The sequence below is a fragment of the Rhipicephalus microplus genome, chromosome 7 (assembly GCF_043290135.1).
Source record: "Rhipicephalus microplus isolate Deutch F79 chromosome 7, USDA_Rmic, whole genome shotgun sequence".
In the NCBI taxonomy this organism is placed as follows: domain Eukaryota; kingdom Metazoa; phylum Arthropoda; class Arachnida; order Ixodida; family Ixodidae; genus Rhipicephalus; species Rhipicephalus microplus.
Window position 1 is genome coordinate 90,956,095 of NC_134706.1, and position 72,089 is coordinate 91,028,183.

The 72,089-nt window shown below is 45.3% G+C and overlaps 1 protein-coding gene across 4 annotated transcripts; it reads left to right on the forward strand.

The window, feature by feature from the left end:
- Positions 1-49,653: 49,653 nt before the first annotated feature.
- On the forward strand, positions 49,654-55,296 carry LOC142767555 (uncharacterized). Of its 4 annotated transcripts, none has more exons than XM_075869469.1 (4): positions 49,654-51,059; positions 51,597-51,854; positions 52,447-52,569; positions 53,120-55,296. In XM_075869469.1, exons 2-4 carry the CDS (start codon positions 51,758-51,760, stop codon positions 53,260-53,262), a joined length of 363 nt encoding a protein of 120 aa, XP_075725584.1. In that variant the 5' UTR covers positions 49,654-51,059; positions 51,597-51,757; the 3' UTR covers positions 53,263-55,296. The 4 variants fall into 4 exon arrangements, with proteins under 4 accessions (XP_075725584.1, XP_075725585.1, XP_075725586.1 ...); XM_075869470.1 differs by having other exon boundaries at positions 53,126-55,296; XM_075869471.1 differs by having other exon boundaries at positions 52,525-52,569.
- The last annotated feature ends 16,793 nt before the right edge of the window (positions 55,297-72,089 follow it).

Consider the following 72,089-nt stretch of genomic DNA (forward strand, 5'->3'; position numbering starts at 1 on the left):
TATTACGTTCGTGGCACTGGTGGAGGTGCTGGGTAAATGCGCCTCGGCTGCAGATTTTCAGCCGACACACCGAGCTACTTGGAGACAGCTACAGCTCCCACGGCACGAAGCAGTCGCCGCCTGCGAGGACTATCTCCCGAGTACGGTCCCCTCTCTCAAGACGAGATGGCAACCTCAACTAACAACCAGGCGAGTCAAACAAACGACGCTTATTCTTTTCTCCCGCATGTTTTTCATGCGCCGCAAACACCACGCTCATTTCATGGAGACATTTATGAAGATGTTGACGACTGGCTTGACCACTTCAATCGAGTTGCCAACATCAACGAATGGGATGAAGCTCGCAAGCTGCGGAGAGTTTACTTTGCGTTAGAAGACTCTGCCAAAACGTGGTACGAGAATCACGAGGGTTCCTTTGCGACGTGGCATGAGTTCAGCCGACAGTTTCGTGATGCGTACCGCAGCACTGAAAGGAAAGAGAGAGCGGAGCAGGCTATCTCGTCTCGGAACCAACGACCCAACGAGAGAGTTTCGATGTTTGTCGAGGACATGCTTCGACTCTTCAAGCGTGCTGACCCTGCAATGTCTGAGGAAAAGAAGGTGCGGCATTTAATGCGTGGGGTGAAAGAGCAGCTCTTCGCCGGACTCGTGCGTAATCCACCGACGACTGTGGCAGAATTCATAAATGAGGCAACCACAATGGAGCGTACTCTCCAGTATAGGTCGTCACAGTATGAACGCCACGACCTGACCCCTGCTGCATGCTTTATCGGGGCTGACAGCGAGAGGCATGCCCTCGCTGAGTTCATAAGAAGCGTCGTGCGGGACGAGCTGCGCCAACTCCAAGCAGCGGGACCCCAACCACCCGTAAGTGATCTCGCAGACTTAATCCGAAATGAGATCCGACACGTGGTCACCCCACTCGCGCCAACAAGACCTGAGGCCCCTGTGCTGACTTATGCGGCGGCTCTGCGATCTCCTGCACCACATGGCCCTGATCCCACCATGGGGAGAATGGATCAGGCTAGCCATCGATTCCAGGGCACCTCTTCGACTCCACCACCCGTTTCAAGGTTTCAGAGTGCACCAACTTATCGTCCGTCTGGATCGCGGCAGAACGCCACAAAGGCCAGCGTGTGGCGTACGTCCGATAACCGTCCACTCTGCTACCACTGTGGCGAAGCGGGTCACGTCTACCGTAACTGCCAGTACCGCCGACTTGGTCTCCGTGGCTTTCACCCAGATGCTCGGTGCCCGCGTTACGGTGAGCATCCCCGCGACATCGAAGCGTACCTTACGGGCCAGCAAGCTCCTCGCCTTGGTCCACGCCCCCAATCACGATCTCCATCACCTCGCCGCCCCACGTCACCTAGCATTCCCTCGTCATCCTATGCTCCTTTCAGAGGCCGGTCACCGAGTCCCCACAGGGGAAACTAGAAACCGCGGCTCCTGGGGGTGAAGCCGCGTTCGAACGAACTGTCAAAGAGCCTCCTTCGACGCAAAGACCCGACGAAGACCATTCTGACTTTCCAGTCGTTTCCGAAAGTCACAAGACTGTTTCCGCCGACATTACCGTACACGTCGATAATCACGTCGTCACTGCCCTCGTCGACACCGGCGCCGATTATTCGGTTATGAGCAGCGCCCTAGCATCCCAACTGAGAAAGGTAACTACGCCTTGGCAAGGACCGCCGTTGCGCACGGCAGGGGGCCACCTCGTGATGCCAACTGGAGTGTGCACAGCCCGTGTTCGAGTCCGTGCTTCGATGTTCACAGGGTCTTTCCTCGTATAACCTGTGTGCTCCCGTCCACTCATTCTGGGGCTGGACTTTCTTCGCGAACACGGCGCAATTATTGACTTACGAGACTTGCAGGTGTCGTTCGAGGACCCGTTTCATCCTGAACCGGAAAACGCCCGCTCATCGAAGGCTGCCCTACGTGTATCCTCCGAATCTGTTACTCTGCCTCCCCGCAGCAGCCTTTTTATCAACGTTGAATGTGACCAAGACGTCCCCGATGCTGTAATTGCAGAAGGAAATTTGTCTCTACTTTTCGCACAACAAATCTGCGTTGCGAGAGGTATTGTTCAGCCCAGTAGAAAGCAGGCTTGCCTATTAGTCACGAATTTCAGCGACGAGTATCGCCATCTTACCAAACACACTGCGATCGCATACCTTGAGGATATTGCCGACGTCCCTGGTCCCTCAACATTATCTGCTCTTTCGTCGTGCGACGATTCCGCCATGACATTTGCAAGCAATCTCGACGTAAACCAGGGTCTACCGTCTGCACAACGGGAACGTCTTTTGAAGCTACTTGGCTCATTTCGGGACTGCTTCGCTACGACTTCGAAAGTTAACCAAACACCGCTTGCCAAGCATCGTATTATTACCGAGCCTACCGAGAGACCCATTCGACAGCATGCCTACAGAGTCTCGCAAAAAGAACAAGACGTTATACGCCAACAGGTCCAGCAGATGCTCAAGGACGATGTCATCCAGCCATCGACCAGTCCCTGGGCGTCCCCTGTTGTGCTAGTAAGAAAAAAAGATGGTACTCTCCGATTTTGCGTCGACTACCGAAAGTTGAACAAGATCACGAAGAAAGACGTGTATCCTTTACCGCGAATTGACGACTCGCTGGACCGCATTCGCAACGCTCGTTACTTTTCATCCATGGATCTACGCAGCGGCTATTGGCAAATATCTGTTGATGAGCGCGACCGCGAAAAGACCGCCTTCATTACTCCTGACGGACTCTACGAGTTCAAGGTCCTTCCATTCGGCTTGTGCTCGGCACCAGCTACTTTTCAAAGAATGATGGACACAGTTATTTCTGGGCTAAAATGGCAATCGTGTCTTGTCTACCTTGACGATGTGGTCGTCTTCTCGGACACGTTTGAGCAGCACGTCCAGCGCTTACAGGCAGTTCTTCAGGCGATTCGAACAGCTGGACTTTCTCTCAAACCTGAGAAATGCCACTTTGCATTCGAGGAACTGAAATTTCTTGGTCACGTCGTCAGCCACGCCGGTATACACCCAGACCCTGAGAAAACGAAAGCTGTTGCCGCATTTCCTGTCCCAACGAACAAGCGCGACCTCCGCCGATTTCTGGGACTCTGCGCATATTACAGACGCTTCGTCAAAAGTTTTTCTAAAATCGCTGAACCGCTAAATGAACTTACGAAAGACGGCGTGCCATTTGTTTGGGGCCATGATCAGCATCACGCCTTTGACACGCGACGAAACCATCTCCGAGCCCCACCTGTACTCGGCCACTTTGACGACAACGCTGCCACAGAGCTACACACAGATGCCAGCAACGTCGGACTTGGAGCTGTACTTGTTCAATGGCAAAATGGCATAGAGCGCGTGATTGCCTATGCAAGTCGAACACTATCATCTGCAGAGAAAAACTACTCTGCAACAGAAAAAGAATGCTTAGCCGTTGTTTGGGCTATAACAAAGTTTCGCCCTTATTTGTACGGTCGACCATTCAGGGTAGTTAGCGACCACCATTCTTTATGCTGGCTCGCCCACCTCAAAGACCCTTCCGGTCGTCTAGCACGCTGGAGCCTTCGGCTGCAAGAATTTGACGTTACAGTCATTCACAAGTCAGGACGCAAACACAGTGATGCGGACTGTCTCTCACGTGCACCAATTGGAAATACGAACGCGGACGTTGAAGAGGACGATACATTCCTTTCCTCTGTGTCAGCAACCGACTTGGCTCAAAAACAACGCGACGACATGGAGCCAAGCCCGCTGATTGACTACCTCGAAGGCCGAAAACGCAGCCTTCCTCGAAACTTCGCACGTTCGCTGGCCTCGTTCTGCATCAGGGATGGAGTCCTCTATAAGAAACATTTCGACCATACCCAGGCTACTTACCTACTGGTTGCGCCGACCTCGCTTCGGTACGATATTTTACATGCTTGTCACGACGAACCATCATCCGGACACCTTGGCTACACGCGCACATTGGAAAGAATTCGCCGCTCATACTACTGGCCCCGCCTCGCGAAGACAGTCAAGCAGTACGTCCGCACATGCCGCGACTGCCAACGCCGTAAGACTCCACCTGTCCGACCAGCAGGACTACTACAGCCCGTCGCCACGCCGAAGACACCGTTCCATCAAATTGGCATTGACTTGCTCGGCTCATTTCCCACCTCTTCGTCTGGAAACCGGTGGATTGTGGTTGCCACCGATTATTTAACGCGTTACAGCAAAACAAAGGCCCTGCCCAAAGCTACCGCAGCCAAAATCGCACAGTTTTTTATCACCAGCATCGTACTTCGTCACGGAGCGCCAGCTGTGATAATTACTGATCGTGGTACAGCTTTCACCGCAGAGATGCTTCAAGAAGTGCTGAGACTAAGTGGTACAGAACATCGGAAAACCACGGGTTATCACCCCCAAACAAATGGACTCACTGAACGGTTGAACAAGACCATTGCAGATATGCTGTCAATGTATGTGGCCGTTGATCACAAGAACTGGGATGATATACTCCCTTACGTAACTTTTGCTTACAATACAGCAGTTCAAGAGAGGACAGGTTTCACCCCATTTCGCTTAGTTCATGGTCGAGAGGTCACCACAATGCTCGACGCAATGCTCCGTCCCAACAACTTGAGCATGTTCCACACGGACGCTGCATTGTTCGCTCAACGCGCCGAGGAGGCCCGTCAACTCGCCCGATGCCGTATTCAGGCTCGCCAAACTGCCGACGCACACCGCTACAACCTTAAACACCGAGAGGTTACCTTCCAACCAGGCGATGAAGTTTGGGTGTGGACTCCCATCCGACAGCGTGGTCACTCTGAGAAGTTGCTTCGGCGCTACTTCGGCCCTTACAAAGTTCTGCGCCGACTCAGTGACGTTACGTATGAAGTTCTCCCTGAGGGCACCTCAAGACGTTCCCGTCGGTTTCCACAAAGTGATGTGGTGCACGTGTCAAGACTCAAGCCATATTTCTCGCGTCATCCATCGAACGTGCACTAACTTACCATGCAATGACTATTTTTTTTGCCACTTTGGTTTTTTTTATTGTGTTGTGTACTTACTCCTTTCTTTATTGAGTTCTTCTACGACGCCAGCCCATTTTTTTCCCTCACGACGGAGTTGTTGGGTTCCATGGTAGCATCTTTTCTTTCGCATTTCTTTCTCAACGCTCATTACCAGCATCGAGTCGATGCTTTTCGAGGAGAGGGAGTAATGTCACAGGTAATGGGTATGAGCCATCAACTGTAGGGGGAATCCCTTGGAAGAGAAGAAAGAAGAGGGCTTTTGCGTCCTGGTCTGAGGGCAAGCAAGACGTCGTTTCGTCGCTCTCTGTTATTACGTTCGTGGCAATATATATATATATATATATATATATATATATATATATATATATATATATATATATATATATATATATATATATATATATATATATATATATATATATATATATATATATATATATGTATATATATATATATACACATATATATATATATATATATATATATATATATATATATATATATATATATATATATATATATATATATATATATATATATATATATATATATATATATATGTGTGTGTGTGTGTGTGTGTGTGTGTGTGTGTGTGTGTGTGTGTGTGTGTGTGTGTGTGTGTGTATGTATGTACATATAAGGGAAAGAAGTTTATACCTAAGGGTTCGTTTTTCCGTGGTTTACCACAATATTAATAAGATCTAAGAGACAGTAACGCCAAGGAATGTACAGGGGAAGTTATTAGAACCAATGGAATGTAAATAAGAAGACAGAAAAGTGGATGAAATTAACCAGCCGTGAGCAGGAGTATATATATATATATATATATATATATATTTATATGACCCAACCTATAGCATTAATGTCATTGGGGCGCCGTAAGACAGCGCGCCTCAGCTACTCCTTAACCTCTGATGAAGTTAGCTATTCTAGAATGCGATTCCGTTTTCTGTCAATGAAATATATGTTCTGCAGGAATAACTGAAATTAGGCACTAAGTAGTATTATGAGTAGTTTTATGAGTAATCCCAGAACCACGATACGGTTATGAGACAAAGCATTGTTGAGGGCTGCAAAAACTGCGATCATTGTGTTCTTTCAAATGCACTACCGTCGCATAGTACACGGGCATCTATCGTATCGCATCCATTGAAGTGCGACCGTCACGGCCATCATCGAACCCGCGACCTTTGTGCCTGTAGCCGAGTGCCCCTAGCTAGTTATTCACCACAGATGACTAGGCGCGGTATAAAAAAATCAGAAAAAATCCAAAGTTGTATGCACACATAGTTTTCTCTTGATTAGTAGGTCGACATGACGGGGACTATGGTTGCTGAAGCAGAAGAAATGTGAACATGAACATTTCAGCCTGCTTAGCGCTTTCCCTTTTCGGCCACCTTCCTAAAGTGAACGAATCTGGAAAGCATTGGAAACGTGCACTGAGGTGACAGCGCGGTTCAAGCAAACCTTGTGTTTTCTACTTCACCGTTTTCGTGGCAAACAAAAAGATGAAGAAAAGACCCGTTTATCCCGAGAATTCAGAGAAGCCTTGCACCTTCTTTAGTTAATGACAGAAAAGCTGTGCATGATGAAACTACACGGATAAGCTTAGTTATTGAGCAGACATGGTTGTCTGGACACGCGAGATAATGGGGAAACCCTTTCATTCAGCGTAACACCGTGAATGCTTCTAATGAAGGCATTTTGGTAATTATGTTGCTCAGCCGAATGACCATTCACAGCACTCTGCGCTTGAACAAAAGGCTGTTTCTACTAGATCTTGTCACGAGAGAATAAAGCATCGCCTCTGTCTTCATTAGTCGACGCTGATGGCTTTGTCGGTATTGAAAGTTCTTGATAGCTAACGTCCACAATGCTTTCGTTTGTCGTGATATGTGCGGTGCTGTGACCTAAGTTATTCAGTTAACAAAGAAACTGGCCACGTGCCTCTTTGTTTTGCCATTTTTGGTTGCCTTTCAGTTTTATTGAATTACTCTCGTTCGTTCTCACCGATACCAGGAAAACTTCTCAGCATGTTTCTAACTTACACACAAAAGTTTCACGCTTAGAGCAGCTGCATATGGCAAACCATAGATGTGCAACAGGCTAGTATACAACTGAAAGTAATTGTTTACTATTCTATCATTAGGAATAATAATGTCATTCCAGAGTACAGTACTGAGCGCTTTAATGCATCCACATTTTTTCTAAACGCGCAATATTTTTCGCAATAAAAGAAGTAAAAAAGCTGAAACCACCTATGTCCAAGCCATACCGAATTTTCGAGTTATATTCACAAAGTATTCCTCTTTCGTAGCACTTGAAGGTAATTGTATAAACAGTGCTAGAAAATTCACCAATTTGAACGCTCGGTAGATTCATGGAATTCAGATTCTTCATTCACTTTATACGTTTCAAAAGTGAAGTGAATGGTGATCATAAAATTTCTCGGTAATAAATGAATATTCACTTAGTGAACGAAATATACAGTGGCCTGCACTTGAATCAGCACGCTAAATTGTCTGGCAGAAGTGCCTGGAAAAAAATCCCGGGAAGTTGAAAACTTAGAGCATTGATACTTCTTTTTGGCAAGAAGCAGCGAATGTTAGTAATAATGAAGGAAAACTTTGTGTGTTTTTCCTAATGAAAGCGGTATAGTACATCGCATAGTTAGGAGAACTACCATAGCGAAAAAAATTCATCGTGGTTGCTGCACAAATCTGAGGGCATTATTTTTTTCCTTACGCAAAAAAGAAATTGAATGAAAGAAAAAGCTCCATAATATTTACAGCAGATGGGGGCGTTGCCGTGATGTTCAAAGTTGCTTTATTACTTTCGAGTTTACTCTGCTGAGTACTTTGATTACTGCCTTCCTTACACGAATGCATTCTTTGGTAGGTAATATGAAAAACAATACATGAATTTCTGGCTTGACAAATTTACCTTTAAACGCGATGACTAAGAGGCTTCGGTGGGTGAGTGAGACTCTAGTCTCTTTTATAGTGGCGTCACCCTCAAACGAAGAATATGAGACTGCACCTCTTATAAGAGGTAGCGCCTATACGGCTTTTCCAGGAACAACTCGAACTCTCTAACTTGCCCACTAGTGGAAGAAAGATCAGGACTATTGAACTGCCACATGGAGTTCTTTTTTTTTATTTGGCAAGCCGTGTTTCTAGATTACTGTTTTGCGTTCACGTGCCCTCGCATCTGGTGACAACATCATGTCTAATTATTTCTAATACTTCAAAGGCCGCTTCGGATGAGTGCTGGCGTACGGGTTGGCATCTTTTCGCTAATGAGATTTCTGTATTATGGTCATGGTGAGTTGCGATTGACGTGGACATGAAAGTTCGGGAAAAGTTGCCCTAATATAATTTTTATCTGGATGGAGAACCTGGATCGAAGCACTTGAGCTGCACCTACCAGGTTTCGTTGGCCCTAGTAATCATTGAATATTGGCCTGTCCGGCACACTCGTTGTTTCGGCCCTTGTAGCCGACGTTATAGAATCGGGGTGTTTTTCCTTCCTTTTTTTTTGTTCGGGTAAAGGCATGGAGTGGGTAAAGGTAAACATTTCTGCCTTGATGCCGCTGCGAACAGATAACATCGTTGGCTTAGAAACTAATTATTGTAGCGGCGTTGAGTGAAATGCACAGACGAATAACAGGAGGACAGTCCCGGTGGTGGGTAAACTTTCATCTCAGTTGAAAGTTCGTGCCGCTCCTGTGCTATCCTCTTGTTAGTGGCTTCTGCATTTAGCTCAGCTCAACTACGTTACAATGTCCTACCAACTAGAGCAAATTGAAACTTTCCTAATCTACATAGCTTTAGTTTGCCTTTCTGGCAACTACAGCAAACACTTTCTTGAACCTTCCCTTTCACTGTACCCTTGTAGCTTGAATGCTGGTCACTGCTAAACTAACCTGTATTAAGCATGGAACGAAAATACATCTGGAGCTGCAAAATGAGTCACTGTTCCTTCATAAGATATGAGTGTCGCCGGCTAATTGTACAAACTTACAATTATGTGCTAAACTGCAGCTGCGGATCAGCTTAGGGTGGAGCTGAACGTAGCTCCCGCGTTGTAAGGTTTATATGTCTGCGTCAGCCCCTCTCTGCCTAGATAACACGGTGAGTCCTGTTATTGCAACAACATGTGTTGCCAATTCTGCTCGAATAGTTGACAAGTCTGTCGTAGGACGATGTGTTTTCGAAATTCTGAAGAATATTTTCGCTTTAGGTGTTATTTCTATGTGTAAATCAAGAAAGCTTTCGAAACAATCAGTAAGTTCAGTACTGGGAGATACTAATGAATGATAAGATATTCTTACCACGCACTTAATGCGCTTTAGTGAAGAGCACCCCTTCACACAATCGAGCTTGTGTTTAGTGTCGACAGTATTTTTGTGACCACAGATGGTCTCAGCCGTGATGTATTTGTACCGAAGGCAACTCTTAAATATATATATTTCAAAAGAAAGGAACGTTTACTGTAGGATGGCTTTCACCCAATACTAGCTGCTCAAAGTAACTTGTGGGAAATCGAAGGCTTTGTTGTCTGAAATGGTTACATATTGTGGAAGCGATGCTCGAATCACAGGGTCCAATAAATTGTACCAGACACATTTTATAATTTTGATACAATACCTGGTTAAACACGGTAAGAAACCACGATGCGATTATGAAATATGCCGTTCTGTAGCACTTCGGGAGTTTAGGACAATCTGATGTTCCTTAACATATACTAACATCGCCAAGTGCATGGGCGTACAACACTTCACCTTCATCAAATGTTTCCAGTATCGAACCTGTGGCCTTCAAGTAAGTAGCCGACAACAAGAAACACAATATCTTTGCGGCTGCCATCTGCGTCTGTAATAAATCTACAGTCAGCACCTATGCAGAAAGTCGATCCGAGTAGTCGATTCTTTTTGGATGAAAAGCTTTTCACAATAAATGGGGATATTAGGATAATTGAGATGGTATATGAACTGATAGTTTCCACTAAACGGCAACTAGGTAGAAGTTGTCCAAAATATTTTCTGAGCTAAGCTAACTGGATTTCTTATGCACACACCTAAAATGACTCCATAACGAAAGCTTTCTTGTTTTTTTTGCTGTCCATGTATTGATCTTGCTCCACACTCATACAAAAACTTGATTCACCTAACCTGCTTTTCCACTGCCTCTAACGTTGGAGACACCTCATCTGGTTCTCCATTGCCTCCGTGACCAGTCCAGCTTTAACCAAACTATTATGTTAAGTCGCGACATCACCATATGTAGATTATGCCATGTGGTGTCATTGCCATGTGGCGTCTTAATAACGCCACAAACTTCGGCTAATGGTGATGTCATGAGGAAGTCATAATAGATTTCTCACAACGTTGTGATATTTCGCATCACTTGTGTTGACGCGGGGACAGGGTACGCCGAAATGGGACACAGGTAAGTTTTTGCGTCTTACTAAGATTCCACTTTAAAGATAAAGTTTGAATGAAAGGCCTGACAACTTTCGATTTACTGATACAGAGTAATATACAGCGCTATAGTTTTAAATAGGTCTCATGCGACAACACGAAAGGGCTGCTTTTTGCATAGGCATTATTCAAGTACGACGTTTTAAAAGCGCCATCTAAGGAGTGAGGGGGGTTCACGCGCCAAAAGATGGTGCTCATAAACATTGCCTCTTAGAACACGTCCACCTGAATTTCTACCAACCCGCCCCGGTGGTCACGTGAATAAGGCACTTGGCTGCTGACCCGCTGGCCGTGGGATCAAATCCCGGCCGCGGCGGCGCTACATTGAATGAAAGCTAAAATGCTTGATGCCCTGTGTTCGGGTGTTGAGGCATGTTAAAGAACTCAGGTGGCCGAAATTTCCGGAACCCTCCACTGCTTCACCTCTCAAATGATATGGTGGTTTTGGGTCAGTAACCCCCCAGTATATTTATTTAATAAAAACTAAGCTCCTTAAGGTTGCGTGTTTTCATTGTCACGTCGTAGCAAGCGTCTAGTACTCGAGCGCCCCATAGGTGGCTCTGCTAATGGTGGTGGAAAAATATTTATTCAGAAAAGCACTGAGAGTTGCAATACAAATGCACTTTGGTTTTCTCCTTATTCCAGAATTCCACTGGAGGTCATCGCTGCTCGGGCGCAGGCCACCAAGGAGCGCTGAGCGTCCCGGGTGAAGCAGCCGAGCAGGAACTCCTCCCAAGCTTCTCTTGTGGGTAGGGGAAGGGGCATACTGATATCATGTGTAGTTGTATGGCAGCACCCCACATTAGGCACAATAGCCGTATATACACGGCATGAAAAGCTGGGTGGCTGCAATACTCAAGAAGGTGATCGTCTGCAAGCATCTCAGAAGTCGCTCGTCCACTTTAGAGAGAACCCATGCTGGTTCTGCGTAAAGACGGCGAGAGGTTGAACAGTAATCGAGGATTTCGCGGTACTGCATAAGAGCGGAGGTGCCAGGGGGAGGGCCGAAAAAAGTAGCGGCCCGGGCGAGAGAAACGCAGGCCATGGCATGAGCTGCTTCGTTACCGGGAATATACTACGCGGATGGAGTGAGGTTCAAAGCGCGATGAGGTCACCTGGAGAAGTGAGGCTGCCAAAGGAGCTATGGTACCGTGCAGATATCGGGCACGGGCGATGCGCGAGTCCCTGGTGATCACTTTTGCTGAGCGGTGAGAGGCGGCCAAAGCGATAGCTACCTCTTTGGCCCGAGCTGCATCAGATGAGCTGAAAAAGATGCCAAAAATATCGTGACACTCTGATATCACTGCGGTTGTAAAGTGTCCCGAAAAGGCGGGGTCTTGGACATCCACGTACGAGACACCAAGAGTGTTCGAGTATCTAGTGTGGAGAAATTGTATTCGGGCTAGGCGTCTGCCAATGTGCTGACTGGGATCTATGTTGCGCGGAAGAGGCTCGACACTTTTTTGCCGCCTCAGCTCCGGAATGGCTGCGGCTCTTGCTTTACTCCCCCGAACCGCGACAGCAAAGCTCGCTCGCCTGCACTCGAAACAAAACTGTCCGTACCCTGAGAAAGACGCTCGACGAGAAGCCCAAGCAGAACCCCGGGTTATAAATATTACGTCGCGTTTGCTCTATGAGTTCAAGAGTTCTGTCTCGGGCCTTCACTGGTCCTCTCGTGTCTCACGTAAAGGCACGCCTCTGCGCCTAGTTTGTTAACTCTTGTAAACATGTAAATAAATAATGCCTGTGGTTTGCGACGAAGCAGCGTCGCAAGTGCTCTTTGCATGATTCTTTCCCACACACACACACACACACACACACACACACACACACACACACACACACATATATATATATATATATATATATATATATATATATATATATATATATATATATATATATATATATATATATATATATATATAGTGGGAGTAATAATTCAATAAGCCAGTTAGTCTTCGTGAAGGTATGGGATATGACACAACGGGAGCGTTGTCAACAAGGATAAATATATATATTTCCCAACAGTTTCTGGAGGGGTCCTCCCTTCATCAGGGGATGAGTTATACTGACATGAACTGTCAGTTCCTTCTCACTCTCGCAAACATCTTTCAAGGCGAGAGGGACGCGGCAGCACCGAAGTTTGGAAGTTCATGTCAGTATAACTCATCCCCTGATGAAGGGAGGACCCCTCCCGTAACTGTTGGGAAATAAATATATTTATCCTTGTTGACAACGCTCGCGTTGTGCCATATCCCATACCTATATACATATATATTGCAAGGGAGTTTAATAGTGACGCCAGGTAGTAGGCAGACAGCCGGTACGGACAGAAATGCTTGAGCAGTCCAGCGTCTACAGCTCGTGCACCCACTCGCGCTTCGCACTCAGAGAGAGATGGTCCCACTAGGCAGTGCCTTGCGAATTTCCCACTACAATACCCCGGCGACGAAGATGAGCCATCCTGGCGACTCAAGGTGACGAGAGAACAGGAAGGTCGTAGCAGGGCTTGAGGCGACTGACGTGGACCATCTCACGACCAAGGCGGCGCTTGTCCGTGGACGGCTTGAGCGGTTCAATCACATAGGTGACAGAAGAAGGGTGCTGTATGACGTGGTAAGGGCCAGTATACTTCGGTGCAAACTTGGGAGTCAGGCCAGGAGAGTGGAAAGGCAGTCGGAGCCACACGAGAGAACCGACGGGGAAAGTGTCCTGAACAAGATCACGGTCGTGGCGATCTTTTTGGAGGGCCTGATTATCTGCTGTGAAGAACCGTGCAAGCTGATGACACTCTTCGGCATGTTCGGCCATTTCAGAAACTGGGCTGAAATCGGGGGCATCAGGATTTTATGGCAGAATTGTGTCCAGTGTGCTGCATGGGTCACGACCATATAAAAGAAAAAATGGAGCAAAGCCCGTTGTTGATTGAATCGCCGTATTGTAGGCGTACGTCATGAAAGGAAGGACAACGTTCCAATTGTAGTGGTCGGAATCAGTATACATAGCGAGCATGTCTCCGAGGGTTCTATTGAAACGTTCCGTTAGGCCGTTTGTCTGAGGGTGGTAGGCTGTTGATGTGCGGTGTACCGTACGGCATGAATGTAGGAGCTGCTGCAGAACTTCGGATAAAAATACGCGACCTCTGTCACTCAGGAGCTCGCGTGGTGCACCATGATGAAGAACAAACCGGTGCAAGATGAAGGTTGCAACGTCACGAGCGCCGGCCGAAGGTAGCGCTGCCGTTTCGGCGTACCTTGTCAGATGGTCGGCAGCCACAATCACCCATCGATTACCACCAACAGTGCACGGTAGTGGGCCGTATAGGTCAATCCCAACACGGTCAAATGGGCGTGCAGGACATGGCAAAGGCTGCAGTTGACCGGGTGAATGATGGAATGTCTTGCGCTGCTGACACTGGGAACATGAGCGAATGTGTTTGCGTACAAACGTGTACATACCCCGCCAGTAGTAACGTTGGCGGATCCGCTCATACGTCTTAAGCGCACCGGCGTGTGCGTGTTGCGGCTCAGCATGAAAATATTCGCAGATATCAGACCGCATGTGGCTGGGTATGACCAGCAGCCATTTACGACCCACCACTTGGTAGTTGCGACGGTATAACAGGCCATCCCGTATGGCGAAATACGTTACTTGGCGGCGAAGAGCACGCGGGTGACCGGAAGTTGATGCGTCAGAAAGCATATTCAAGAGCGAGACAATCCAGGGGGTCTTTCCGCTGTTCGGATGACATGTCTGTGACGCTGACGCCAGAGAGGGGAAGGTCAAGGGCTGATGTTTCCGTATTATCAGATTTCACGGGTGATCGTGAAAGCGCATCTGCGTAAGAGTGCTTTCGCCCCGATCGGTAGACGACGCGTATGTCGAATTCCTGGAGGCGTAGTGCCCAACGTCCGAGGCGGCCAGAAGGATCTTTTATTGAAGCCAACCAACAGAGTGCGTGATGGTCAGTTACCACATCAAACGTTTGGCCGTACAAATAGGGGCGAAACTTGTTTAACGCCCACGCAATCGCCAGGCACCATTTTTCCGTAACAGAATAGTTGGCTTCTGCCTTAGTGAGGGCGCGGCTGGCATAGGCGACCACGTACTCCGTAAAACCTGGTTTGCGTTGCGCGAGCACTGCACCAAGGCCGACGCCACTTGCATCCGTGTGTACTTTGGTCGGCGCAGTAGGGTCGTAATGACGCAGTACGGGTGGTGAGGTAAGGAGTTGGCGCAGTGTTGCGAAGGATTCGTCACAGGCTGCAGTCCAATTCGAAAGATCTGCAGGACCAGCAAGGAGTTTGGTGAGCGGAGCGATGATGGAAGCAAAGTTCCGGACAAACCGACGAAAATAGGAGCACATGCCCACAAAGCTCCGTAATTCTTTAACTGCAGTCGGCATCCTTCCCGACCCTGACAAGCTTCGGCATCAGCACGAAGCTTGTCAGGGTCGGGAAGGATGCCGGCTTTCGAGACGACATGACCAAGTATGGTGAGTTGTTTAGCCTCGAAGTGACATTTCTTCAGGTTAAGCTGAAGCCTGGCGTTTGTAAGGCTCTGTAGAACTTTACGCAGACGAGTGAGATGCGAAGTGAAATGGGGTGAAAAGACCGCAACGTCATGAAGATAGCACAAGCAAATGTTTCATTTGAGGCCACGTAAAATGCTGTCCATCATTCGCTCGAATGTGGCGGGCGCATTGCAGAGTCCGAATGGCATTACGGTAAATTCATAGAGACCATCCGGTGTGACGAACGCCGTTTTTGGACGATCAGACTCAGCCATTGGGACCTGCCAATAACCTGAGCAAAGGTCAAGCGGGGAGAAGAATTCTGCACCGTGGAGACAATCAAGAGCGTCGTCTATGCGGGGAAGAGGGTAGACATCTTTCCTCGTAATGTTGTTTAGGCGCCTGTAGTCTACGCGTAACGGGATCGAACCATCCTTTTTTTTTTGACGAGTACAACTGGTGAAGACCAAGGACAACAAGAAGGCTTGATGACTCCACGCTGTAGCATGTCAGCTACTTGTTCTGCGATTACGCGACGCTCCGCCGGGGACACGCGATAGGGGCGCTGGCGCAAAGGAGTACTCTTCCCTGTGTCAATCGAGTGCATAACGGTGTTCGTTCTTCCTAGCACGGCTTGGGGAAAGTCAAACGAACGCCTGAATTGGTGCAACAGGGTGACAAGCTGTTCTCGTTGAGCCGGGGCGAGATGGCTGTCAATAGAACTGTGAAATGCATCGGACGACACGCTGTTCGAGGCAAAGTGAGGAACCAACGCGTACAGCTCCATATTCGGCTTGGTGTCGAAGAAATCGGCAGGCACGATAGTACCTTCATCGATAAGCTGAATGTGGCCGAGCGTCTCGTTGCGGCGCAAACTGAGGGGGCATGAGTTGGGATTGGAAACAAATATTCCGGTAGTGTCTTGACAAAGCGCAAGAATGGCGAATGGCAGTGATGTGTGGTGGCGGCTACCGAAGATGTCAGATGGTGCAAATAGAACGGTAGCGTCAGAAAGTGAAGTGCAGCAGACAGGGACAAACTGGGCGCTGAAAGGAGGAATGTCTATGTCCATCGCGACGACAAGGTTAGCCACACTAGATACGGCCACATCAACAGAAGGCACATCACGAAACGGTAACAGCTTCACTTCGGCCCGAGCGCAGTCCACGACGGCGTGATGACGTGATAATAAATCCCATCTTAGGATGACATCGTGGGAACATGAAGCCAACACGTGAAATTCAATGATGTACAACACGTCTCGAATAACCACTTCTGCCGTACATGCCACGAGGGGCTCAATTTGTTGGGCGCTCGCAGTGCTAAGAGAAACTACGGGAGAAAGCATCGTCACTTTACGAAGAGAGCGGCAGAGTCTTTGACTAATCACAGTTATCGCGGCACCGGTATCGATGAGTGCAAGTGTTCGAACACCTTCGACAATTACATCGATAAGATTGGCGGGAGACAGGCGAGGACTTGAACGATTAGACGATGACGCAGCTCGTGCCTCCGGAGCTGCGGCAGTTAGTTTTCCGTCTCAATGGAGGTGGGTCGTCGACGCATAGGCGATACAAAACGACGACTTGTTGAAGGGGAAGGCGAGCGGGAAGTTGAACGTCGAGAAGCGGAGCTTCGGGTGCTTGACGCAGCTTGCGCATCGCGTTCGTGAACTTCAGGCGGCATGGGAGGCGCGTGTTATGGAGGCCGAAACGAGTAGTCAGCGTATCTTGGCGCATTAACAGCGAAGCGCCGACGACATAGACGTGCAACGTGACCTGGAATTCCGCAAAAGTAACATATGGGCCGGTTGTCAGCAGTGCGCCAAGGATTTCCGCCGTGCTGCTGTGTAGGTGGAAACGGCGCGGTGGAAGGTAAGGTCGCACAGGTTGTGGCGTATACAGTTGCATACGAGGTGGAGGCATTGCCGCGACAGCCGCATAAGTCAGTGGCGTGGCAACAGGTGTTGGTGGAGAGGCAGATGTAGATAATGGCAACGCCTCGGAGACCTGCTCCTGAATAGCCTGTCTGATTGTCGGCGTTAGGCGGTTCGTTGGTGCTTCGGTGGTCGGCAGATACGAAAGACACGAAAGCTGTCGGGCGACCTCTTCGTGTACATAGTCTTTTATCTGCTCTAGCAGGGTGCTGTCACCACCGACGGCCAGGGCAGCGAGAGAGTCGTCTGCTGTCGTCGACCTTCGAACTGACGCACGTTGTTTCCGAATCTCTTCCAAGCTCTGGCACAAGGTCACAAGTTTGGATACGGTACTTGGGCCCTTTGCCAGCAACATTTGATAGGCATCATCACCTATGCCTATCAAGATATGCCTGATCTGGGCATGTTCGGTCATCTCAGGGTTAAAGCGCTGGCATAAATCGATGACATCTTCAATATAGCTTGTGAAGCTTTCGTCCTGCCTTTGTGCTCGTCCGCGTAGGCGCTGTTCAGCACGCAGCTTGCGCACTGTGGGGCGATCGAACACAGTTGTAAGGGTAGTCTTAAAAGCGGCCCAAGTGGTAAATTCAGTACGGTCGTTTGTGAACCACAGGCTGGCGACGTCTTTGAGATAAAATGGGACATACTCCAATTTCGAGGGGTCGTCCCACTTGTTGGTGGCACTCACTTTTTCGAACAGCTGCAACCAATCTTCCACATCTTGGTCCTCGGTGCCGCTGAAGAAGGGGGGATCCCGTTGGTGCAGGGTTGTAGGTACGATGACCAGTTGAGATGGGGCCGTGCTTTGTAGGGTGGTACCTTGCTCGGTCGTCTGATCAGGCATTGCTGATGCAGTCGGCAGCTTCCGGCTTCGAAGTTCCAGGTTCGCGTACCCAGCACACTTCCACCCCTTTGCAAGGGAGTTTAATAGCGACGCCAGGTAGGTGGCAGGCAGCCGGTACGGACAGAAATGCTCGAGCAGTCCAGCGTCTACAGCTCGTGCACCCACTCGCGCTTCGCACTCAGAGAGAGATGGTCCCACTAGGCAGTGCCTTGCGAATTCCCCACTGCAATATATATATATATATATATATATATATATATATAAATATATATATATATATATATATATATATATATATATATATATATATATATATATATATATATATATATATATATATATATATATATATATATATATATATATATATATATATATATATATATATAACAAAATTACACTGAAGAATAACGTCGTGTGCATAACGGCAAGGCACGACAAATTCATCGACGTACATAACACCTTGAATGACGACTCACGCAGTGCACAAATCTCAAGGCTCAACGTGGTGGGCCGTAGTCATTTGCAAAGATAGGTCCGCCAGTTCAGTGGTTCCTTTCTTCGAATTCCCACAGAGTTTCTCGCTTATTACACATAAGGCAGACTCAGTGTCAACAAGTCCGTACACATTAACGCCATATATACGAAGTTCGATTCCGTTTGGGTGACAGCAGCAGCAGTCAGGTCTTGAAACATCTGCCGACAAAGCCGTTTTTGCCTTTCGAGCTGTGCCCGTCAGTTTTCCCCTCGTGGTGGGCTTTTGTGGCGTAACATTGGAGAAAACAATCGGAGACGAGGAGAAGGCGAATGGCTTCAGCCAGATCGTCGGCGACCGGGACGTACGCCAGGAGCTTAAGGAATGAGATAATGAGGTTGAGTAGGAATGTAGTGTGAGGTCCCTGCAATTTCTTCAGAAGGGAAGCTGCGACGGTGGCAGTGACGAGCTATGTAGCCTAGAATGCTACATGAAAAGCTTATTGGCCGGTTATCAGGAGTGCGCCATTCGCTGATGGTACGAGCACTGTTCGCTGAATAAGGGGCCGTATATGGGCGTGGAGGTGGCGGTGACGTATAAATCGCTCGAAAAGCGATGGAGCTCACCTTTGTTCGTAGAAGCTCGGAAGGCAGAAACGGCTTTCGTTTTTTCGGGAGCCGGTGAAAATCCATCGCAGCCCACAAAATGCCCGAGAAATTTGTGTTCTTCGTCACCGAAGTGGCATTTTTCGGGCTTCAGTGATAGACCAGCTGTTCGAAGCGCATTATGTACTGTACAAAAACGCTGAGTGTACTGCTTGAAGGTGTCCGAAAAAAGACGACGTCATCTTAATAAACAGGGCATGATGGCCACCTTATGCCGAAAAACATGTCACACGAGTAGAGGATAGTTTGAAAGGAAGCACCTCAAAATATAAAAGCCAATCAAGAGTGATAAACGCGTTTTCTCCGGTCACCATAATCGACCTCGATTTGCCAAGAACCGCTGCGCAAGCCCATATATGAAACTATCTGGCTTGCGAAGATGGTCGAGCGAGTCTTCCATGCGAAGAAGCAGGTCTACATCTTTATGACGTTTTTAAATTTGCGGTAATTTATGCAGAAACGCAGTGTGTCGTCTTTCTTTTTCACTACCGCAGCTGGTGACACCCTGGGTTTGTGGACGAGCCGATGATGTCGCCTGCAAGCATTTGTTGAAATTGTTTGGGAATTGTGTCTTTTTCTTGTCATATGGGTCATATGGGTGGGTTAGGTTAAGATTCCGTGCTTGGTAACTGATGTCTGCTTGATTGTGACGTAGTCAGCGAATACTATTATGCTGGGGAGCCGACAACTTGAACTTCTCAACAAACTGAATGGTGGACTACTTGTCATCATGAGGGCCGCAGAGTAGTTCCGGAAATAATGGGCTGGTTTCAAAGTCACTGATTTCCTCCAAGTAGGAATTCCTCTAAGTATGATGTGCTGGTATCCCTGACTAAAATTAGTCAGTAAACCTTAGCGGGCTCTTTTCTCAGTTCCACGAGGGCATGAGTGATGCATACTAGACGAAAAATGAGGCCAAATCCAATGCCCTCTACAATGCTGACGCGTTCGCCCGCCACAGTAACCAGAACACTGGATCGGGGTGGCACTGGCCAAGATTCGTCAGATACACAAAGCGTGACAGTGCGGGATTTGCTTTCGTGTGAGCTCGTCTCACGTGAAAATGTCACAAGCAGCTCTCTAATGTTGATGACGGCCCCATATTCTCTCAGAGAGTCCATCCCTAATATGACATGCCTCGAGCATTCCTGTAGAACGACAAAAGTGCCGTTGAAGGTAGGGCCACAAGCACCTGCACTCTGGCAGTGCATCTACCAACCACTCTCAGTGGATGAGTACCCACTGTACGCAGCTGCAGACCATTTGATGGTGTCGTCAACTTTCGAATAGCAGCCACAAGTTCCCCGCTCATAACGAAGTAGCTGGCACTGGTATTCACGAGAATGATTACTCGTCGATTGTTAATAACTACAGTAATGTCAGCGAAAAGTCTGGCGTCGTTACAAGATAATGGCGTAGCGAATTGTTCGTCATCGTCGTTGTTACCGGGTCGCATTGGAGCATGTTTGTTAGGTTGTCAAAAGCGGCCCTACACTGAAAAGTCGCCTTCCTCAGTTTTCCTGCCATTGGTTAGGAATACGCGTCCTCTGTTGAACGTCAGAGAACGTGGAGAGTAAGGACTTGACGAGGTTAAGCGCCAAGAAGGCGGTGAATGTGACTTGCTTGGTTGACGTGCGTTGGGGTGAAACTCTTGAAGGCCCTTTCTGCTATAATGAAATTGTTGGTTGAAGTAGTCCGCTTCACCACGGTGGTAGCACAGGGGCTTGTTATCAGAGGTGCGCCACACGTTTGACGTCCGGGTGACTTCGCGTTGAACTTTGAAGTGATAGGTATTAGCTCTTGCAGCAGGGAAGTGTCCTGGCAGTCAAGGAGAGAGGAGGGCGAGCGACGTCCCATAAGTGAATGAGGAGTCTGCAGAGCTTCGGCATACGTCAGAGCTGGAGCTTCTTCACGCATTGTCGCTAATGGCTGAGTCACGTTCTTGATCTCATGTCCTCAAGAACAGTCGCAGTCGGCTGTGGAGTAGGGTGGTGAACTTCGTCAAGCTTCTTGCGGACGTGTTCCCCACAAGCTCCAGTAGTGCTGCTACGTCGTATCCACCGGTGAACACTGACACAGCTGCCAAAGCACTTTGGCACTTGTACTGAAGGAAGCGTTGCTGAAGTGCCCGTTGCATTGTCGTCGCTTCGCCGTTCATGAATCAGCAACGATAGGTGGGAGCCTGCACTGGAGTCAGGAAAGATGTTTCTCCTTCACCCCACACATTAGATGACAGACGTTATTCCTCTTAGCCTTTTCTGGGTCAGTGCATCTGAACAATCGCGACATGTCTTCAACAGACATAGCCATGCTTTCGTTGCGCATCTGAATTCGGCTCTGCAGGGCCCACTTCACTTTCTGTTTTTCTTTTTCCAGGATTCCTGAATGCCTCACGCAGCTGCTCGAATCCTTAACATGTGTTCAGAAGGCTCGCATGATTCCCATCCCTTGTACGATCGTCGTCATTTAGGGTGAAGTATACAGCACAGTTTCTTTTCGTCTAACTGGTTGGCTGCTTCAACTCGGTCGAAGTGGTCTAGCCAATCATCCACGCCCTTGCACATGTCACCATGAAAAGTCTTCGGGACACATGCTGCATAGACCAGACTTGTGATGGCTGTCACGTAGTCTCTGTCTATCTCTTGCGCCTGACTTGCCGTTGGGGTGAACATTCTTGCTCAGCTCGAAAGGCCGAACTCGGCTGCAGTCGGACCAAACAACGTGTTCCTAAGCGAGAACCGCCATGGTGGTCTAGTGACTAAGGTACTCGGCGACTGACCCGCACGTCGTGAGGTTGAATCCTGGCTGAGCGGCTACATTTCCGATGGAGTTGGGAATGTTGTAGGCCCGTGTGCTCAGATTTGGGTGCATGGTAAATAACCCGAGGTGGTCAAAATTTTCGGAGCCCTCCCCTACGGCGTCTCTCATAATCATATTTTGATTTTGGGACGTTAATCCTTACGTATCAATCAATGTGTGCCTAAGCGACCGCTTACAAAGATAGCTAACGAGCTATCTTTGTGACTGTTAGAACATTTTGTTTTCCTTATTTCTTGTGCTTTTATATGTAGCTGCTCTATTAAGGTATTTCATTGTAACTTGAAACTCTAAAATATGACTACTTCCACCCCCAAAGCTTTGTAACTTCTTACTTCATACTTACGGGATTTGTTGCAGGAAATTCGCTGTTTCACGTTTATGTATTCTCCAGAATATTAATTATAACACACGACCAGGATGAATACACCTAAAAGTAAGTGAGGTGAAGCAGCTTCCCAGAGAAAACGTTTATGCCAGGTTCTCGCCCTACGACAGAGTTAGAACGAGGAAGTGGGATTTCATTTCACGACCCGTACAACAGGTGAATTATGCTCGAAGTGAATATTTTTCTATCTAACGTGACGCACGCGTTCCGCACGAACTACGCATGAAACTTTTAAAAGGAGTGCGCGTTCGAGAAGTCATTCACGAGAGCCTACGGCCACCTGGTGACACAGACTTTGAGCGCCTAAAAACATTCACGCTCTCCAACGCAAAAACTTGGTCTTTTCTGCACTGCATGTTCGTCTAATTGCACAGTGATATGCCTGCCGCTGAACTGCGATAGCATCGCATGCAGAAAACAACACATACTTCCGAAACCACCACGGTGCAACCTTCCGGCGTCAAACATCAAAATGTTTGCGAGTATACGGCAGCTGCTAACGGCAACGTGCGTGCGTTTTCATATTCTGTCGTGCAGTATTGCGCGAAATAGTGGCCGCAATAAGAATGTTGGCCTAATTGTTATGGGAAGAAAGTACCCAAAGAAGTAACAAAATAGGTATGTGCTAAAGCAGCCAATTCAAAAGACTAAAACACAAAATTTCCTGCCTATGTGATGTCAAACAAAAACTTGAATCATCGTGAATTTTTCTCACTTTCTTTCCCTTCTAATGCGTCGGAATTTTTGCGTGTCTGACATGTATCAGCTTGTACAAAACGGAAGCGATTAGACCGAACTGTCTTTATAAAGCACAAACTGGTAAACTCCTTTCCTGGAGATCAAAAGAAGCAGCTTTATTTGCCGGAAACGGACAATGTACACCCTGCGGAGGCTGCTTTTTGTTTTAAGGGAAGTGCCACTTGCAATACCGACGAAGCCTGGCGTACAAAAACAGAATTTCGCGCCATCTGCCACCAATGGGGACAGGGCCCCAATGCAGGGGCAAACATTTTTCACATCATCGTCTGGAAGATTCAGAGTATTCGCTCTGGAAAGTTGCAGCTGTGCAAGGAAGTTGATCAGATCGATATACTATGGCTAATTCAAAGCATCGGAACCCGTTTTTGCAGGCATCGACCATACCACTAGTATTTTCACGTCAGCTGTCAAAAGTTGCTGGCCATACGATTTCTTTTCATATAATAGTTTAGGCGACGGTTGGGCAACAGCTTTGATGCAATTAAGAGAAGGCCTGGTCTTCGACTTCAGTGATGCGTCTGTTCAGGTTGTACCAGTGAGAGCTAGCCAACTGTTTTCTCGTTATTTTGTAGCCGTTGTTTTCTTTAAAAGCAACGTCATTAGCACACAAATGGTGTGTGTGCGTTGGAAAAGAAAGATGACGACTACATCATAACTGTCTCATAAGTATCTTAAACGAGATGGCCCAATCTGCAACTTATCACTCCAACATAACGCCTATGCGAAACGCTTGCTCTTCCTAACGCCAGATTACGTCATCAGGTGATGACAGTCAAAGCCGGCAAACCTGGAATTTCCAAGACTGTCACGTTCGCTGCGCGCGGAATGTTTCTATGCACTTCGACCCACCTGCCGTGTTTTTTCAAACGTCGAAGCCCGGTAGAAGCATCTTTTATGCACTTGGCTTTTCTGTCTTTATTAACAACTTACGCCACTTCATGCTAACGGTGTCAACGCCGGAAACCGGTAATTGTGCTTGATGTTATAATGTCATCTTTAAGCTTCAATAAGATCAGCTGTCATATTCTAAATAATCATTACTGTTGACCTAATCATGATTTTTTGTTACCCGCGCATTTGTGACGTAATTCCCAGAAACTTTAGATAAGACCACTTCTTGCTTATTTATATATTTGTTCATCTATATGCAGTAACCTATTATATATATATATATATATATATATATATATATATATATATATATATATATATATATATATATATATATATATATATATATATATATATATATTGTATATATATATATATATATATATATATATATATATATATATATATATATATATATATATATATATATATATATATATATATATATATATATTTATTTATTTATTTATATATATTTATATATATATATATATATTATAGAGGGGAGCTCAACACTGCTCTCCTATATATATTGCACCAAGAAGGGGTAATTTAAGTATATATTTTTTAGTTTACAACTTGTCCTTCGGACAAGTAAATCTCCAATACACATATAAGTAAGTGTAGATGAATAGATGCATCGTTTTCAAACGTTGCGCCTATTTTGTAAAACACACGAGAATGAAGATACAAGATTATTTTTGAATGTTTCGCCTATGTTGGTAGAGGAGTAGACAATAAAATACAAAAAAATAGCTGAAACAAATTATAAGCATAACAAAGTAATGTTGCTTCTCGGAAGAATTGCCCTGATAAACGTTTATACATATAAAATGGTAGTTGAAGACCAATACGTACACATTGATTATTATGTAAGCGTTAACGACAGAAACACAACACACTGATGAAAAAACACATGAAGACAAACACGCAGTACGCAGATGACGCATTCACACAATAGCGAAATGTCACGAAATGGTTATTCACAACAAGTTTCATGGTTGAATGTTGTTATGTAAAATGTCCTTAATTAGAGCAGGAACACTTATGCAAGCAAATACTATTGATGACCATATCACTCTTCGTGGCTCAGGGTAAAACGAGTGTCATTGTGTGACTGCGCTGGTTGCAATAAAGATGCCGGAACAAAGTTTGATGCACAAGTCAAAAAATAAGAGGTACTGAATTAATCCAAGCTGATCGACACACTGCGTTCTTGGAATAATTTTATTAGGCATGATGTATTTCGCACTTTTTAAAAACGAATAAAATTCTAGCATTGCTTCGATTTCGTTTATACTGGCTGTGTGATGAAAATTTACACAAAGTGAGCATAGCTATTTTGGACGTTTCCAAACCTGACGAGAGGCGTGGTGTGTACCCAATACACATTGACGGTGCATAATGCGAAACGCATATTGGCATATTGGTAGCTGTAAGGAAAGGACTTGAAGACGCCGAGGAGCATCAAACCAGAACTGAAGAAGACGAGCGGAGAGCAGGTGGCACGAAGGCGACAACAAGAAATGAAGAAGAGAAGAAGGCACGTGCGATTACGAGTCAACTGTGCGCCAATCAGCTCATGACCAGTGGTGGCCCATAGAAGTGGCGTGCCACGATTGGGCCACGTGCGACCATTACGTGGCAGTAGGCTTTGTGGCTGGGGACGAGCCGGAGCAGCGGCAGACGGGAGACAGTGGGCCGAAGCGTCGGACGCAGGCGATCGAGGTCCCGGCCAGGGAACGCGGCCGTCCACGCTGCTGCCGTCCAACCACCAGCTTGGGCGGCATTGCCGGCACGAGTGCTGCATCTCGGGGCGCGGCCTGGCCTGCTGTTCTCTTCCTTGCCGAGGGCATCGCGGATCTCGGCGAGGCGTCTCCGCGGTCAGCCGTTGAACACAGCGATGAACGTGGCCTGGCTAATGGTCACGGTTGCGTCGAGCATCGCGTCTCGGCGCACGCTCTTCGCTGGACGGGCTGGCTATTCCCCGCATGGAGCATCGCGTCTCCTATGCGGGTTGACTGCTCCGTAGTCGCACCTACGCCATCAAGCGCCAGTGTCACCAGAGCGTCGCACTTCGGCAAGGGACGAGCGAGATGTTCTGCCGGGCGAGACGCGGGCGTGTGTACGGAGGACCATGGAGCCGGGCGAGGTTCAGGGTGGCCGAGGATTCAGATGCCAGGGGAGTTGCTGGCTGAATCAAGGATCGCCGAGTGGTGCCGAGCCGTACCGAGCGACGCACCAGCCTCGGAAGTGGGCCGCGAGCTCACGAGGGGCGCACCCGAGGGTACCTGGCTGTGCCCTGGCCAAGGCGACGAACGCCGGTGAGTGAGCTGCCGCACCGCAGCTGTAGCGAGCAGCATTTCAGCACGGCACAGACGGTGCTGTGCTGGCCAGAACCCGCACGTGGAACCGCTACGCCCGGAAGGTGATCAAAAGCTTGGAAACGAGGTCCGAGGTCGCGCTGGTCAAGGCATCTCCGCCACTGCAGCTCGAGAGTTGAGGCCACGAAGGCAGACGAAACGGTGTGCCGCTCGAGAGGACGAGTTCCTGGCAGCGTTCCTGAGCCGGACGTGAGACCCGTACGTGTCGGCCAGGTCGAGCTCCGGTGTGTCTGTTCAAGGTTCAAGGCCGAGACCTACCGAACCGCTCCTGCCTGGGTGCAGTGGCCGGGAGCAGGTTCGTGGGCGAGGCCTACCGGGTGTGGTCCTCGTGAGCCGTGGCCTGATCCTGGACCTCCGGAGTTGCGACCCTGACTGCTGGGTTGGCCGCGACGTCCGACTCAACGGCGCTGCACATGGTAGCGTATCCGTGCGCCGTCAGCCGTTCCACCCATGCCATGAAATAAAAAGTTCATGTTAATGCTTCCTCGTCCGCTATCAACAAACATAGTGACGAACGTCCGCTTAACCCATCACAATAAATGGCGAGCCTGCCAGGATCAAGCTCTCGCGTTACCTCTGAGAGCCTCACGTTGTTTGTGTGTGGCGGACGAGAATGGACGACAAGAGAAAGCTAGTTGAGCTAGGGAAGGAGATGGAACTGAGTGGAGAGGCTTTGCTGGCATGGGTGAGCACTGAGAAAAAAAGAAATGAGGAACCAGATAGCGAAAGATCGAGAGGAGGCACGTCTAGCAGCACAGGCAGAGCATGAGCGTGAAATAGCTCGCATGGAGGCTGAAAGGCTCCTCCTCGAAGAGCGGCGTCTGTTCATTGTTGTGTGAGAAAAGTTGTTTTCCCTCTAAACAACTTTCTTGAGCAGGGGGATATTGTAAGGAAAGGACTTGAAGACGCCGAGGAGCATCAAACCAGAACTGAAGAAGACGAGCGGAGAGCAGGTGGCACGAAGGCGACAACAAGAAATGAAGAAGAGAAGAAGGCACGTGCGATTACGAGTCAACTGTGCGCCAATCAGCTCATGACCAGTGGTGGCCCATAGAAGTGGCGTGCCACGATTGGGCCACGTGCGACCATTACGTGGCAGTAGGCTTTGTGGCTGGGGACGAGCCGGAGCAGCGGCAGACGGGAGACAGTGGGCCGAAGCGTCGGACGCAGGCGATCGAGGTCCCGGCCAGGGAACGCGGCCGTCCACGCTGCTGCCGTCCAACCACCAGCTTGGGCGGCATTGCCGGCACGAGTGCTGCATCTCGGGGCGCGGCCTGGCCTGCTGTTCTCTTCCTTGCCGAGGGCATCGCGGATCTCGGCGAGGCGTCTCCGCGGTCAGCCGTTGAACACAGCGATGAACGTGGCCTGGCTAATGGTCACGGTTGCGTCGAGCATCGCGTCTCGGCGCACGCTCTTCGCTGGACGGGCTGGCTATTCCCCGCATGGAGCATCGCGTCTCCTATGCGGGTTGACTGCTCCGTAGTCGCACCTACGCCATCAAGCGCCAGTGTCACCAGAGCGTCGCACTTCGGCAAGGGACGAGCGAGATGTTCTGCCGGGCGAGACGCGGGCGTGTGTACGGAGGACCATGGAGCCGGGCGAGGTTCAGGGTGGCCGAGGATTCAGATGCCAGGGGAGTTGCTGGCTGAATCAAGGATCGCCGAGTGGTGCCGAGCCGTACCCAGCGACGCACCAGCCTCGGAAGTGGGCCGCGAGCTCACGAGGGGCGCACCCGAGGGTACCTGGCTGTGCCCTGGCCAAGGCGACGAACGCCGGTGAGTGAGCTGCCGCACCGCAGCTGTAGCGAGCAGCATTTCAGCACGGCACAGACGGTGCTGTGCTGGCCAGAACCCGCACGTGGAACCGCTACGCCCGGAAGGTGATCAAAAGCTTGGAAACGAGGTCCGAGGTCGCGCTGGTCAAGGCATCTCCGCCACTGCAGCTCGAGAGTTGAGGCCACGAAGGCAGACGAAACGGTGTGCCGCTCGAGAGGACGAGTTCCTGGCAGCGTTCCTGAGCCGGACGTGAGACCCGTACGTGTCGGCCAGGTCGAGCTCCGGTGTGTCTGTTCAAGGTTCAAGGCCGAGACCTGCCGAACGGCTCCTGCCTGAGTGCAGAGGCCGGGAGCAGGTTCGTGGACGAGGCCTACCGGGTGTGGTCGTCGTGAGCCGTGGCCTGATCCAGGACCTCCGGAGTTGCGACCCTGACTGCTGGGTTGGCCGCGACGTCCGACTCAACGGCGCTGCACACGGTAGCGTATCCGTGCGTCGTCAGCCGTTCCACCCATGCCATCAAATAAAAAGTTCATGTTAATGCTTTCTCGTCCGCTATCAACAAACATAGTGACGAACGTCCGTTTAACCACTACAGTAGCAAAGCTTTCTAAGCCACCGGGCGCACGTCCGTGATGTATGTAGTAGTAGCAACAGTCGTAATCTTAGTAGTAGATAGCCACCTCCACGGCCGGACTTGAGGAGCAGCACGCGCGCACCCTTTTCAATTGAGGAGGAAACCCACACACATTAATCGTAAATAAAAAGATAGTTGTTCATGATGAAATGACTTTCAAAGATGAGTATCGGTGGCTTTATCTCCAATAAAATTTGCCATGAATTTGATGCTTACTAAAAAAAAACTTGTAACAGAAGGACGCACTTTGAGCATTATCTGACCAGGAAAGGTTGCCACGGTAAATTCGCTGGGCGTGACCCCTTTGGTTTTAGCAATGGTACGCAGGTCCACAGGACAGGTCCACAGGACGGCTTTATGCTCTCCCATAGTAGAGTACTTAGTATTCTAAATCGTCAACCACTTTTTGTAAATACCTTCATCCCAGGGACTGCTTTCAGCTCTCCCACAGTAGAGCACCTAGTACTCAAATCGTTAACCACTTCTTCAAAACACACAGGTTTAGCGATAATTGGGCCGCAGTGCCATCTACTAGCGGCGGAAACTAGACACGAAGCGCAGGACATAAGAAAGTGCGCGTGCGCCGCTCCTCTGGTCCGACCGTGAAACGTCTCGTTCAGTCCTTGGAATGTCCCCTGGATGGCGATACTTCTATATGATCAATATATGAACAATGGAAGAACGAATAAAACAGACGCACGGACGGACGGACAAACAGACAGACAAATGCACGAACGGATGCACGGATGAACGTAGAGGTGGGTGGGCGGACGGAAGGATCGACAGACGAATAGACGCTGGCTGTCCGAGTTACGCTGCAGCAGTGCGTTGGGTCACGTTCTCGAGCACCTTGACAGTGAGACAACCCGTCCCTCCTGAAATAGTCGAAAACTTTCGAGTAGCGATGGTCGGGGCTGCACATGAATACGTTGTCTTCTTGACGCCAACGGGGAAGACAGGCATGGCGGCACGGGCCATGGTGCGAATGTTCAAGAGCAACACTGATTGAGTGACCAACGACATCCGCGGTGTGTCCCTGCGTTACAACATGTATGGCGTTTTGACGATCTTCTCCAGCATACTTAACATCAGGAAAACCAAAACAACCACCTTAATAATCTTAGCCCCCTGTTGCATAATCTGCACGTGCGAGTTTCTGGTATGGGTTCTGAGATACGCTTCAAGAAGTTTTTTGGAAGTTGAATGATTGCAACCCTAGTTTGCAGTTTGATTTCATGGCGTGTATGGTGAGGGTACCATTTTGGGAGCACTCTGGCACAAAAACGTGCATGGTCCAGGCGGATCCGGCTGTGGTCTGGCACATAACTGTGTGTTCAGGCTGTACAGAGAGTGAACACCGCTCAGATCTTCACAGGACTTGCATGTGTCTATGTGTACAATCGGTGTGTTTTATGGACACGGCAAGAACCCATGCCCATCTCTCTGGGGAAGTAGTAATTGCTGGATGCATGAGGTGTGTTACGGGGAATGATGCTGGTGAAGGCTGTACAGTGTGGGGGGGGAGATAAGAATATACTTTTATTCATGAATTTACTGACAGCATTCGCTGGGTGGGCCCTCAGTTCAGGTATCTATTGCTCTGTGCAACCCAGCGAGCCCATTGCAGCAGATGCTGCTGTTCCTACAGATGTAAGCTGAGCAGTGCAGACTCTCAAGAGGCAGCGGTGAGGTTGGGGTTGAGAAGAACACCCTGTGGTCCAGATCATTCTCACTTGGAGGGCTACAGTGTCGGAACAGGTCTACAGAACGGGCTGTAGGAGTAACAGGGAGTGGGATGTCAGCAGTTCAGCGTGTAGAGGCAACGAAATGAATTAGTCTGCAGTTGCCGCCAAGCGGATGTTTTCGCTCAGTTAAAACGGTGGATTCTCTTGTGCCGCATGTCATCACGTGTGGTTGGAGCCGGTCGGTTATTTGAATCACAGCCAGATGCTTGACCAGTTGGTGAGGTTTAGGCACAAACTAAATATTGTGGTTCGTAGCGGAGAACACAGCACCAAGGGGCGAAAATCTTGATTTATCTGTGCTTGCAAGAAAGCCAATACCACGCAAGATTGGCAATGAACTGCATGTGTGAGCACATATTTGAGACGGGAACACTTAGAACAGAGCCGTATGAACCATATAGGCATGGGGAATAAGAGAAAAGGTGCATGTAGGCGTCTCGCTTACCACCTTTTACTTGGACGTGGGGGCAATTGGGACCATTCAAACGACCTCCGTTCAATAAACGCCCGGTAACTGTGATATTGTATATGTCCCGGTCATTGGTATCTATTTACAATCCAGGGATGTACATTTTATCCTAGTGGCGTTATACGACCCGCCACGCAGGCCGATTGACTCGACGCTGTTAGTAGCCGAGAATATTATCCAAGGTTACGCTCTGCAAACGTATTTGTCGTCGAGGAGGACACCGTAAGACATCGAGCGTGAAACTTACCTGTAGTAGACCGGAGATGGGCGAAAGTCATGAATCTAGCCCCCATAAACGCGTCGGCCATTGCAAGTGAGCATGAGTCGAGGCTGACCGAGAATACTAAAGATACCAGCTGGATTGACATGACTTCGACGCCTCCTGTCCTGGTAGCCGGATGCAACCAGGAGGTCGTAGAGAGGATATCACGTTCTCCGAGCTGAAAAACATCGCTGTGAATGGGGAGGGGGTAGCCTGCTAGAACTTGTGAACCAGCTAATGAGTTACGCCCAGGCAGAACTTCTCCAGACTTTGGGTCAGGAACTCTGGTTTGAGAGTGTCGCGCCATCGGAGCATTCGTTATATAAAACGCTAGAGAATGTATTAGGCGGCTTAATGAGGTCTTAACAAACTCTTTAAGAGGCAGCTTGGCCGAGTAAATTTGAAGGCTACTGAATGGTCTTGTTGCACTCTGGCACTAGCTTAAAAGACGAAGCGGTCAACGGTATGCGGTGGTAGTTCATATGTACTAGATATTATAAATTGTAGATTTTTCCACGACGAGAATACACCTACGCACTAGCAGGTTTTCTTAGATCAGTCAGGGAGGCAAGGAATACTTACGAGAGACAATATGACACAGCGCTGCTCACGAAACCCTGTATTGTTGGGATCAAATCAGTAGGCTTGATGAAGTTTCCTTCCACCAAGAAACTTGCACCCGTTAGAACGAACGGATTGATAATTTTCTCAACACCTTTGGTTCGATTTGATCTCGTTTTGTCTGCGAACATTTGTGCGAATAATATCTCATGAACTGGGCTTCGAAGTGAAACCCAGCAGTTGTGCAGCAGCTGCGCTCCTTATCAAATGATCTTCATAACAATTTTCCTCAATATGCGGTCAGCGGGTCTTGTGTACGGATGTACGCACCAAATTAAACACAAAATGTTTTCTGAGTGTCAAGATATTTAATGACTTCAATAGTACCCAGCCTGTACGTTGAAGAAAAGTTCATTGCGTGTAATAATTCAACGTTTTCCAACAGCTCTTTTTGCCTTTCATCAAGACCTGAAATTTAGCTCGTGTCAGAAAACAGCGTCACGTGTTGCAATGCGCATGTGGACGAACCCCTTTTCTAGAACAAAAGATTATTGGTGAATTCGAGAATAGAGAGAGTTCAGTATGACTTGAGAGACGGGGGCTGCATTTTGGTAACATGGAATTCTTTCAGGCAAATATTTCTCAGGCTATACCAGAGACAGACTAGACAGTACAAATATTTCTCACTAAATTCGCCACTTTTCTCTAGGCATTACATCCGTGTTGAAAAACCAATAGCCTTACAGGTAGGCGAACCAATGAGGAATGCGAAGCGATTATGTATCACTGATTGTAGAGGAGCCTTCGCACAATCCATTTGGATAGCAAATTTTGACTGTTATTTTTTTTTCATTTTTGGCAGTACTGTAGTGTCACATATTTTTTTCTAGTCAACTGCGCTGAAGAACGATTTCATCGATCTGAGTACAGCACCACACCAAGCTTCATTGCACTCTCACTTTGAAACCGCCTTTTCGCTCCAATTTTTTCAATATCTTTGAGACAGTGCGCTTTTTCACCGACATAAGATAGCCATAAAGCAATCTCAGCGTAACGAAACTACTGTAGATGAGTGATGAAACCAGTACGAACTATTTCTGTCTGCCGAAAAGCTAAGACCCTTTCAGTGGATACATAACCCAATATTGGTGCCCTTGTTCAGACTTCCGCTGTACCTATTGAACAAAAAAAAAGGAGCCTGATCTGATCTGCTCTTTTCCATTGGCGTTGCTGGCAAAAGAATCAGGAAGAATTCTGGGTCTACGTTGCCCCGAACTTTTTTCTATCAACTTCGATGTCAAGACGAGTTAAATTGCATTCCAGAAAGTGGAGTCACCACTGATTTCACACAGAGTGGCACTCCCTATATTTGAGAAAAATCTATGAGTATCAGTTTTCGTTAAGAAAGAAAAAGGACGTAAATTTTTACTTTATGGTAAATTGTGTGTTGCTTAAAGTTGGAAATGCGTCTTTCTATTCCTCTGCTCTATTTTGCCCACTGATTTTTCTTTATTGTAATGTTTAAAGTTTCCTCTAAAACGTTGTATCTTTATTCATCGATATACGTAGTAGTGGAACAAAACAGTTACCTGCTGCAAGAATGATTGTTATTTACCCGAAGCAACGTTACTGTAACCCAATGATCACGTCACTTATCCTGTCTTAGTGTGTCATGTGAGTGCAGAACGAAGTTAACGAGCCTCGATACATTTGGAAATTAACTTATTATCTCATTAAAGTACAAATTTTCTTGAGTTATACTGCATCAAAGAATCTTTTTTAGCCTACAGTGCAATTGTGCTAACGCAGAAAGCAACAAATAGATTTAATGCGAGGCTACTTAGGGAACCTCAATGATAAAGTAGATGGACAAGACGCTGTGTAATAGCAGACACATGTTTCATTGATTGGTAGATTATGGCGTAGTGTACGACACACCCGGGGCCACAGGAAGCCGTCTGAAAGTATAGCATCTCGTCGAAGTGTGCTTGTTTTGCAAGTAAAAAGTGACAAACTAAGCGCAATTCTGATTCTAGACTGCATTTTACAGTCTTATTAAACTTATTGATTCCTTCTAGTCCCCACGTAAAAAGGCATACCAGACACGTTCATGGTATCATTATGTTTGTTTAATTTATAATCTATTTGATAGTAATACGCATCAAGTTTTCGCTCCGCAGCCCAACGCCGCTCCACATCTTCTGGTTTCGCGTAATCAACTGCTGAGAATGAAATCCATCAAAACCAGTTCGCACCAGTGTTATGTAGCAAAGGCAGTGAAAATCTAGTTATAATGAATCAAAATCGGGAGTAACAGCAATTGTGGTTGAACTCGACGATACTACTTACAATGGTGTAGAGCTGCGACAGTGAAAAGAAATTGAAATACTAACACTGACAACGAAAACAAACCAAGCTGTGCAAAGAACAAGGAAACAGTGCTTTTAAAAGCCACTCAAGTATCGTTAGACAAGAGATTAATGAGAACGAACAGACCAGAAAGCCAATAATTGTATAGAGGTTGTGATTGGTAGTAGTTATGATGGTAATACGGAAAACAAAAAAAGTGGATAGAAAGCCCACTTGCCACTAGCAGGGAGTGAACCTGCACCCTTGGAATAACGCGTACTATGCTTACCGATGAGCTACATTGACGGACATCCCGTCACCTTTATGAAGTACAAATATGAAAGTTTGAACATAGGAGTGTTGGGACGGGGTCCCTATTGGTATTACAGGGAATGTTATTGATAGTGATTATGAAGTATATGCAAACAAAAAATGCTTTAATAAAGATAACACCAATAGGCCAAAACAAAGTGATCCACCCTCACCGTCTATCATGGATACAAGCGGCGCTGACTAACACTCCAACGTTTCAAGGCTCACATATATATATGCTCCTCTAGGTGGACAGGGAATGACCACACTTTAGCTATGGTAGAGCACTGGAAGTGTTATTGCAAAGTCCCTGGTTCTGTATGTGCTAGCAGCAAGTGATGTTTTGTCTCAGTTTTCTTTCTTCATAGTTTCATCATAGTTACTAACAATACAATTCGCTTACTTTCCTTGACTTTCTTGTCCATCAGTTCTCATATATTTCTTTTAAAGGAAAAAGTGAGCCCTTAAGTTGCACTTCTTTTCTTCATTCAGGTATTGTTGATGCGTGACATATCTACCATTTAAATCTGAGCTCAAAAAATTTAACGCGTCCAGAAAACATGGACAACAGAGTGAGATGCACGAAAGCAGGACACTGTGAGGAAGAAGGAATGTCTTTCACAATTTTTAATCAAATATTAACCTAAAACACATTTTAACGTGCTCCGACATGGGTACCACTTCATTTCACACCATTGATATATGACTACAATATCCGACAACTGCATCCGTGTCGTGACACCTAGAAACGTCATATCTTTTAGCCAAGAAGATAGCAGCCGAGGGAAACAAATAGTTTTAAGGGCGAATCTCTTTATTTTCTAACCTTGTTATAGTCACGCGTAAACTGAGAGAAGAAGAGACGAGAAAGAAAAGAAGGCAGAAGAAATGGATGACCAATTCTCATCTAATTTTTTAGATGGCGTTATTCTGACGCTACTCTCAGAAATGCCGCTACTCTCCAATTGGCTGCAGCGCGCTCTTTGCCGGAGTGCGCAAATGACTGCCTCTCTCAGTTTCCTGGATAGTCACCGTATGTGGCGGATCGTTGGCGGGGCATGAACGGAGCAGAGCGGCGTGTGCGTTGAAGACACTTGCGCTGGGCTTTTTTGGCTTGCGTCTCGTCGATGTTACCCACGCACCGTCTGCATTCTCAAACGCGATCGGACGCATGGACGCACGCACGAACTGATGGACACACAGACGGATGGACAGACGAACACTTCGCCCCACTCATCATCATCACTCCGTGGATATGCTGTAGATTTTTTATAGCAGTGAGGCTCTTGAATCTATCAGTAATTCGTGTTCCATCATGCAAAACACAGCAGGTGAGCGTACACCACAAGTATTGGGCTACTCCCACCCCCAAGTACAGATGCTCGGAGTGTTATACGAGAACTCTTCTCGGCGAAGTAGAGCATAATAGAAACAGGAGAAGAAAATGAAGTGAGAAAAGGCCGCAGAGAAAGATATAGAAAGCGATAGAAACAGCTCAAAAGGAACAGAGAGAGATATAAAAAGAGTACAAGCATAAAAAATAGCTACAGAGAAAGACCTCGAAAGAGAGCAGAAAAGATAGAAATAGACTCAAAAATGAGAAAAAGAGAGAATGAGAAAGACAGTGAGAGACAATGCTATTGAAAGAAAGCAAGCGAAGTATGAATAGAAAGAGCAAGGAAGAGAAAAAAAGTAGCTAAAGAGAAAGCACAAAGAAAGAGGTATAAATAAATATACGAAAAAAGTAGGAAAAGGCAGATACGAAAGAAATAACGGGGAATTCAGGCCACCCGGATCTGCTCTTTCTTCAGGCTTGCCATCACAAGAGCAGAGCTGTCATAACTTAATTTTTTTACTGCACACATACATCAGGGTAATTCAGTACTGCGTTCTAACACTCCAATAAATGCAGTTTGATTTGAAACGAGCATGTCTACGCTACAGTCTAATAAGTCATGTTCTTCTAGAGAACAAATTTTAGCCTTTTCTTAACTAAATAAGCTCGAATCAAAACCTACGGACTCAACTTCTCCGAATACTGTTGAGTAAGAACGATAGACAAGCGTCTCCACCTGTTGCCCGCATAACTGCACAACACGCGTATACTGAATGTTTTGTGAACTAACAATTATTGTCCGCACGTGGAATATGTATTACGTGTATCAACGGTGTTTCTCCCGGTGAGGATTGACGATAGCCAACACTATTTTTAGCAAAACGGCATCGCAGTCCTACACACATGAGATAATCCTTTGGTGGAACGGGGATCATTTAGTCAAAATCGTGTGGAACAAAAAAAAGTCTAAAGAGATCGATTTGTTACAAGTCACCAGCAACAAGCGGATGAATAGTGCAAAGAATTATAGAACGAAAAAAGTTAATGATTTGATTTGTGGGGTTTAACGTCCCAAAACCACCATTTGATTATGAGAGACGCCGTAGTGGAGGGCTCCGGAAATTTTGACCACCTGGGGTTCTTTAACGTGCACCCAAATCTGAGTACACGGGCCTACAACATTTCCGCCTCCATCAGAAAAAAGTTATATAGAGAGTGAACACCCCATACAAAACATTTATGATCTGCGCAGCACCATACGGAGCTGTGCCTGGTTTCACCGATGTTCAACGCATGATTTGTTACCAACTTTAGGTGCATTACCAAAATTGCCGTGCGCTTGAGCAGTATGCGAAAATCTTCAGAGCAGCTGACTTGAAGCACGTACAGACACAGTAACAGCTCGAGTTTCTCTTGTTGAGAGTCGCTAACGAGCACAGCGTCACAAAATATTTTACAAAATGGTTAACAGAAGCAGAGCCGTTGCAGCAGTCGCATGCATCGAGGAAATCGAGGCGCCGCTCGTCTACAACTGTCGACACGCACTCCGAAGACGACCATGAGCCCGCACAATGCTGCACAGTACTAGACTTCCCACAGCTGTTTTGCATACCGTGGAATGCGGAACATTGCCAACTATGTTCCGGGAGTTGCCGAGAGATGGATTACTGGCCGCATATATTAGTTTTGCAGCTCGGCTGCCGGTAGCTGGTCAGTGCCTTACACGAGTTCGTTGGAGTTATTACATTAGAAGGCCACGTCACACACAGAGTAATGAATGAATGGTTACACACAAGTAATGAAAACAACTGAGGCGAACAAAAGCGCAGGAAACATTGTTTGTACTTTTTTAGGTGTCGTTCAATGAGTGTGCTTGTAATTGAAAGACATTAAAGTGCATGACAATCACCCTTTCCGCTGTACAGATCTCACCGACAGAAAACGTGAATTTTCAACCAGTTAATTTAATATAATTTTACGCGATAATTATTTACCTAAAGCTGAAAGCAACGGGGAAATCACCACTGATTTCTCCGCATCGCTGAAAAGAATACAAACAAAAATGTTGTTGCTTCTATATGTCACCTTGGAAGTAAATAAGTAGTCTAGAAAAACATCGAGAACCGCCCGTCTATGCCCCAATGAATAACAACACGACAGAGTCGGCAAAAGAAAACCTATCTGGTATGTCATGTTATAACGTATGAATGCATCTGATTCCTTTGAAGGAAAACAACGCCGAAGAACTAGCCCAGCTAGGTGAACTCGAAATTCATAATGCCACGTAATCGTGACGTGAATGAAGGCACCAGACTCGATGTGCAGATTAAGCTGTTTCTTCAGCCGAACTTGCGGACAGGAAACTGAAGCACAGATTACAGTAACACATGGTCACTGATAGCGGCGCACAGAGCGCCGGCCGGCGATCAACTGACAAGCAATGATGCGCGTCGGCATTCATACACGTGCTGTCGAATACTCTCGCGCTATGGCTAGTGGCGTAGGTTACGAATAATCTGCATTGTCCTTGAAGTGAGCTTAATCTTAACGAATTGGTCTACTACAATCTCGAAGCTTCTCGAAGAGTGCATGCGTAGTTTGCGCTCAGAATTACGCACATTTTAACGGAGTGATAACAAAACATTCGAAAAGAACGTTCAATATACATAAACAACAGTGGTACCACGAAGCGCAATGCTTTCACGAGTATTATTTAACCTCGCTTTCACTGACCAACTGGCTAAACTACAAACTCCTACCAGATACTACGTTCACTTCAGAATGCCAGAGGGTAAGATGATTGATTGATTGATACGTGGGGTTTAACGTCCCAAAACCCCCACGTGATCATAAGAGACGCTGGGGTAAAGTACTCTGGAACTTTTGACCACCTGGGGCTCTTTAACGCGCACCCATATATGAGCGCAAAAGCCTACAGCATCTTCGCCTCCATCGGAAAAGCAGCCGCTGCAGCCAGGATTCGATCTTGCGACCTGCGACCCAGCAGCCGAGTACCGTAGCCACTATACAACCACGCCGGGGCCATAGGTTGAGATGGTGACACACACAAAAAAGACACTAAATAAAGTAGATATCATAAGACAACATGTTCATGAGGTACGGCGACTGTCGTCAAGGTTTTGCCTTGACGACAGTCGTGGGAGGCTCCAAGAATTCTGATCCACTCGTGTTCTTTACAATGCACTGACATCGCAAAGTATTGGGGCTTCTATTATTTTGCCTTCTTGAAAAGGCCACTACCACAGCCGGGATCAAACCCGACAAGGAAGCTACCAAGTTTTCTCCGGAAAAACCACAGCAAATATGTGGCCTTCTTCTGAAGCCATCTATTCATTTGCGTAGAAAGCGTTATTTTCTGTACACTGCACAGCCTTGCCATTTCTCAAATCAATGAGGTTATACGGCTGATGAGCCACGTATCTTAGATATGCAGGCCAGGTCCTCAATCATCCCCTTCAAAGTCATTTTTAGAAAAGTTGGAGTGCTTGGTGTCCGTCCGTAGAATAGATGATACCACCTCAGCATAATGCTAATATTGATAAAAACACCATAAACAAACAAAGAAATACAAACAAAGGCATAACAGAGTGACATTCAGGGGACACGAATGAAGCTTCTGGGATTGCCTCAGAGTAATGCACTTTGCTTGCTTTCACACTGGTGAGCCGGATTTCGTCTGTCGCGACGCTCGCAAGACAGACAGTCTCCGACTCCTGATTGACGACACTCTCCGACGTCATAGGCACGACTTCAGCGCAGCCACTTATGCCGATGTCACGGGATATAAGCCTATTGAGTTGGGGCGCTCTTTAACCTGCACTTCATTATATGATGCGAAAGCAGTCTTTCTATTTGATGAGCTTCTGAGGCCTCACTTTAGGTGGACGGCCGTAGTTACCATGGTATACGAAAGAGAGTGATTATACTTCACTGCTCTGAATAACGTGACTATGTGCTGAGAAAAATTCTCTTTACATTAGGTTTGTGGTTGAAAATGAGGTTACAAGTATGAAGAAGGTTGAGTGACCTGGTATGTTCTTTATCCATAGCCAAGTGGGGAACTTCTTCCGAACCTTTCAGGAGCATTGATAATTTGCAGGCTTTGTGCGTAAAAAATGTTCCCCCAATGAAGCGCTCGAAGGCGTAACAAAATGGTTATCAATAATGAATTCCACAATCAGAGTGTTCATAATAAAAAAAAGTGAGCCTTATTTTTTGACTGTGCGAATTAGAGTGTGAGTTTTGAATTTTCAGCTTAACTACGGCACTACAAAACAATTACTGCATACTGGAACTTCTTCGCCGTTGCCCAGTGTAAACACAATGCACGGTGAACAAACGAACAAGTTCCCGCCCGTCTGATTAAACTCTAGGCCCCGATGTGGATAATGCGAACGGCTATCTTACTGTTCGTAGAGTAGACGCTGGCTTTGCAATGGAATCGTAAGCAGCACAACAGTGGTTGAATAACACTCAAAAATGTAGCTATAGCTGAAATAGAGGAACAAAAACGTAGTTTTTACGAATACAAAAAAAGGTACATATTGTGCCAGCAAAGCCACAACAATATAAAAAGAAATGAGCCTTCGTGATAAAAGTGCCAACATGGCTGATTCTTCAGCCCAGAAATTGGTATAGCACCAAAGTGAAACGTGTGTTGACAGAGTCAGTTGAACAGTTATTCGCAAATGAATGCTAAAGCAACAAATAGTAATGTGGCGAAAAAACGCCAAGCAGTCGGAAATTCTCTGGGTGCGCCTCAAGCATAAAGCATGCTTGATGTGGGCATATGTATATATATATATATATATATATATATATATATATATATATATATATATATATATATATATATATATATATATATATATATATATATATATATATATATATATATATATATATATATATATATATATATTTATATATATATATATATATATATATATATATATATATATATATATATATATATATATATATATATATATATATATATATATATATATATATATGGCGAGTCCGGACCAAGTACTTGTACTTTCACAGCTCAGCCCTTTAAATGTGCTGCTCAAACAGAAAGACGCATGAAACTAAACTACAAGTATATACAAGACGAGCTCGAACGGTAACCACTTTTACTTTTTCGAGTGTGAACGGCGCGCTCCTTTTGTAAACGCGGCCAGGGCAGTGAACGAAGTGGCTTTGGTGCTTTAATTAACAGCCACTTCAAAGCCCCGCTGCGGTGGTCTAGTTGCTAAGGCACTCGGCTGCTGACCCGCAGTTCGCGAGATAAAATCCCGGCAGCGGCAGCTGCATTTTCAATGGAGGTGAAAATGCTGTAGGCCCATGTGTGCGAAGATTTGGGTGCACGTTAAAGAACACCAAGTGGTCGAAATTTTTGTAGCCTTTAACCACGGCGCTTCTCATAATCGAATGATGGCTTTGAGACGTTACACCCCACATATCAATCCAAAAAAAAAGCAGCTTTCCCAATACCCGATTGCCTTTTACTATAAAGTTATGCCATTCGGCTTGTGTGACGCATTCGCCAACTTCGAACGCTTTATGAAAACCCAGCCACCTATGCATCGATGTCACTGCCCAACTAGGCGCTGCGAAACCAAGACTGAAAATGGTCCACATAGGTAGAGCAGTATTAAAATATTTAGCGGAAAATAACAAATATTGAGTGATTGATTGATTTGTGGGGTTCAACGTCCCAAAACCACCTTATGATTATGAGAGACACCGTAGTGGAGGGCTCCGGAAATTTTGACCACCTGGGGTTCTTTAACGTGCACCCAAATCTGAGCACACGGACCTACATCATTTCCGCCTCCATCGGAAATGCAGCCGCCGCCGCCGGGATGTGATCCCGCGATCTGCGAAAAATTAACAAATCTTCATGCGTGCATCATGCTTCCAGGAGGTGAAGGAAACGCTCATAGGAAAGAACACTCTGGCCACAAGTTTGGTGGCACCGCCCTTTTAAGTACACCCTCTGTACCCTGTGCAGCAAGAGGCGCAGTGGCTGATTAATACATGATTTCTCCTCTTCACGTTTGCACAAAAGCATCCACGCCGGATTATACTAATCTCGGAGGAAGAAAAGCTTTTTTTTAAGGTTCTTCCATAACTGCTCAACGCTCAAAGTGTCCACTAATGTATCAAAAGCTGGGAAATATCTATTAACGACAGATTTACAGAGGGGTAATCTCTCTACTACTTACGAATACTTTTCTTGGTGGTTTCATCCTCACAGATGAATTTTTAACACTTACATAAAGTACAACAATGTTGTGGTCACTCAAGCGAGTTAAATCATTCACATCCCATAGAATACCACAACCATCACACAGTAACAAGTCCAAGAGATGGCCAGAACCATCATCGCGTGATGGGTGAAGGGCGTATTGTTCAAATGCAGGAGTGTCCATTAAGAAGTAGTAATCGTACTTCTGGAAATTTCTCATGAGTAGTCAGTTTCCGGTAGGTTAAGGTAAACTACGACCAAGACACGGTAGTTTTTCAAACAGTTCAGAAACTCGGAATGCCTGGTAAACTGCTCGCACAACGCGCTTGGTGGCCGCTTGTATGAGCCGATTACCATGATTTTTTTTGTTGGACAGGTGCGCGCTACAAAAAACTGCCGTGACATTAGGAAGTGTGCACTGCAAGAGAATGCAAGGTTTGTTATCATCACCAGAATAATGACACCTCCGTCATGAGAGTTTCTATGGCGTCGAAAAGAGATCGCTTGCCGGGAAGACTTTGAAATCGTAAACAAAATTGTCTAACCACGACTCAGTGCTTAACGAAGTTGTAGGCGGAAGAGTACGTATTAGGCATTGAAATTTGGCAAGCTTTTTTCTGTATGCTTCGACAGAATATATCAATAACACTCTTAAAGCCAGCCCAGTAGTACGCCTATAAGACGGTAACAGCTGAACTGCTTCCCCTATTGACTTATCGAGCTGGTAGCGAATTTTCCGTAGATGATGCGCATCATATTTTAAAACAGCCTTATCACTAAGCTGTTTGTTCTTCATTGCGTAGTCCCATAGCTTCATTCTTCTTTCCAGGACCGAGTGCGAAACTTCCCACTGATATTGTAGCTGGTGCCTTTGAGTTTGTAAGTATTAGAAAGCACCGAGTGACGGTATTTATAAGAAGTGAAATTCGCCATGACCACACGCTGTTTCGTCGCCTTTTATGCCCCTATGCGATGCGCACGCTCAATGTTGAGGCCTATGACAACAAGCCTACGCCAAGAAAATTATATGATATGTTCTTCAGATTTGGCAGCTGTCTCGTTTGGGGATGAATCGTGCAAGCCACGGATGACCACTTTTTAGAGGTGAAGCAGCTTATGGTGGAGTTCAATTCGGTTGTGGGCTGCGTGACCACCCTTTACTGCGCATTCCCAACAGATGGCCTAAGCATTGCCGGAACGCGGTCGTGCGCTAGCTCGTTCAGGCCTACGGCTGCGTAAGAGGCTGTGTCCTCTTCCCCGATCACTATCTCAGCAATCACGTGATGGCGTCGGAGAACGATATTCCGAAGACGCGCGATGAACCCACGTGCTCCCGCATCGCGCGGCGATGAACCTGCGTGGCGAGCTGCAACAAAATTTCGACACGGGTAACAGCAATAGAAGCTACAGTGAATTCATGCTATGCGGCGCTTGCAAGGAAGTGTTAAACGGACCGAGAGCCGCCAAGACCATAAAATGAGATGGCGGCAGGGATGGAAAGATTGTCCTTTATAGTGACTCAAGTCCAACCCCGCTTTTCTCGGGAGAAGGGGAATTTTATTTTTATTTCTCCATAGAAAATCGCGATAGATGATTTGTGGCGTCTCTGGTAACAAAACTATAAACTATCATGAATTCTCTGTAACGTGACCATGCGGTAATCTACGCGGTCAACAACTTATCGATTAGTACTGCAATATTGCTTCATTCTTTATAGCAAAAGATGATATTTTATAAAAGTATACGTACAAGCTTGCGTTAGCAGCATGCATTAAAGTGGCGCTGCCTTTGCGAGACATATGCACAGTCCCGTTTTTGTTTACTTAGCTTGCCGATGAGGTGCAAATGCAGGGAAGCTTTATGGAGCCACCTAGTTTCATTGTAACAACTTGTCATTTTCAAAATTGGTTGTGAAGCGCAGAATAAACGTGGTTAAGCATATTTCCAGGGTATCTTGCGAATTAAGAACAACGACAGCACGCATAAGCCACCCAAAAGGCTACGGGCATCGCTATCAATACTCAGCGTTGCCGGATGAAAAGGCAATAGCGTGTTCAGAACCTTTCAGATCGATAAATACTGCTTATGAAATGACTGCGACATCTTGGGATTAACTACTGCAGCTACGGTCACTACGAAAGGTAAGCTTTTTGTTTTGCGAAAAAAAAACTGGATCGAAAAAAGTCAGTTGTCAGTCCCTTTAACATGGGGAAGATACCCGCGGTGAACGAAAGTTTGAGCCGGCCCATGCGTTCCTTCGTAAGTTACTCATCGTTCGGTTTAGTGAGAAATGTGTACTTTTTCCCTCTTTGACTGTTCTCAATATCATCAACGTTTTAGATAAGAGCCATCAATACCATACGATCATCCATTGGCAAAGTCGATTTCCAAGTTTAAGTCTGTGACATCTGAGGTGGCTTGCTTTTGGTGTCCTTTAATGAAATTTACCTTCGGCAACTTTTTATTTCACCCATCAAGGAGTTCATAACATGGTGTATCGGTTGTCCCTGGGCTGCTCTAAACAACCCTTCCACACAATCAAGGTAACATATAGGGCGCTTAACTGCGGGAAAAGGTGAGCTGCTATTTCGTTTACGTATTTGCCGAATGTGACTGAGAAGAAAGCATAGATAGCAGCACTATGGCCTTAACCGGCACAGTGAAAAGTGTTTCCTTAAAGAACATTTCAAGAACACTAACCTGCCTAAGCAGCAGAAAACCAGCGAGGACCTCCAGCATGCTGCCAGTTGCACGCCGCAGTGTCCAAATGTCATTGGGGACAGTTTGTACGAACAGGTGACAGTCAAAGTGACCGGATGCAAAATGAGTCAACTTGAGTATCCAAAACATCCAAACAGCCTCAAGTAAGCATATCTCAAGTGTAGCCGGACAGAATCCAGGCAGGGTATCATTCAAAGACGGCACCGGGCACACTTCGTCGGGCATGGATGACAGAGGCACCATGCACTGAAAGAACCGCTGTCAAGTTCCTCGGTTGTGAAGAGCCACTGCGATTGGATGCTGCAAGCGCCGCTGCAGAATCACCAAGCACCCAGATCACCTGTGTAAGCAGTAGAAAACACGGGATCGCCTCCTCCATGTTGGCGCTTCTACGCCCGACGGGGCATTACGACGACGGGCACTTCGTCGTGGTTGCAAAGTGTCATAATGAACAGAAAGAACGTTCGACTGGAGAGCGAGCGTCTTTGAGTAATTACAGATAAGTCATGGCGACTATAGGCGGGCTAAGGACAGTTCGTTAGTCCTAAGCCATACCGACTATAAGCTGGCTTAGAACTGTCACTGGTAATTTTATTTTCTGTGTTTAGTAAATTACTGCCAGCTTGCTTGTTTTAGGCAATTTTTTTGTTTTTTCATTGTTTTAAGTGTCTTGAGATAAAATACGTTTGCCGTGCTACCACAGTCATCCGTCTTCCCCAATCTGAATCCTTCGCGAGCGCTTCGAGATAATTAAAATACAGACACCTGCGTGCTTTGGAAATCTCGAAGAACATAAACCAAGAGTTGGATTTTATTATATTATTAGTAGCTAAAAACACTTCACCGTTGAGTAGTTTTTAGTAGTTCAATGTGAGTTTGTACTATACATGTACTGCTGTATGGACCGTGACGCTGGTGCAGCGGCGCGCTACTCAAATCCACGGCGATTGACGTGCTCAACGTTCGGTCAGAGCCTGTGATGAACGGTTTCATAATGGCTGGACGCTGTGGGTGCACTGTAGCAGCGAGCCAATATGTGGAGCCAGAAATTGGATTCGCGTGCATACGATCCCTCTCAATAGGACTCTGTTAGCGTGCTGTATAATAAACATGTCAAAATATACCCCGTACGTAACTCATCCACTTGTCATTTCGTTAGGCATCGTCGTGGTCAGAGCTGGAAATATTACCTTAGACATATGAAAAAAGAAACTGATCAATTACTTTTTTCCCGCATAGATAAAGAATGGGGTGCATTATCCACGTATATTTTCAATGCGAAATTCGAGTTGTTTTAGTGTGTCGTGCGTGATAAGACTTTTTTAATCTGAACACTCGAACGCCATTATGTAGTCTTTCTGTTAGTGTTGCGCATGCTACTAATATCTACACTTATTCGGTAAGCTACTTTCTACGAAATTTCTTTGTACAACCGCGTCAACCTGCTGCAGTTTCGCATTGTTAAATTTTTTCCGAACTGTGTCATTGTCTTCCCGACAACATTATACTCATAAATTAATAAAAGACAAAATGTTCCACTAGCTGCGCACCACTTTCTGCCAACTAAAATTCCATCAAGACATGCCCACAAGTCTCAGCGTCAATTACACATGGTGTCACGTTCAAGGAACACTCGCAAAGTTTTGCGGCTCAGTTCCCGACAACACTGCTCTGTGACAGTGCTATCTCCGCAAAATCTGGTTGATCAGCTGCCCATCACAGTATTATCATCACGTCACACATTTTATTGGTGGGAGTTCTACGGGAATGTAAGGAGCACTCAGTCTCTAGTTTTGATGGTATCCCCAACGATATGTTACGTAACTCAAATGTTTCTAAGAGCGAGGATTCGCGAACCATTCCTTACATATGAGTGAGTTGAAAGCTGCAGGAGTTCTCAGCGAGAGTCACATCTTCCCAACCGATACTGAATGCGGGCCACCAACCGAACGAACGCGGACGCTCTGCTATGATGTTCAATATACCAGTGTCCAATGAGTACTGCAAGAGCGGCAAGCCTACGGTGGGGTTCCGTAAACTTTCGCGAAAAACTAGTGTTCTTCTCAAGTATAAGCGTGATGTGGCGGATTTGATCTCAGATGTATTGTTGCTCCCGAATGATGGGGGGGGGGCGCAAAACATATCAAGTTGTTTCGTTTCCCGTGTGCCATGGTTGCATTCAAAGATATCGACCACACAGCTACCCTCGAAGCGCTTGCCGAAGTGGGCGTGGACGGGTAGCAGGGCTGTTTGTATCGTACTTCACGACCGCATTGTATGTCTAACACTAAGCAATGTTCTTTCCGAGCCGCGGGGCTGTGATTACCTGGACCTGTTCACCAATTCTCTTGCAGAGCTTGCTTCATGTCCAACTATATGACATATATTTTTCTGTGCGCTTCTAACTTGCGATTTGATTTGCAAGTTTATACATGTACTTTGTATAAAGTTTATACATGTACTTTGTACATGTACTTGCTACTTTGTCTGCACAGCCTTCTGTCATATTATGTCAGATTTTTGACCTGGACACAGTGGGGCCATCTTTGCTCATTTCCTTCTTCGTGCCATAGTTCCGTACATCTTTCTTCAAGTAAACAACCACATATTATGTATTACGTGCCCCTCAGAAGTTTGTATATTAAAATATGACCTTTTTTTATTCAGTGTCGCAGACTACATGGCAAACGCGGTTCAGAATAGCGTAGCCTAAATATAGTTGCTATGGACTTATCATGAAGGAAATGAGAGGCGCTCATACATCAAGACAAGAGAAAAAACGCAGAACAGAAAAACGCTGCTAATAAACGTAAACGTCTACTCGTAGCAGAATGAAGTAGACAGAAAAATCAGATATGCATGCCCTAAATATTTCTCGCATAGACGAACACACGTGCCTGGTTTAGAGGTGACTCTACTATGTGAAAGTCTAACTGAGAATAAGCAGTCTTATCAGCAGGTAAAATGTTTTCACGTGCACTGATTGTGTGCGCACTTCAAAAGTACACTGACCTCGAAAATACAATTATCGAATCGGTTTTTACTCTTACGCAACTGCGCAGAAAGTTTTGCTGGTCAAAACGTTCCTATTCGTTGAGACCCGTGTTCTATTAGAAAAAAGAACACGTTTTCATTTGCAATATTTGGTTTAAAATCAACCTGCTTAACTATGATGCCACTCTACTGCCACCTACCTTAATCCAGCGTTGTAGTCCGACTATTGCAGTCACTTACCAATACTTGAAATCTGCATATAAGCTTGGAGAGGGCACTTTGCCAAATGGTTGAAAATACCAGCTGAATATAACTACCTTCAAAATGCTTTCACACTGGCTCACTCTGTGGCACGTATGGTGTTAATTTGCACTGCATTATGCATACTTCATAAAGAGCGCCGATGATAATGCCGCCTAAAGTAAATTTTTTCGCAGATCTCATTTAAATATTTTTTTGGATACAAAGTATCTAAGCCCCCCAGTGCACCGCCGGGACAGCACAACTGTTCAACCTATAGCAGCCTAGCCTCCGTAGTATAGGAAGGTCCCGCAAGCCTAAGGGTTATATATATATATTCGTTCTCGCGGCGATGGTATTTCACTGTCCGTTCACAACATTTTACATCGTATTATTCATAAGTTGACCTAATGATGGCACTTTACTCCTAATAAATCGACACGTTAAAATGCCCACCCTGACGAAATTCATTCTAAATTAAAATTATAGGAGACTCAAAGGTTACTTGAATGTGTGCTGTTTCCTCTACCGAGAAGCAGTTATCAGAGAAGGATAGAGAAGGATACGGCATCGCGCTTTTTTTAAAGTGAAGCTCTAAACATCAGGGCCCGGATTCACAAAACTCACTTACGAAAACATTTTTGCGCAAGGGAAATTTTGTTGCGTAAGTCGATTCACGAAACAAAAAAACGTCTTAAGAGGCCATAGTTGTCACATCGGCCGCTGCAAATAAAGCGCGCTGTGACGGCCCGGGAACATGTCAGCGATGGTGATGCAGTTGCTATATTCGCTTACGTCACCGAAAAGTGCTCGTAAGTGGATTCACGAAGCAAAATTGTGCGTAAAAACAGCATGGCTGAGAGAAAATCCCAAGAGTGGTCCGGACCACTCTTAGGAAGAATGTGGCTACTTAGAACCTGCTGCCGCAGTGGTATACTTTGGTGCCCTGGCTGGTTTTAAGTTAATTCACGCCCATTAAGGGCTGCCTGATGACTGCTGGTGCGTTTTTATTTCTTTCGGTGCTTTGAGCTTCGCGTGTTGTTTCCCTTGTACGCAGTGGATGGTGTTGACAACCACCATCGTCCAATAGTTTCGAACTCGCAGTAATTGAAGAATTCTATTGGGCGTCAATGGCATAAAACTACGCATGTAAAGATTTGTGGTTGGATGAAAACCAATGTGATACGTGAATGGTCGGTGCATTCGAACGCGACATGACATAGGATCAACCTTATTTGTTATGTTGTTGTGTGGCGCCCCATCTCATCCAATTAAACGTGCGACTCGAGATCCTTGCCTCATTGGTGGAAATTACCACCAAAGAGGTTAATGGGAGCACATTCTTTGCACGCTATTGGAAATAAAAATGAGAGGAAGTTTTCAGTGAGTGGTTCCTAAAGTTTGTGCTCTAGTGTACTTTCATTGGCTCTCTCTGTCCAATGGTTGCGATCTCTCAAATACAGCTGTCGATACACTTTGGGACGATCTGGAACAAAGCGTACTTTGTAAACCAAAGCGTATTAGGGGTGCGCGTGATTACGCATGGAACTACAAACAAATCATGCATCTTCACCTTCACTGTTCAGACACCGATATGGACCGTGATATTATGGCAAGCAATCGGAATGAAATGACCCTAGTAACTTTGTATGACACCGAAAATATGCAAACCCTCACGATTCTGGAGCAAACCTTGGCTGAATTCATCCCTGCGTCAATTACCAGCCATTTAACTTGGCGCACGAACATCATTCAAAGGTAGAGCGAGCCACTGACATGTAATTTGTGCGACGTAGCGACCACTTGACCTGAGAATAATAGCGTTGCGAAGGCGAATCCCCTGTCGCATGCTCTGATCGAAGCAGACGACAAACGCGAGCAGACGACGGCTTGGCCGACAGGCACAGCTTGTGATTGGTTGTGAAGCAATACCCTCTACATCAGCTCACTCCGTGACGTTGCCAAAACACTTCTTTCATCTGGCACGCCTGTCCTGTTCGTCATATCACCCCCCTCGCACAGAAGAGAAAATTTTGTCACGCCGTGAAAATAGTGCAAGTACTTTCTAAGAACTCTCTTATCATCTTATGTGCTGCGCAGTTGTCGAAAACAACATGGCGTCGTAAACAGTGTATTTGTCGGTGCGACTTTCAGCAAACGCTTCTCGCACGAGTTACTTCAGCGTTTGACCGGATGTGTTGTGATTACAGCAGCTCTTTTGGTGCGTGTAAGCAGTGCGGAAAGCTGTGGCAGTGCAATGGTGTACGGTGAAGCGCAGCGAAGCCTGTGCGTCGGTGTGGTTATCAAGCGGGGATCGGTGTCGATGTATCGACGGCAACTAGCACTCGAGAAGCCTGCAATGTGTGTTTGTGTGCCGGTAACAGTTCGTTCGCTTGACTTTCCAGTCTCTCAGTTTGGTGCCGTGCGACATTTTGGATTGACAGCGTTTTGACACGTTACTTGAGTGACCCCAAGTACGTACGGAAACGTATGAACTACGCGCTCGGTTCTTGCTTCGCCACTAGTTAGCCCGTACGCTTCTATTTACTTGAGAGCAATGTACTGTTCGGGAGTGAAACGATGTTCGTTGTGAACAGTGGTGCTGTGTTGACGTTCCAAGACTTGTGAACAAGCTGTGCTCGTGTGACCGAAAATTGAAAGACAGCGTTGATAACTGTTTTGCCCTGCGAAGTCGTGGTGGGGCAGCTTGGCGGTTTTGTTTGTTAAGTCGTCACTTCTTCTTTTTGTGATAACCATAGTCCTAGCGCTGTGATGTGATCAACCAAAACTGCGAGGTGCTACATTCTGTTGTGAATCGTGTTACTTTGGAAGCGCGCCTAGACTGTTCTTCGGTAACAATTTGAGAGTTCTATGTGGCAGCGAGAGCCCATGAACGTCAAGCTTCCCTCCGGCCCCCAGAAAAAGCAAAGATTCCACCGGTGCCTTGCTTTGGATGAAGTTGTAGGCCAATATCGCCTAACTACAGGTTTTTGAGTTCGTCTGGCCACCGTTTTGCACGGCACTAGAGCCTTGACAACAGCCGGTCATGGCCAGTTCTTACACTTTATCAATGGACGTGCACGCCTGGCCAGCCCTTCATTGCTGTCATCGGCAGCTTCCAGTCTGCAGATGCCCTTTGCCTGTTGGCCGTACTTGGTTCCTTATGACACCGACGGCTACTAAATGCTGCCATCGGTGAGTTCACCTTGCAGAACTAAATTTCACCGGTACTATAATTCACGCAGTTCTATAACGTGTGCAAGTTTTTAAGCCCATCAGATGTAATGTTTCTCTATGGTAAGTTGAAGCATGAAAAATTTACTACTACTGTTATATACATGCATATATTATGGAGCAAATACATAAAAAGTTTTTGTGATTTGATACAAGTGAGCTCTTGTTTGATTATGAGGTTGGGCCCGTCAATTGACCACGTTTGATAGTTGGAAAGTTAATGTGAATTTATTTTTCAGGAGCCAGGTTGCACTTAAAAAATTTATATTATTTTGGAAGATTAGTTCTATAGACGATTACCACTGTGGTAGTACTATACTTCAGTAGGACATATATATTGTGGTACGTAAATTTTACATGAGGCTTCAGTTTATTTCAAAGTGAATATAGCAGATTTTGGTCACTTTAACGAAGTGATAGCTTCCTCAAATAAGTATTAGAAGTGAGTGCTTTTAATGATTGTTTTTAATTAAATATCTCGTTTTTGGCTCTTCACAGATCGCAGAGATTGGTTTGTTAAGGTCCTGTGATGCATTGGTTGCACATTCTGGCACATCAATCCTCATCATTACTTGGAGCACCTGTACAAAAATAGGAAGGACACGTTCTCCCTAACTGTGCAAGCCTATGTCACTGCTGGGACTGTTATCATTCAGCGGATGTGGCGTGGAAGCATGCATGGCAGCCTCATCTGGAAGGACTGCAATCTGCTTGGGAGCTTCGAGGGCACAAAACTGCCTAACGGCTGGCTGCAAGGTTAGTTTTTTTCAATACATACGATTACGTGAAGACCACTTACTGTGCACAAATTGAAAACCCAAGCATGGTTGCTTTCAGTGGATACCTGTAATATTCTTACACATAATTCTTATTCGACATTTATAGAACTAAATTGCAAGATAATTGAGAATGTTGAAAGCTGAAAGCCTGCAGCTTATGAATGAAACTCCAATAATCTGAGACTCAAAAGCTTGTGCTTTGAAACGAGCACAAATACTTTGATTCCTTATTGAGCTCTCGAGCTTGTGACTCCCTCTGTGGATCAAGTGCTCTGGAAGGAAATAGCAAGTGGGTGAAAATTGCCTGGCTGTTCACAACTTGCAAGGAGAAAGACCTATTGAAGAAGCCTCAGATGACATAGGGCCAGTAACTGCATCTTTTACCTAATGTAGCTTTTTCTCTCTCAGTGCTGTTGCTTGTGTTTCAGCCGAACATGTTCACCACGATTGCATAGGGATATATATTTTTCTACAAATTGTACCTGACCTAAGTATGCATTCTTGATCTCTAAAGGTGACGTTCAGTGTGTTTCAAAGCCATGGCTTCTCATTTCTTTGTCTGTGGCTAGCCTATTTCAGCAGCAGAGCGATGCAGCTAGCACACATGCAATCCAAGTCATGGAGCGCTCCTTTGGTGTTCTGTGCAGGACGCAGCATATCCATCCGGCAAGACACTCGTATCAACAATAATGGTGAGTGTTGGTGGCACCTTTAGGAGCCCGTTGTGTTTGTTGCGTATGATTAGTTCCCCTAATGAAGTGCAATTTTGAAAGGTTTTCTTCATTTAGAATAATAGATGTCAGCAACAAGCACACTCATAATCCACAACTGCTTTGTGCCTTCTAGACTGCCCATTTGCTCCCATATGCGGTATTGTGAGCTGGTTATGTTAGACAGCCTTAATATTATGAACATTGGCTGTTGTGTTGTAATGCAGTTTAACTTGTGTTTCTTAGTGAACTTATTTGTGGTCTACTTCTCGCACCTAGTGTAAAGTCGAAATAGAAGAAACTCTATTGGCTTTTTATGCCTGTCAGAAGTTTCATGTCTTCATCTATGACATTGTAGTTTTGCTCTTGTGTCATAATAAATATATTTTCAGTCTTCACTGTTTGTGTGTGTGTGTGTTGAGGCTTGTCATTGGCTTCTGAAAATACAATATCTGTAAATATGAGCACATATTTGACAACTATACACTCTTGCAAGTAGCATGGTTGTAACAATGATCTGTATTTTTCTAAGTTCCAGCAGACACAAGAGGTTCGGTGCTCCACGGTCATGAACAGTGTATAAGAACAGAGCGCAGAAGACCAACATGTATAAAGGGACTGCCAGTGACTGTTCTCCTGCTCAAAGTTTACAACAGCAGAAAGAGCACATTGTGATGTCAGGAGCAGCTGCTGCTTAACTTCTTAGCAGTGCATTATTCAGCAGTTCATTTGCTTGCATTCGAAATTATTTAAATTTTGCATGGAAGATACCAAACTATGACACTAATTTAAAGGCTGCTGTAGTGTTAGTGGGCAAATATTTTTGAGCTGAAATTTTTAACATGTGTGTTAAGTGACTGCGTGCCTCTACATTTACATGCCAGAAATCACAGCATCTATGGTCGCCAATGGTAACTGTGTTTGCATTCTTTGTAGTACAAGAAGTAAAGCCATGGATGCAGTAATCATGTACTTAGTCGATGTAAACCTTCAGTGTACACTCATTTGTATAGCACCAATGATGCCATGAGTGTATAAGCTCTGGGAAGTGAATCTATGTGAATTATTTTATTTGGAAGGAAGAGGATCATCACTACTCCTAGTATATCTTAACAGTAGATTTTAGTGCTTGGGTATTATCCCACTGCCTATCCGTCCTTCAACAGTCTACTTATCTACTGTGTAAGTGTAACTTTTTAAATGTATACTTTGCTCGGATAGGTTTGTTCATAATGTAATGCAAGTGACTTATCATCTATGTAGCTCTACTCAAACTAGAAATAAAAGTATTTGTTTTTATATGTAGCTATAGCATGCATTCACTTGTGTTTTTCTAGGTGCCTGTACAATTTTTTAGCCCTACAAAAGTGCTGGTATACTCTAATATTGAATCTGGCATCTTAAAATGGTTTGTTAGTGAAAGTAAGAATGTGTTTACAACCAATATTACTATCCACAAATGAACCTTGAAAACTCTGTGGAAATTTATTTACATTTATTGAACTTTGTGAAGGCAAATGTTGTTATGTTCTTTTATTGTGGTCCCTGTTTCATGCAAATGACACATAATTACTTTGCAGTGGCATAGTATTAGTTGTTATTTTACACATATGTGCTGAGCAACATCGCAGTTGAGGCCAGCAGCAAGACATACATGCAGTGCACTGGAGCATCACCTCACATATTCAAGCAGACTAATAGACAGCTGTATGGGAACTGTGTTGATGCCCGAACTTGGAAGTCTTCTTGAGGAGTGTTTTTCATCATTTTTGTCCAAGTGAAGTAGCTACCCAAGGCCACAACTGGTGGTAATGTGGTGGTTTCCTCTCTCCAAAAGCACTCCTACCAGCTGCCTCAATGTTATTATGGGGTGAATTCACGAACTGGAAAAGTAATTGGTCTTTGTTTTCTTGGCCGAGAGAGTCACTTCCACCGTTGAGCCACCACGACGCACCAGAATAGAAACTTTTAGCTAAATAAAGTTGATTCTACTTTTGAGAAGTGTTTTGGGGAAACGAAATGGCACTTATAGCTGTCAATATAAACACTGTTTGCACCAAGGAGCTTAGTAGCTTATAATTGTATTATTCATGTATTGTCTAGAATTTACTCGCGCTGTGCCATCTTTCAGCCCAAGTGTCCTAACATGCTTTGTTAGTGGGTTATGAATGAGCCAAGCTATGTAAATAAACAGAGTGATATTGCAGACATGTACAAAATATTGATGCACAGCCCTTTTCTTTAGCAAGATATTGTGAAGGGCTTTATTCTTGTGTTTTTTAAAAAAACTGCTTGTCACTGGGCAGCAGCGGAAAACTATGCATCAAGCTTTTGCGAGATGGTTCGAGAAACACCGTGTTCAGACATAACAGTGCCCATGGATTTCTCTCGTAAGTTACTTTCTGTAGTATATTCAAAATGAGTCTATTAGAATTGTTGTTTTATAGCCATTCACTTTAATATTTACACCTGAGTGTGTGTATGTATGTATGTATGTATGTATGTATGTATGGGTGTACATATGAATATGTGTGTGTGCATATATGTATGTATGTATGTATGTATCTTTTAAATGAGAATCCGTTTATCATTGGTGAGTAAGTTTCGTAATGAATTGGCTGAATTTGTTTCTAGTTATTTCTTTTTTGAGCTAATATACATTTCAATTTGTTTTGTACTGCATAAAAATAAATGTAACCTTACACAGAATATGTGTGTTCGAAGAAGTTTCATTTATCAACCTACAGTCATGGGCAAGAAATTGGGTAAAATGGAACGAACCTGCGAAGATTAGTTTCGAGCATAGCTACTCTACATGGCATATCTCGTACACATTGCGTTGGTTTATTATGTCGATTTCAACCTTTCAATTTTAATCAGAATAAGCAAGCTATCACCCGTGGTTGTATATGTGTGTGATATTTATGCATACTGTGATACCGGTTCGCAATTACAATTAAGGTCACAAACCTAGTCAAGCTGAATACACGAATTTTGTCCATGCACCTTTCATCTGCACTGGAACTGTTGTTAATAAAAAATAAACTTCAGTTTAGAAATTTATTCTAGCAACCAAAAGCAGGGTATCTCTTTATCACACAAATCAAATTGTCATTGTTCTGTTCCATTCTGGACAATAGGGGACCCACTCAGCAGAACTCGATTAACTGCTATAATTCATTTTAACCATTGACAGCGACATTACACTGAAGCGTGCAGCATGACAAATAGCGGGAGAGAAGACACAAACTAATCACTCTGTTTGCGTCAGCTCTAACTGTCTATGCTCTTTGGTCTTGCTGCATGTGATGATGCCCACCAAATTAGCACGAAAGCGTGTCCCTACAAAGGCAGCCAACTTGGCTGCAAGCAGTTAGCTCACTGCATGTGTAGATTTTCTTCAAAGCACCGTGAAGACTGATTGCTGGTCGAATATCCAAACACGTGAAAAGTAATATACCAAGTATGATATTGGTATTTCAGCACTGGACACTTTTGCGATAAGAGAGGATCAAGGAGAAAATTATGAACCCTGAATTGTTTAATTTTTGAAGTAGCACAGTACAGCGCTTTTGAGTCAAAAGGGGAGTGAAAGAAGCAAGTTCGAAAGCCTACTTCTCAAAAAACTAGTACCCGCCACCACGCATAATGTCAGGCCGGGCAACCTCTTGAAAAAAAATAAGTGCTCAGTGATTCTGCGAATCGAACCAAGTACCTCCTAGATTGTAGTTGAGCGCTGTAACCGCTCGTCCACTGCAGCAGTGCCTGTGTTCGCCCTATTGCTGATATATCGTCATTCCTTCGAATGAAGCCAAATGCAAAAACGTCCCGTGAAACTTTGTCAAAAATAGAAAAAATAGTTACAATGCGTTTTCCCAAGGTTACTAGAAAATAGAAACCGCCACGTGTGACTGTATAACCGTGCGCTATTTATTCTTGTACATTACTGTCATGACGTTGGGATAGCCGGTTTTAACGTACGCTACTTTCTCATAGTTTGCCAAATATAGATAAGAAAATAAAAATATATATCGGCCTGTGACAACGCTAATCAACTATTATGAGTTCACTGTCACTAGTGTCACACTCACTAGATGAATGCTCAGTTTGCTTCCATTATCATTATTTAGGAAAGTTTTGGCTCATTAACTCAACTCTCTTAATTAGCATTGATTCTCACACCTAAGGACAGTCACACTTCATATTGCTTTCTGAGTGGCTGTCACTCCCATATAACGCGTACTCCACTTTTTTATGCTCTCCGAGCATCTGACCCTGCTTTGCGGATACTTTCCCTGACGTCTGCTGGGCCAGAAAATTGTCTTTATTATCTATCAATTTCAAGCTTTCGCGAAGCCGAAACGAGAGTCTCTCTCACTTTTCATCCTTTTCGCACGTGTGATAACGTCTCTCGATCTCAAGACTCGTATACACGTCCCTTGCTTCGTTTGCGCACTCAAACAACGCTGGGCGAAATATTTGCACCGTGTTTTGTGAAAAGTATTAGCACTGAGACACCTCCCGACGAGTCTCCCTCATTTTACGTAGACATATACCTAAGCGTAAGCGTATGCACGTTCTCGCATTCCGGCTTTATAAAAATGCAGCAGGTGCATGGAACCAGCGAAATTGCGCTCACAATTTCATTTGATTACTACTGTTATCTATTTCCGCACAATTCGTCTGCAGGCACCAAAGTCGCTCATGTGTCTTGTAATAAGAATATTGTAACAAAGGCTACCTTTGAATATAGGTACAAAACACCCTTACGTTCACCACTATACCGTGCTAGATTGCACCGAATTAGTTAAGTAGCAGTGCAGCTTCAATGAAATGTAAAGTAACTGGTCGCGTTAAATAGGAGAAGACATTCGAGGCACATTTTCAAACATTGCATGCATCGATTTATGTGTGGTTTCATGTATGTGGTACACCTGGAGTGTTGTTTACTTGTACTTGGCGAGATAGTGCAAGGATTGCTCGGTGGCTTAAGGCCATCGAGCAATTATTTTTTTTTAGCTACAGTCGTTAATTAAAGGCGAGTGCTTGGCTTTGCACAGCCCACCAAAAACGTCTATTACAACGTACGCGGCATCCCGTAAGCGCTGTAGCAGACGCTCGCGGAACCGAAACTTAGATGCAGCAAATCATTGGCTATCATCGTATACTCTCGATGCTAGACGCTTTGCGTGCTACCTTGATATTATCGGCACACACTTCTTTCTTTCCTTGTCGTTTCATCGGCTATCGTGTGTCCTCCTTGCCCTCTTAAGTGCCGAATAAGTTAAATTCATACCCGCGCTATAGTAATCCCTCGAGATAAGAGAACTTTTGGCTAAGAAAATGCGTAGCCAAAGAGAAAGCTTTGTGAATTCGGCCCCAGAAGCGTTAAACCAAGCTTTGGTTGAAACTGTGGCACCTGCGCGAAGACAAAAATACCTATGCGCATTGGGACAAGCGGAAAATGCTAAGTGAGAGATGATCAATGTAGAAAAGGTAAGAAAATTACGTCGACTAAGTTCAGTTTGCTACCCAAAATATGAGGGGGCGGGGGAATAAGAAGGTTAAAGAGATGTAGAGATGCGCGCTTTGAAGCCGGAATACATGCACAGCATATCACAGAGCGTCACTACATTCTTTCGCCATTCAGTATTGCAAGGGGGCAGGGCTCGTGTGGCTTTCTAGACTGATGTGCGGCGGAATAAGGCTCCCAAGATTTTTCCTAGAACTTCCAAGGAAGGCGCTAACTTGAAGAGACGATCAATTTCAAATGGTCGTCTTGAGACCAGCTACGCTCAGCCTTCCCTAAAACGGAATGCGGCTACCGGTTGCCCGACAAGTCGCGTGTGCGTCACTATAGTCGCACCACTGTGACGTGATTAAAAGCTGCCGTCAGTACATGCCTGAAAGGCTGGGTAGCCCAGCAGGTATTCCAATTCTTAGAGGTGCCAAAAGGCATGATGGCCCGGTCCACCTTCCGATTCACTGCCCACATCTGGGCGATAGAGGGAGCTCCTGTGAACGTTAACGTGTCCGCCCGCGAAGCTACGCGTGGCTTTCGAAAGCCATTGGGTAATGCAGCATGTGGTTTTTTCTGATGAATTCTAGAGTGCTTCAAGTATGAAGAATAACAAGAAGTTCAGGAAGTATTGGGATGAGGCGCGTTCTTCCAAGTGTTTTTTTTTCTTTTTACAGGGCCCTCCAGACACTTTACCTGGCCCCACGACGTTCGTATAAAATGACATACAATCGAGTATTTCGGAAGCTATCTAACAACTAGGGCTATTCGCACAGCAAAATAGGTTCTCGCTTCATTTCTTCGCCTTTATGTTGCTACCATCGCTTTCATTAATAACTCGGTGACAAGTAGATACACGTAGCAACAAGTGCATCATGTTTATGGGGCATTGATGATGGCGTATCGCCGAGTGTGTGTCCTAAGAGGTATAAGCCCAGCGAACTAGCTACTGCTCCAGACGCATCACGGCAGGGATAAACGGATACGAATGTCATCCCGCTACAGGGTTCCGCTCTCAACGATGAAAAAAAGCCGCTTCCGATGCGCGATGACGAAAAGGCCATAATGGCCCTACGGCGTTCGGGGCTATAACGACCTCCAACGCTGTATCAAGGAAGCCTGCACGCAAAGGCACTTGGCGTTCTTGCGCTTTGTGAATGGAGGTGGCGTTAATCATCCTCGCCGGTGACATTTCCACCCATCCAGCTCAAGAGTTTCGCGAATTAATGGCGCATGCTTCAGAACGTGGCAGACTAATTGAAAGGGCAGCTCCAAGGCCTTTCTCGACGCAGCTATGGGATTACCTATGTAGGCCCATATCAACGCATTTGCCGTGGGGGCGTGCCCGTTTGTGTGAGTGGACCATTGGCTTCTACTTATTCCTCGTATTTTGCTCTCTCAGGGATCCCAAATGCACTCTGAAAAGAATGCGCTGTTAGGCACTCGGCCATGGCTAGGGCGAAAAGAACGAGTGGCGCTTTTCATCCTTTTCTCCCCTTTGTGTTCGTTACCGTAGAGAGTATTCGGCCCTTTTTTGTTGTACATAATAAAGTGCTTCAGACATACAGGCTATGCTTTTGCGGTAGCTCCCGTATGCGTGATGCCTGACAAAACATGTTACATGTACGGCTCTGATGAGAAGAATTGGTAGTTATGACGTCAGTTTTTGCTGCAGTGAACATAAATGGACTAATGAAACCGAAGCATCGAGAACGTTCCTTTCGGTGTCTGCTCCAGAAGATACGTCTTTCTGCTCATCTTGCACGTAAAATTACGACCCATTGTTAACGCGTTAGCCTACTCAGCGAGTGACGGAGTATCGGCGTATTCTAACTGCCGAAAGTGCTCTCGACAGTAATCCCTAATATAGCACCATTCAGTTAGTGCGACGAGTGAGTGTTTCGGCAGTGCATCATGCACAACTATAATACACAATAAATATGAATACCGTAAACAGCGTGTTAGACTGTAGTTGATATGCAATTAAGGCTTGCCCATTATTAAACGCGGCTTTATTTGTGCGACAAAAGATATGTTGTGATTGAACATTTCTTTCATTAGAGCCAATATGGCGGCGAGTATTTCTAGACTCTCCCGGCGTTTTGCACGGCAAAAATAAACTGGGGAGGGGCGAATCATGGAGTGTGTGCCAACATTTCCCCCAGCGAAACTGCTGCTCATGACCAATGATAGGCAGAAAAAGCAGAATCGCCTAGCCGAGGTAGTTCACCGCTTTTTTTTTTTTTTTTGAGAAAAATTTCTTGATGAGGCTCGAGGTTTACCAAGTCTGCAACCAAACATGTACACTGCGTTGAAATCAACGCAGTGTACACATTATGTCCACATTATGACAACTCTGAAATGGAATACGAATAGAATACAATTCTTTGAGGAATGTAATGAGAAAGAGATTAAGCGCATTTTGAACAGAATGTAACTGGACAGGAATGAACAGCCGGGAAAGGTACGCGCACACGAGCGGGAAGCCCGTCGGCAAGCACAGTTGCCGCCCGTCAGCGCGATCGCGCGGCAAGCAGCGGCACGCTGTCTACATTGTCGGCGCCACGAGATTCTCGTGGCACGCGCAGCGCGCGCACCCGCTGGCTCGCGGCTTCTTCTAGCCGACAGATGGAGAGAGGTGGCGTGGGTGAAATGATGCCCACGTGAGGAGTGGGCTCGAGTGTTGCCGGTGGTGGAGAGGGTGAAGCGAGAGAGACCTGACACGCGGCGAGCACTCTGAAGGAGAAGGAAAGAAACGTCACCGTGCGTTGCTAGGAGGGCGTGAGCTCTTTGGCACCGATCCACCACCTGCAGCAAGGAGAGCGGGTCGGATTGAGGGACAGCGTTACACAGGCTAGTTAGCCAAAGAGCTTCTTCGCATCAATACACCAGCATTGTCACTTTGGCTTTCCGTGCTGCACAGCGTAGGTATCCAACGTGAAGTAAAAGTAAGCAGCGATGGGAAGGCGATACTATGTGCCTGCGTGCGTCCAGGCACATGCGCGCGCGCATGTGACGTGTGTTTGTGTGCACGTACGTGTGTGTGTCTGCATGTGGTGCGTGTGCGTGTGTACGTGAGGATCTATCACACTCAATTCATAAAGGATATGCTTGAGGCGTTGCCAGTTTTTCGCCTCAGCACTTCCTGTCAGTGCAGTGTTTGCTCCGCCACCCACCGAGTACGAGTTTTTCGTCCTTCTTCCTTTTACCAAGACTGCTTTTCTGGGTTGCGAATACAGAGCTAACATGGCCGATATTCGGCAATGTTGGAATGGCTTTGTAATTGCAATCCAAAAGAAATGCGTAAGGGGACGATTCGAAATTTGTTAACAGCAGTGGGTGCAGGATCTGACTTTTCGTCAAGTGGATTTCTTTTTTTTTTCAAGGCTGCAAATGATTTCCTCAGCACTGGTGTGTGCATGGTTCTATAGCCTTTCCTCCACACAAGGGAGGAGGGCCTCTTCGAAAGGAGGGAGGGGGGGGGGCGTGGTGAATGTGTGGAGTCAGGAAGGAGGAAGAAGAAACTCTATTCAGAAAAAAAATTAACGCAGGCAGTTGTGGTCGCGCCCTCAGTCCAGGGCTCCGCTGGCACAAGCGGCTCGCTGGGCCTGCTCAAGCAAAACTATTTGGCTCTGCTTGGTTTCGTCCGCAAGTTATGCTTCCCAATGCCTGTGTAACAAGTCGGGATGGTTGGTAACGTGTGGACTGTCGATGTGTGTGGGCCTTTTGGTGCACTCCAGTGTTATGTGACTGAGAGTCGGTGTGTGTGAACACTATGAACATGTTTCTCTAAACTGTGTGAGATATATCCTACTTAGGTGGTACAAATTCGGAAAGCTAATGGTTTGTATGCATCTACAATCTCTGCTTTTTTGGCAGGAGAAGAAGGTATTCCATCAAAAGAAAAGGTGCGGGGGAATTAGCGGGGGGTATACGCGTCAAAGTATTAGGACTCTCGGGAGAAAGCACCCCCGAACAATGGTAAGTTAGAAATTCATAAAATAAGGACTTCACTCTTATTGGTTTCCGTTGTGTGGGCACCATACTGCATGAACTCAAGAACGTCTTTTAAAACTGTGTGGCTGTTGTCGGGAGTGTAGTAAGGTTGTGAATAACGTGTGACGTTGTGTGTGTTCTGCCTTATGAGGACTGCAATTTTCACTGAAGGAGGTAAAGGTTGAGGTCATCGAAGTTTTCCCCGTTGCGTTGAAAGGCTGTGCCACTGCATTGATTTGCGCCTTCGACATGTCCGCTCGATGCCCAAATCATGCATTATAAGCAGGCTGTCTCACCCCTCTCCCACAGTTGAGTACGAAGTACTCGAAACTGTTGAATTGTTTTTTCTAAACACTTGGGACCATATGAACATTTGATGATACAGACAAGTATTGAACTAGTGCAGGTAAAGCTGGATTTGATACGATGAACACAATCACTTTGGGTGCTAGTACTATAACGTATGATATCCTTAACCCCCGTTTGTTCCCTAATCCACTCTGCTAGTTTCTTGTCTTTTAAGGTTACACCTACCATTTTTCTTTCCATTGCTCGTTGCGTCGTCCTCAATTTAAGCTGAACCCTCTTTGTAAGTCTCCAGGTTTCTGCTACGTAGCTGAATTACCGGCAAGATACAGCTGTTATACACCTTCCTCTTGAGGGATAGTGGCAATCTACCTGTCATAATTTGAGAGTGCTTGCCAAATGTGCTCCACCCCATTCTTATTCTTCTAGTTACTTCAATCTCGTGGTTCGGCTCCACGGTTATTACCTGCCCTAAGTAGACATAGTCTTTTACAACTTGAAGTGCACTATTACCTATTTCGAAGCGCTGCTCTTTTCCGAGGTTGTTTTACATTACTTTCGTTTTCTGCAGATTCATATTAGAACCACCTTTCTGCTCTCCTTGTCTAACTCCATAATCATGAGTTGCAATTCGTCCCCTGAGTTACTCAGCAATGCAATGTCATCGGCGAAGCGCAGGTTACTAAGGTACTCTCCATTAACTCTTATACCGAACTGTTCACATTCTAGGCTTCTGAAAACCTCCTGTAAGCACGCAGTAAATAGAATTGGGGAGATTGTGTCCCCCTGCCTTACACCCTTCTTGATTGGTATTCTGTTGCTTTCTTTATGAAGCACTATGGTAGCAGTTGATCCCCTGTAGATTTCTGCCAGGATGTTTATATATACTTCATCGACGCCCTGATTCCGCAGTGTCTGCATGACGGCTGATATTTCTACTGAATCAAACGCCTTCTCGTAATTTATGAAGGTTATGTATAGTGGTTGGTTATATTCTGAGCATTTCTCTTTTACCTGATTGATAGTATGAATGTGGTCAATTGTTGAGTAGCCTGTTCGAAATTCTGCTTGTTCCTTTGGTTGATTGCATTCTAATGTTTTTTTTACTCTGTTAGCAATTACCTTTGTAAATAGCTTGTATACTACAGAGAGCAAGCTGATAGGCCTGTAATTCTTCAAGTCCTTGTCATCTCCTTTCTTATGTATTAAGATGATGTTAGCGTTCTTCCAAGACTCTGGTACTCTTCCCGTCAGGAGACACCTCGTAAACAGGGTGGCTAGTTTTTCTAACACAATCTGTCCTCCATCTTTCAGCAGATCTGATGTTACCTGATCTTCACCAGCATCTTTGCCTTTTTGCATGCTTTCCAAAGCTTTTCTGACTTCTTCTATCATTACTGGTGGGGTGTCATCTGTCCGTCCGTTCGCCTGCTTGTTTGTCTGTCTGCCTGCGTCTCTCACAATCATATGGTGATTTTGGGACGTTAAACCCCACATATCAATCAATCTGTCTGTCTGTCTGTCTGTCTGTCTGTCTGTCTGTCTGTCTGTCTGTCTGTCTGTCTGTCTGTCCATTTGTCCGTCCATCCGTCCATCCGCCTGTCTATAGGTCTGTTCATTGTCCTTCCGTTCTTCCAGTGAGCACTCCAAGTACTGCTATCTCGCAATTTTCACCACATATTTATCATACACAAGAACCGACATCTAGCGGACATTCCAAAAACTTAACGAGAGGTGGCTACCTACTCACACATCGAGGACGCACGACCCACAGCTTAAGGAGCTTTGCCCCTAAACACAAGAGGGTTTTCACTTCATTTTGGGGTGCCGACAGGTGTGAACGGTGCGGTATTGTCTCCTACAGAGAAAGTGCAGGTGGTGCAATTTCTAGAACAAGACACAACTGAAAAGAAATCTCGTCCCTTCTACTTCCGCTTTAAACCTCTCCTGACCAAGACATTCGGCTTGGTCAGGTTAACTGCTTGAACGCTTTATTGGTTCTTTCAACGTCGGTCAATCAGCATTGCGGCGCACTTCTTCAATGGTTCATCGTAATCGCAGTAACTTGCAGTTAAGAAGAAAAATGAAAGTGTGAAAAATGCAGTAAAAGAGCTTCTCACGGTATCGCCTTCTGAAACAGCCCACTGTAGTGATCTCATGATCAAATATTTGACATTTGCAATTTTTCCAACAATCGCTTAGTCCAAAAACTTGCTGACTGCTTCCAAAAAAAGAAACGAACACTACTTTTGTGGCCGGCTGCCCACGCAACAGCTGTTTGAAGGCATACACAAGATTTGGCAGTGTCAGTTTTAAGCCTCCAGAGTAGCATTGGTTTCGGTAACATCTGTGAACCGGTTGTAGAGATCATCGTACGAGGGTCGCAAATTGTTGACACTAAGTGTGTGTCAAATGCACTATTTTGATAGCCAATGGCGCCGTAGTATTCTACACATTTTTCAACGCATAGCACAATTACATTTGCAATGCGAAAATCTACATGTCATGCTCTTTGAACTTCAAACTCATTTACTATTCTTTGGCACGTCAGGGACTTTTCTTTCGTGCTTGAACCTCTGTCTACAAATATGGTGCTCTTGCCGATTAGTATGATACGGGGCTTTCAGCACAGTTTTTTCAAGCTTTTGAAAATGAAACTTGATGGTTGAGTGAATTGGCGATAATCCGTTACGTGGACGACTTTTTAAATACTTTTTGACACAAAGAAAACGGGCCTGAAACCTTCAACGATTTATGTTGATGCCATGTTGTGTTAGGATGTTTTTGCGAAAATTACTACTCTTAGGGGGAGACATCGAGACTAACCCGGGACCTGCGCAAGATCAAATCGCAAGCGCACTAAAAGAAATCGCCGCGGATATTAAGTTCATCAAAGAAAAGCGTCTTGTCGATATTGATAAAAAGCTAGACGCTTTATCAAGACTCGAAGAGAAGGTTAGTCTCTGTCAGGATGAGCTTGTCAGCATGAAACGTGCATATGAATTGCTGGAAAGGAAGGTCGACGACCTAGAAAACAGAAGTAGGCGATCGAACCTAATTGTTTATGGCCTACCTGAAGTTGACGGAGAGACGAGTGAAATTCTTGAACAAGCAGTGAATAAGACTATTGTTCAGGACACCATCGGCCTTGAACGAGTTTCTATCGAACGAATACACCGCCTAGGATGAGCGGAACGGAACAAAAATAGACCAGTCATTTTCAAGTTGCTAGATTTTAGGCAGAAATCATCGATACTTAAAAGCGGATACAAACTGAAAAACACCAGCTTCTCAATCGGAGAAGACTTTTCGCCTAGAATCCGAGACATCAGGCGAAAGTTATGGAACAGCACCAAAGAAAATCGAGAAAAGAAGGAGAAGGTGTCGTTAGTATTTGACAAATTGTTCATTAATAACCAAGCCTTTACCTGGGATGAAGAAAAGAACGACAAGGTTCTCGCCCCCCCCCCCCCCCCAAAAAAAAAGGGACGAGGTGCGATCAAGACCGCAAACTCGGCAAGCTCGTCTACACGCAAAATCAAAGCCTTGACTATATTGAATGTTAACGCAAGAAGTGTTCTAAACAAAATAGATGCTCTCGAAAATCTTCTACTAGAATACAGTCCTGATATAGTAGGTGTCACTGAAACATGGCTTTCTTCCGAGATATACGATAGTGAAGTTGTTCCTCCAAATTATTACGTTATCCGTAAGGATAGACCTTCTCGTGGCGGGGGCGTCGCTCTACTTATAAAGAAATGCCATTCATATGTATCGCTTCCAGCTGTAACAGATGCTGAGGCAATTTTCTGCCGGATTCTTTGCGATAGCACTTCTATATTCGTCGGATGCGTTTATCGAGGTCCGTCATCCGGACACGAATGCATAACTGCAGTTCATGACTTCATGCAGCGTCATGTTCACAACTCTCGTGTCCTGCTTATGGGAGATTTTAATCTCCCAGACATTGACTGGACTACGCTAAACCACACATCATCTGCCTCGGACGCTCTTATAAACATAATGTTGAACTTTAGCCTTCAGCAAATCGTGTTATCTCCAACCCGCTTACAGAACACTGCCGAGAGCATATTAGATCTGATACTGATTAGTCAGCACTTCCCGGAAGACCGTGTTCGCACTGACGTAGTTGACGGTATATCAGACCATCACATAGCCTTATGCTTGCTGCCGCTTGACTCCAGTATTGCATGTGAGCAGCGTGGATCAACTGTAATTGATTTCAAAAAAGCTGACGACAGCAGCGTATTAACCCATCTCGCACATGAGTTCGAAAACTTTTTGCAGCTAGCTTTTGACGCATCCGGTGATACTAATCTACTTTGGCTAAGTTTCAAATCTACTGTTATGTACTGTGTCACTAACTTCATACCAAAGAAACACAAGAAAGCTCCAGGGAATAATCCTTGGATAACACGTGAGGTTATCCAGGCCAAGCGTAGGTTAAAAAGGTTGCGTGTGGCTGCGAAAAACCATAAGTGTAAATCGTCCATTCAACAGAAGCTGCAGTGTGCAAAATCAGAGTTTAAGCAAAAAAAGAAAACTTCCAGACAATATTATTTTAGTGTTACACTTCCAAGCTTTATTAAAAGCAATCCAAGCAAATTTTGGAGATACCTTCGCACTAGCAATAATACACAGTCGCACACGGATTCAGGGGAAAGAACGGAAAAGGCTAACGAATACAACATTTTTTTCCAATCAGTGTTCACGACTGATAATGGTGCCACTCCTCCAGTATTATCCCTCGATTCGCCAAGAATCGATCACCTAGAAGTCACGGATACAGGAATACTGAACTTGCTTCTTAACTTAGATCCTAAAAAATCGAGTGGTCCAGATGATATTCCTAACGAGTTCCTTAAGAGGTACGTGGAATGGTGTAGCAAGTTTCTTGGGTTAATCTTTCGAAAGTCGCTTACTTCATCCCAGCTGCCAGATGACTGGAAGATTGCAAAAATAATACCTATTCATAAATCAGGAGAACAGTCATTGGTTTCAAATTACCGGCCGATATCCCTCACTAGCATTTCATGTAAGCTACTAGAGCATATCATCCTCAAACACATAACTTTTTTTTTCGAGAAAATAGAATTTTTGTCTCCTAATCAACACGGCTTTCGTAGTGGCCTGTCCACTGTTACGCAGCTAACGGAGGTAGTTCATGATCTAGCTTCTACCATAAATAATCGTGGCCAAACAGACATAATTTTACTTGATTTCTCTAAGGCTTTCGATTGCGTATGTCACAGAAAGTTACTAATTAAACTGAAAAGTGCGATAGGAGAGGGGTTATTGTTTTCTTGGATAGAAAATTTCCTAAAAAATCGCTCGCAGTTCGTGCAGTATGAAGGTCATATATCAAACATAGTCCCCGTAACTTCTGGGGTCCCTCAAGGTTCCGTCTTGGGACCACTATTATTTTTAATTTTCATAAATGACCTCACGTCAAACATTACTGTAATATCAAACTGTTTGCAGATGACTGCATTATTTATAAGGAGGTAGCTAGCTACACAGACCACATTAATCTCAATGAATGTCTAACCAAGCTAGCAGATTGGTGCGCTAAGTGGCAAATGTCCATCAATGTGAAAAAGTCCGCAGCTATGACGGTAACACGTAAGCAGAATCCATCGCAATTCATCTACACCATTCATGGTTCACCATTGACTAATGTTGTGCAGCATAAGTACTTAGGCATTACATTAACGTCTGACCTGAGATGGGATACACACATAGCTAACGTCACTGCGGCCGCACTGCGTAAACTTTTCTACCTAAAAAGACGACTTAGAATTGCACCAGCGCCCGCAAAACTCTTGGCTTATACCATGTTCGTAAGACCAGTATTAGAATATGCCAGCGTAGTTTGGTTTCCTTATACGCTAAGTGGTATTAGTAAATTAGAGGCAGTACAACGCAAAGCCATACGGTTTGTACACAACAAGTTCAAACGTACAGATTCTCCCACTAACCTTCTGGCTTCTTCTGGCATTGAAAAACTAGCTACCAGGGCAAAAGAGGCACGCCTGAGGTTCTTGTACCAGTTGTTACATGGCCACTACAAGGTAGATGTGTCTAAGTACGTCACATTTTCAGAGTCACGCCCTACTCGTCATAAGCACAAATACAGTCTGCAAGAATATTCCTCAAACAGTGACGTCTTTGGAAAATCGTTTTTCCCACTAACAATACGCCAATGGAATAAACTGAATGCAAATGCTACTAATGCCGACACACTATCCACATTCACCGCAGTGTTAGAAACCATGCGTAATCTACAGTAGTGCTTCAATGCTTCACATACCTTTTGCTATTTTCCTCTTTTCTTTTTCTCCCGGCTGCGGCGGCTGCATTTCCGATGGAGGCGGAAATGTCGAGGCCCGTGTGCTCAGATTTGGGTGCACGTTAAAGAACCCCAGGTGGTCAAAATTTCCGGAGCCCTCCACTATGGCGTCTCTCATAATCATATGGTGGTTTTGGGACGTTAAACCCCACAAATCAATCAATCAATCAATCAATCAATCAATCTTTTCTTTTTCTTTTTTGCACGGCGCACTGTAGCAGGCCAGAAGGTACTGGGTGAGGCTTATGTTTTCGTATCCGTTTTTTTTAATCAATCCATCGCTCAAATACCTGGCTTGGTATGCGCAAGTCAGCAGTTTCCTGAGTTTCCTGCTAGAAAACTGCGCATATTGTTGATTCGGTCACCGTCATTTGTCCTGCTCTCTGATATCATGTGAACCAAAAAATGTGGTGCGTTTCAAATTGATGTTTCTCGTTTCATTTTCTTTTTTTTTCCTCGCGCAAATAAAATGTGTAATGGTTTGCCGGATGCGCTTGCTGGTGATGATGGTTGTGCCGATAATAAAGATGTGCTACATATCTACATATTCTTATAACATTGTATAACACATTTTGGTACGATTATCTTCCTGTTTTTAATTATGCGGATAATTCATTATTCCTTGTATCTTTTTTTTTCTAACCAATAATGTAAGGAATCCCGTATGTCAGTTGGAATGTTATTGTTTGTTCTTCATGACTGTATACTACCTGCAATGTGCCCTCTGTAGTGACTCCAACATTGGAGTCGACAGTATTGCAAATAAATAAATAAAAATGTTCTGAAAGAGATTCGGGGTATTCTGAACCACTTGTATTAACCTTCGAAATGCAGAGGGAAAGAGTCATCAATTTTTGGATCTCAAACTTTGTTTTTCTAAAAGTCACATTTGTTGGGCATATAAGCCACCCGCTAGTAAGCCATTTCTATTTACCTCTGCCCAATTTCAGCTCGTTAAAAAGGATAATTGCACTGACATGCTTCAACAAAATTTTAAACAAGTCATATCTTCACTTGATAAAAGGCAGTTTTAGCAAATAGGCCTTCTTGAGGCACCATATTATGAATATCTCTAGCGGAATCATTTAGTAAATTGGTAAATGCAAATGGAAGTGACGGTCATGGGGAAAATATACAAGAGACAAAACAATTGTGATATCCGTATTCACCGCAGAGCGCTATAATTTAGAAAAAAAGACGGAAAAGCACACCAACGTAAAACTCGCATTTTCTGAGCTTAAAAAGATCAGCAATATGTTCCAAAGTGTACGAAATGGGAAGGGAACCACAGTCATGTCTTATAACGAAGGTAAACTGATTTATAAACTGGGTTGAAGTCATAATCTGTTCACTCTCACTGTGCTGTGGAAGCAAATATATAGGTTAAAAAAGATGCCTCAATAAACGACTAAAAGAGCATAACTATACAACCTTATTAGAACAAGGAGGGGACATCTAGGCCTCCATTGTAAGTTTTGTGTCTCCAAACTAATCATTTCTAAAACAACAGTTATAGCAAGAAACAAAGCTCATAGAACTAGAGAAACATCTGAAGGTCCTGAAATATAACGTATAAAGAATAAATCTGTAAGCATGATGATTTTGTTCTTTCCACACACAAAAAAGAATTTTAGAACCATGGCTGAAATGTATAGCACGTACTTGTGGCGCTCAGTGGTCATGCACACACACGGGAACAATTTTATTCCCATTTTTTTCTGTTTTGTTGCCCATATGTTAAAAATAAAATCAGTTGTAAAACATCAAATCAGTTGTAGGTCTGTGGTATTGTCGTGCTTTCTTCACCTAGTGTGTCCTGCCAGATTTTCTGTGCTTACTACCTTATTTTTTGTTATGTTCTTTACAATTATCCTTCTTCCAGCACTCTTTTTCCGCGGTAATGAATGTCATCCTACCGTTATTCCAAAATAAGAGATGCTTAACAAGGTTCGTCCAAGGAATTCCGCCTGTAGCACCACCAATTGAGCTTCAGCTGCTTGAAAGGTGTTATAGGGTAAAAAGAAAAAAATGCCACAGCTTTGCCGCAAAGGCGAAGCACTGAACGTGATAGCAACAAACTGGAAGGTCACGCGCAAAGTGACCAGTAGATTGAAGCGTGCCCCACCTTTCTCACGCACAAATGATGCACGAAACGAACCCTTAGGTACAGTTGAACGCGAATAAGCGTATCAGTTATTACTTCACTGTCTCTGAAAAGCACGCTGTTTTCGCAAACAGAGACTGTGCCATGACTGCAGTGACCTTTGTGCACCCGGTAATTACAACAGAGTAAGACGTACCATCCTCCCAATCGCAAGATAGAGGCGCGCAAATGCGCGTCGGCACCCTGCTTTCCACGCGGCAGAGCGCTGGAGGGAGATGAGAGCGCGCTCCAAAGCGTCGTGACGATGTGGCTACGCGCGCTGATTGCGCCATCTTGCTGGTAATGCTGAACATACGTTAGTTCTCTCCCCACCTCCCCGAGATGCCCGACACCAGCGGTAAGTAGTAGAATAAATATCTTGCCATTTGAACGTTGAAGGACGTGCTCCTCGGTGGCTCAGCGGTTAACGCCTCACACTCACAATTCTGAGGTCCCAATTTGAATTCCACGCGTCGGATTCTTCTCCTGAATTATTTTTCTTTCTTGCGTTTTCATATATATATATATATATATATATATATATATATATATATATATATATATATATATATATATATATATATATATATATATATATATATATATACCGGGTGTTCAAAATTAAGCTTTATGATTTTTTTAAAATTAGGCGCTCGAAGGCACGTGAGAACCACTTGTGCAAATAAGTTAAGCGGCCAGGGGGACAGAAAGTTAGATGATAATTATCGCTGTCAGCAGCCCAATTAACTAAAATTTAATAATTAACTTTTTACTGGCTGCGGTAAGTTGGCATGTTTATATTGAAAAAATGTAGGCAGTGGTGTTTGTACACAGTTTCAGTTGGAAGATTTTTTCTAGCACGCCTGTGTTCCGAGATATCCGGCTCCAAAGTTTAATTGTCTTTCGCACGATTACGCATGCAAGAGGGTGAGGGTCCGCGCAAAGCTCCTCCCTAAAGTGACGCATCTGTTGCGTGTGGTGTTTAGTGTGTGAAGAGGGTGGAAGCGTAGGCATAGGTGATAGCAATTACCCTTGCCCTCTTCGGCCGTCGAAATCAAAAATCGAAGAACGCTTGCAACCAGTGTCGTAACACGCAACTGCAGAGCCTCTAACGATAGTGGCAGATACCATGCCGAGATAATGGTGCGAGCGGAGAATCTGGATGCCAG

What these genes read in the sequence shown, in the direction of transcription:
- LOC142767555 (XM_075869469.1), top strand. Translation starts at nt 51,758, where the DNA reads ATGTGGCGTGGAAGCATGCATGGCAGCCTCATCTGGAAGGACTGCAAT. An exon ending in GCCTAACGGCTGGCTGCAAG is followed by an intron (nt 51,855 to 52,446) that starts GTTAGTTTTTTT and finishes GTCTGTGGCTAG; the next exon opens with CCTATTTCAGCAGCAGAGCG. An exon ending in CACTCGTATCAACAATAATG is followed by an intron (nt 52,570 to 53,119) that starts GTGAGTGTTGGT and finishes TATTTTTCTAAG; the next exon opens with TTCCAGCAGACACAAGAGGT.